The 59,897-nt window shown below is 42.5% G+C and overlaps 2 protein-coding genes across 11 annotated transcripts; both read left to right on the plus strand.

The window, feature by feature from the left end:
• The first annotated feature begins 8,615 nt into the window (after positions 1 to 8,615).
• On the plus strand, positions 8,616 to 41,233 carry dtna (dystrobrevin, alpha). Of its 8 annotated transcripts, none has more exons than XM_086129064.1 (21): positions 8,616 to 8,827; positions 16,109 to 16,176; positions 19,000 to 19,080; positions 19,155 to 19,368; positions 20,082 to 20,167; positions 20,828 to 20,982; positions 21,253 to 21,358; positions 23,387 to 23,631; positions 23,723 to 23,847; positions 26,118 to 26,201; positions 26,316 to 26,369; positions 28,247 to 28,342; positions 30,161 to 30,242; positions 31,229 to 31,329; positions 32,881 to 32,994; positions 33,763 to 33,859; positions 35,326 to 35,485; positions 35,571 to 35,660; positions 36,502 to 36,728; positions 36,957 to 36,995; positions 39,106 to 41,233. In XM_086129064.1, exons 2-20 carry the CDS (start codon positions 16,110 to 16,112, stop codon positions 36,972 to 36,974), a joined length of 2,202 nt encoding a protein of 733 aa, XP_085985190.1. In that variant the 5' UTR covers positions 8,616 to 8,827; position 16,109; the 3' UTR covers positions 36,975 to 36,995; positions 39,106 to 41,233. The 8 variants fall into 8 exon arrangements, with proteins under 8 accessions (XP_085985190.1, XP_085985188.1, XP_085985189.1 ...); XM_086129062.1 differs by lacking the exon at positions 8,616 to 8,827 and adding an exon at positions 12,273 to 12,527; XM_086129063.1 differs by lacking the exon at positions 8,616 to 8,827 and adding an exon at positions 12,274 to 12,527 and having other exon boundaries at positions 26,328 to 26,369.
• A 2,919-nt stretch (positions 41,234 to 44,152) lies between these two features.
• Positions 44,153 to 59,545, plus strand: mapre2 (microtubule-associated protein, RP/EB family, member 2). 3 transcript variants are annotated; one of them, XM_086129096.1, is made up of 9 exons: positions 44,168 to 44,242; positions 48,393 to 48,610; positions 52,943 to 53,070; positions 55,431 to 55,576; positions 55,655 to 55,871; positions 56,315 to 56,436; positions 56,517 to 56,615; positions 57,655 to 57,813; positions 58,341 to 59,545. In XM_086129096.1, exons 2-9 carry the CDS (start codon positions 48,492 to 48,494, stop codon positions 58,443 to 58,445), a joined length of 1,095 nt encoding a protein of 364 aa, XP_085985222.1. In that variant the 5' UTR covers positions 44,168 to 44,242; positions 48,393 to 48,491; the 3' UTR covers positions 58,446 to 59,545. The 3 variants fall into 3 exon arrangements, with proteins under 3 accessions (XP_085985224.1, XP_085985222.1, XP_085985223.1); XM_086129098.1 differs by lacking the exon at positions 48,393 to 48,610 and having other exon boundaries at positions 44,153 to 44,242; XM_086129097.1 differs by lacking the exons at positions 44,168 to 44,242; positions 56,517 to 56,615 and having other exon boundaries at positions 46,506 to 48,610; positions 56,315 to 56,457.
• The last annotated feature ends 352 nt before the right edge of the window (positions 59,546 to 59,897 follow it).

Raw genomic sequence — 59,897 nt, forward strand, 5'->3', positions numbered from 1 at the left:
TATCTGAACGCAAGGCGCTCCATATGACAGCAGCCGAGTCCTTTTTGAACTCCTCCACATGGAAAGAAGCCCTGAATGGGGGCCGGGGGGAAATATAGCATGAAAAGTAAAATGGGTTCTGGAATCAAAGCCAGTGTAGCAGTTTTGGTTTGGTCTCGAACGAGAATGTTGACAGACAAATGATGTGCCGGGTATAAAAAATAAAAAAATCTGAACGGTTCTTTTAAAACTCATTCACTCCCAAAGACGTTTTTAAACGTCTTTTCAGACTTGGTCCAGAATTGGCTGGTACTGAACGAGTTCAGGACATTGGACATTGACATTTCGGTGAGAGACTTAAATTCCAAATGTTTGAAAGTTTGCCGACAGACAGTTCAGACTTGTGTCTGGTGGGGCGATTATTTGAGGTCTCACTGGTATAATTGAGAGGATAATCGATTCTAAAAAGATTCGTTTGTGACAGCCCTATTTATTCTTCATTTGTGCTGATTTGATTAATTATTCCAAATTAGCCAGGGTTGTTAACAAGACTCCTTTTTGTGGCGTGTCACATTATTTTCACTTCACTTCAGTGAAAGCAGACAGCTTGTCTAACTTATGTCAGTTTCTGCTTTGGGATAGCCCTTAAAATTTGGAAGGCTGCCGCAACATGTTATTAGTTTCCATCTCCTTACTGGAGTTTTGCCGTGGCTTCAGACACGCGTCCAACATTATTCTTCCATTGTATTCAAAGCGTCTTTGTATTGCTCCCACTTTTTTTGTAAGGTCACCAATCCTGCCAATTATATTGTCAGATTGCAATGTCGTCACAGGCCGGAGCTCCTGTGCACCAAGAATGTACATAAGAATAGCTGTCACTCACTTTATCATCAACAAAAGGCCACTAAGGCAAGGGTGAGACGTATCTTTCTTTACCTCGGCAGCTGTCGGCCGGTCACGTTTCAGTACTTTTGTCTCTTCCCGGTCCGGCGAGATTGTCCATGTGCTCCCGCTGCATCTGTTCTACTTCTCGTGTCAACTTCTTGACATTCTGATAATCACAAGAACACTCTGGGTCAACTAATATCGTTTTAATGAAAGCTTGTTGTCGGTGTAGGTGGTGCGGCACTTTTGTTGTTGTGGATGCTTCTTCAAATTCAGCCTGAGGTTTGGTGTTGCTGCAGCTCATCATAGATATTTACACGCTGATGGAATCAATGATGAAAGTCCTCCGGAATTCCGGATTTTCACATTTTCATTTCAAATGAATCCGGATATTAGTTGACAGCATCGAACGAACACGCGTTTCAGTTCGTGGCTTTGCTTTCACGAGCGTAGCCATGTTGAAGCACGAACACTAGCAACAGTAAGACCCCTCCCCTCGCATTCTCATGGCCTCGCCATACCTCGAAGATGATGAAATTTCGGTGAGAACGGAAGCCACAAAGGGTGCACGTGTGCACGCAAAAGGCAGATTAATCATTGAATGTTGAGTATTTGAATAGCGTTTTGTATAAACTAATTCATTCCGAATGAATATTTAAAATAAGATGAGAAAACCTTTTTTTGTCACACAATGGAGAAATTCCCAATTTACAGCAGCAAAAGGGAGAAAGTAGAAGACAAAAAGTATATACCGGTAAATAAATATAAAATATCAAATATATTTACAAGCATATTAAAAATGGGTGAGTGGGCGTGAGTCCAGGTTTTCAGGACCGTCTATTCAATAGCCTGACAGCAGTCGGCAGGAACGTGAAGGTGTGAAGGTGTCGACGTGGTGGCGGGGTATGTATGATTTTTGCCACGAAAACACAGTTTAGTGTATGAAGCGCTGCAGACATAAGTGAAAATGTGCTCTCTTGCTTGAATGACATCGATCCTTGCCATTGACCGTCCAGACGTTCGCGTGTACCAGACAAGACCGCTCCATCTCAAACACCAAAAGAAATGCGCTGCTTAAAGTGTGCTATAATTCTTCATAACCGATCAGATGTTTTGTTTTTTTACCTTGGTGACACTTGACTCTCACGGTCCCGGTGTGTTCTCCTACACTGACCTTTCTGAACAACACAACAGCGCTCGGGTTGTCCCCACTGTGAATCATTTCCAATTTTGTTTCTCCAGGCGTCTTTTTCTTCTTTTCTCTTTGACGAAGGCGTCATCCGCACGCTGACGATCGGCCTCCAGAAGCCCAATAAGGTATGTTGTTTCTCCAAGGACACCGTGTAGTTTCTTCAACAGCGGTGGTACTTGATGGCTTGTTGCAGGGATGACAACATTCATGTTGTATTGTATGTCTGCAGAATATGAACATTGAATCTGGACTGATAATGCAGTCGTTTCTCATTGAATAATGTATGAGTCATAATGGAAGTCAGACATGTGCAGGAAGTGTCTTTAGAAAGTGTTTGTGTGTGTGTGTGTGCGTGTGTGTGTGTGTGTGTGTGTGTGTGTGTGTGTTACAACCAAAGAACAGAAAATGACACTTATTCATTCAACATAATCTATGAAAGAATCAGGCGCTTATTCATTCCATTCATGCAAAAGACACTTTTTTGATTCTTCACCGTGAAGTGTGTGTCAGACATTTTTATAGGCTGAGTCCTTTTATTATATTTTGGTTTTATGATATCCATCCATCCATCCATTTTCTGATCCGCTTCATCCTCACAAGGGTCGTGGGGGGTGCTGGAGCCTATCCCAGCTGTCTTCGGGCAGTAGGCGCGGGACACCCTGAACCGGTTGCCAGCATCGAACGTAGAGATGAACAACCATCCGCGGTCACACTCACACCGAGGGACAATTTAGATTGTTCGATCAGCCTGCCATGCATGTTTTTGGAATGTGGGAGGAAACCGGAGTACCCGCAGAAAACCCACGCAGGCCCGGGGAGAACACGAAAACTCCACACAGGGAGGCCGGAGCTGGAATTGAACCCGGTACCTCTGCACCTTGAGGTCGATGCGCGAATCACTGGATCACCGGGCTAAGGTTAAATTATATTCAAACTTGTGTAAAAGGAGTATTTTGCACACTTTTTTATGCAGTGACAGTTTCTTTGACATTTGGTCGTTAAAGGTAAAGGTGAGGTGAAGTCTATTCAAGCTAACTTTGGGCCACAAGTGGAGTAGACCCGGAATAGCCATTTACACTCACACTCACACTTGGTGTATGAGTGTGAGTGTAAATCTCAATTGAATGTTTTTAGAATCAGTTATTCTATCAATTCTGTCTGCTGGTCAGGCAGCATCTCGGCCCGGGATAGAAAGAGGCTGGAGCGACTGGTCAGGAAGGCAGAGTCCCTTCCTGGGCTGCTCCGTGGACACTCTGGAGGAGGTGGGCAACAGGAGGATGCTAACTAAGCTAAAAGCTATGATGGGCAGTCCCTCCCACCCCCTCCAGCCGCCCTGACAGCACTCGGTAGCTCCTTCAGCCAGAGACTGTTACACCCGCGCTGCAAGAAGGAGAGATACCGACGCTCGTTCCTACCGACTGCTGTCAGGCTGCTGAATAAAAAACATTTTAAAAATAAATGATGTGAAAAACAATTGCAAATAGCACTGCGACCTTATATTTAGATTGAACTTACCGGTAATTTGTTTGTTTTTTCTTCTTTCTTCTTTCTACCCACAATCTTGCTGCTGTAGACTGTAAATTTCCCCAGTGTGGGACAAATAAAGGATATCTTACAAATTGCCCAAAATATCAATCAATCAAATGCAATTTTATTTTGCATTAAAGTGTGTTAAAACATATTTCCTGATTACTGCTTATCAAGCAAATATTGTTGGGGGTTTTTTTTTGTATCGCACATATAGTTGTCAATGAATTTGATCATCAATGAGCTGTCGATTAATCGACTCATTTTGACACCTCTCCATCGAAGGCCAAGCTTACACAGAGATGTTTTCGTGACGCGGGTGGACGTCGGAGTACCCAAAATTCACCTCTGAAGGGAATTGCAAAGCCTTCCACAATCAACTCGGCATCTCTGGCGCAACATCCGTGGAGGAAAAGGAAATATTTTACGACATAAAAAAAATGTATGTTGCAATAATCACAGCAAGTTGTCGCCGTGTTGCTGCATGGCCTGGTGAGTACATGCGTGATCATTTTCCTGCCGGTAGGAAATAAAAGTATGCTCTTTTTTTTTTCCAGGGGAGCCTGCTTCTTGAGAGTATTGAGCGCTGTCATCCCAGCTTTCAACGTTTGTGTATCACAAACAAACACTTGTCACCATTTAATGAAACAAAGCCCCTTGAAATATACGTGGAGGTAGAACCGTCGTGGCATGAACATCAGGAAGCAGCAGATGCACTTGGAACAAACACTTGCTCTATTTGATTAATTTGAATCGGCGAAGTAATTACAAAAAAATTATTTGGCCGTGAAACGTCTTCTGCGACTCCGTACTCTCGCTTGGGAGTGTGGTCGTATAGACTGACATGTTTTGTTTTTGAAAGTGTCTGGGAGAGAGAAGCAAACTCCCGGCAGAGCCAAGATGGGGAAAGTGCGCCATCTGGAGGTAAACATGACGAACAAGTAACGAATGGCAAACATGTTGAGCAGTCGATATAAGAAATACGGGATGTAGGTAGGAGGCAAATAATAAATGGCTGATATGAATACGGTGAATGTGTCAGCAATATAGAAAATGGATGGATGGTTGAATGTAAATTAAATACAACTGTAGAGAGAGAACGGAGGCTCGAGCTACCACACAATATTAATATTCTACTTTAAAAATGACACAGGAGGTAATTGCTATGCATCACAGTATCTAGAAATGAACTGAAAAGTGTGTGTGTGTGTGTGTGTGTGTGTGTGCGTGCGTATGTATATCTCCATCCATTTTCCGATCCACTTTGACCTCACAAGGGTCACGGGGGCGTGTGCTGGAACCTATCCCAGCCGTCTTCGGGCAGTAGGTGGTTGACACCCTGAACCGGTTGCCAGCCAATTGCAGGACACACAGAGACGAACAAACATTCACACTCACACTTTTGAGTGTTCCATCAGGCTGCCATGTATGTTTTTGGAATGTGGGAGAAACCGGAGTACCCGGAGAAAACCTATGGCCAAACATGCAAACTCCACACGGGGAGGCCCGAGCTCGAATTGAACCTCTGCACTGTGAGGTTGGCACGCTAACCACTGGGCCGCCCTATAAGTGTGTGTGTGTGTGTGTGTGTGTATATATATATATATATATATATATATATATATATATATATATTAGAGAGAGAGAGAGAGAGAGACTGGTTAGCACAATTATATTCTATTGTAATGTTGATAAATAATATTTTGATTTCCATAATTGTCAATGCATAACGTGAGCGCTTTGCAAAATTCAAATGAGCTCGATCCATTTTAAACCTGTAATCTTCATGGAGTGCACTATCACTTTTAGCATACCCCAAAAGATGAAGTCAAGGGGAGAAAGGTTTCCTAAGGGGACCACAATCTCCATTAGGCCCAGATTTTGTGGACACCCTGTTGAGATGTTGACTGAGTACTCATTTATTCGTACTCAAGTATTTATTTCGTGGATGACATTGTACTTTAATTTGAGTACCATAGCTCTAAATTAACAATACTTTTACATGAGTGCACTGTTTATTTTTTTTACTGGTGGTAATGGGATTCGTACAGTCCAGTTTAAATCTGACCTTGTTGAAAAGCATCATGTGGACCTCTTGGAAGGGACGTGAGGGTCTCGACAACGTCAGGCGATCGCCAATATCCATGATAAAAGTCGCCTCCAGTGAAGGATCCCTTTAATGGGTACAACATAAAACAATTGCTTACCAGAAGGGGGAAAAAATCGAACTTTAACTGAGCGCTCAGAAAATTTTGTGTTTTGAGTCAACCTACGTGAGCTAACGCTAGCATAAATCGATACCTTCACCCGTCTTCGGATATTGCCATGTGATTTATCGATCTCGCTCATTTCTGAATTAACGGAACGAATAAATTAATGAGATCAACCGGGATCATTGTCATGGCGGGAAGTGAAAGGGATTATCGACTTGTAAATGAACTGTTGACCTAAGCGAAGTGGACCTTTGGGTGACACGGTTTTGGCTCACACCGCACCGGTTTAGCATCATGCAGTGGTTCTTAACCTGGGTTCGATCGAACCCTAGCGGTTCGGCGAATCGGTCTCAGGGGTTCGACGGAGATTCTCCCATGGAGGGTAAAACACACCCGAGTCAACATGTCAGTTAATTATGACACGCCCGCTCGGCCATCACTGGCTGCAGATGATCACATTACTGTACGTTGTTTGTCCAATCAGTGCTGCGGGAAATTTAGTTTGCTCAGTCGTCAGCATGTGACTGTCGTGATAGTACGTCGCACAATTTTTTTTAAAAAAGCATACTTATCTCTTGAAATGTTATTCACTTTTTTTCCGTTTTTAATAAATGTGTTTTGTTTTATATCTTGAATTTGTAAAAAATAGGTATGTTATTTTTGAATATTTATTTTTCACTCATGAAGGGTTCGGTGAATGTGCATATGAACTGGTTGGGTTCGGTACCTCTAACAAGTTTAAGAACCACTGACATGTTGCCAACATGTCTTTTCCAAAGTTTCACGTGAAACAACTAAAGCGCCGTCAATCTTGCGGCTGCGGTTGCTATGCAACAAGGACCTGCGCACCGGGGCCCTGATGCGTTCACGAACATTGCCGACTGTCGGAAACACTCCCTTCATCCACCCATCCATTTTCTAATGGTCTTCATCCTCACGAGAGTCGTGGGCGTGCTGGAGCCTTTCCCAGCCGTCTTCGGGCAGTCGGCGGGGAACGCCCTGAACCAGTTGGCCGGCCAATCGCAGGGGACGCTAGACAAACAACCATTCGCGCTCACAATCGCGGCTGGGTCAATTGGGAGTGTTCCATTAACCTGCAGCACATGTTTTTGGGATGTGAGAGGAAACGGGAGTACCCGAAGAAAACCCACGCAGGCACGGGGAGAACATGCAAACTCCACAAAGGAATGCTGGAGTCAGGAACCAACCCTACATCTCTGTACTGTGATGCGGACGAGGCAACCAGTTTACCACCGTGCTACCCAACAACTCCATAATTACCTGAATTCATACATTTCGCTTGTATGCATGCATGTATGTAATGAGATATTTAAAGGAATAAAAACTGAAATTGAGTGTCACACCTAAACCCAAGGACTTATGCACACATTTCAACATGCATTTTGTTCAAGTTGACATCCTGCAGCCTAAATGAACATTAATTTGATCATACAACTCATTCCTATGAAGAAGCATTCAAACTCAGAAAACGTGCTCAGCTTGGCCTGAAAATGCATTTAAAGATGAATTAATCGTCCTGTATTATTAACCGGTATGATTCTGAAATGGCTAAGCCACACTGGCACATTAGTTAATATTTTGTATCCAGAATTTTATAAAGAATCGAGAATCAAGTTACTCGGTGTCCCACTTTTTGTGTGTGGTAATTCTATGACTCTGTGGTGGCTACAGCCATCCATTATGGCATCGGTGTCAAAGTCAGGTCCTGGAGGGCCGCTGCCCAGCATGTTTTCCAAGTCTCCCTGTTGCAACCCACCTGGTTCAAATGAACAGGTGCAATGGCAGGCTTGCGCAGAGCTTGCTGATGAACTGTTCATTTGAATCAGGTGTGTTGCAACAGGGAGACTTGGAAAACATGCAGGGCAGCGGCCCCTCCAGGACCTGACTTTGACACCTATGCATTATGGCATAGTCTGTTGGTCAGGCAGCATCTCAGCCCGGGACAGAGAGAGACCGGACCGACTGGTCAGGAGGGTCAGTTCTGTCCTGGGCTGCCACACTGGAGGATGCAAGCTAAGCTAACAGCTATGATGGACAGACCCTCCCACCCCCTCCAGGCCACGCTGACACCACTGGGCAGCTCCTTCAGGCAGAGGGAGAGGTACCGCCGCGCGTTCCTGCCGACTGTTGTCAGGCTGCTGAATAAATGCACGCGAAAACCTGGACTCACCCCACATTCACCCATTGTAAATTGTACGGCCACCTTATGCGGCATATATACAGTTGCATATATGCATATATTTTATATTTCATATTGCATTCATTACATTTTTTAAACCATTTATTTTGTGATTGCAAATACTTTTTCTTTTTCTACTTTCTTCCCTCCAATTTTGCTGCCGTAGATTGCGAATTTTTCCATTGCGAGATAAATAAACGTTTCTTATTCTTATTTATTAATTATTTGCCGTTGCGGTAATTTTACTTAAAATAATGCATGACATGTGTAAAAAATGACAGTAATTTTATGACCAATTCAGAATGAGATCATTTCTGCGGGTTTTAAAAAATATATATTTATCTAATCAACCGATGCCACCCACGGGGGGGAAAAAAACTCTCCTGGCTTGGCGCGTTAATGTCCATTACGTCATTGTCCAAAAGGTCTTGAAACGTGGAAACTTTGCATAGTCATCTTTTATTTAAAAGGAGAACAAGACGAAGACCTTGAGCAAAAGGGGTCGGTATATTCTCTATTTTTTTTTTACCCCAAACTTCAAACATCCTGCAGCCTAAAAAGAGAGGCACACTAGCGCAAGTGACGAGAGTCCGCATTACGTCATCTCGCAAAGGCCACCCGCGTGCGGGTGCGCGCTTTGCGAAGCGCGAACATTCCCGACAACACGAGCGAGTACGACGAGAGGTGGACGGCCGCTCGCAGCGATGCGTCGCCCGGTCACGAAGGAAGCCTGATAGCGGGCTGCAGGACACGGCGGGCTGTGTTGGTCGTCGTGGGATTCCCGGGTGGAGGGGGGACGATGTGGCGTGACGTGCCTCGGAATACACTGTGGTAAGTGGCCGTGCGGCCGGAGTCAAATCGCCACCTTAGCCCGGGACCGTTCCGAGTGTAGTCGGACACTACGCGGTGTTAAATGACACTTTTACACCGCTATTAACGTTGGAATGGCGCGTTTAGTGTTGCACACGGGTGTCTCCTGCAGGATGCGTGCTGAGCGTACGAGTAGGCGCCTGTTGCCTTTCTCGCTGCGTGCCCTTTTACCTTTTGACCACAATGGCTGCTGTGGATTTTTTTTTTCACGTGTTTCGCCCACCGGCCCGTTGTTGTTGCTTTTATTTTAAAATCTCAAGCGCGCATTAACAGAGTGGGTTCAGTTTTGTCCCGTCGTTGTCTTAAGTGAAATGACCTTTGAAGGGGGCTTTCTCAAACTTTTAGGCTTGAATTAGAAATAAATGTACTGGGCAGCATAGTAGAGTAGGTAGTGGATATTAATTCTGCAGTTCTCGGGTCCTGGGTTTGAATCCCAGCTCAGGAAATTCTGAGTGGAGTTTGACATTTCCCTTCACCTTTAAGTGATTTCACAAGCATTACTTTGATCAAATAGTTGCATACTTTAATGTGGTTGGCACAATTTTTACATGTGAAAATTTTCAAAAAATAAAAATGTGTGTGTATATATATGCGGACCGGCGGGCCAGTGGTTAGCGCTTCGGCCTCCCTGTGTGGATTTTGCACGTTCTCCCCGAGCCTGCGTGGGTTTTCTGCGGGTACTCCCACTTCCTCCCACATTCCAAGAACATGCATCTCAGGTTAATGGAACACTCTAAATAGTCCCGAGGTGCGAGTGTGGGCACGGATGGTTGTTCGTCTATATGTGCACTGCTATTGCTTGGCAACCAGTTCAGGGTGTGCCCCGCCTACTGCCCGAAGCCGGCTGGGAGAGGCTCCAGCACGCACCTTGTGAGGATAAGCGGGTTGGAAAATGGATGGATCTAGCTAGCTAGCTATCCTTCTTTATAAAACCAAAATGATTATGATTTTTTTTTCAAAATATGAGCAGATATTTACTTCTTGTTTTGCTTTGACGTATGAGCAACCACAAAGCTTTGCCTGAGGAAAGACTGCTTGGCTTCATGCAAAACAATGCAACAGAAGAAATAATAATGCTAAGAAATAGCATTTCTATCATTGGTGGCGTTTTTTTTTCCTTATAAACACTTCAGAAAAGTGAGCCATAATCGCTGATGCACTTTTCCGCCATTTATCGGACACCGAGACAACGGCGACACATAAACCCAAAGAGCGCACTTTGACGGGAGCTGCTCGCCGTCAGCCACAGCATATGCCCGGACACTCGCTCACAGTCTCACTGACGTCACACACCATCCCAAAGGCACCCGCACACGACGATACGTATTTTATTTGCTACACATTTTATGCATGCATTTGTTTTTGTATGTGCAAAAACAATAATACGGTTGCTAATGAAAAATTTAACCGATGCTTACTCTTGGCTTCTCTTAAGGCAAAACTAAAAGTGATCAGGACGGTGCCGTGCGGCAATTCAGGCAAAGTTTTTCTTTCTCTGGCTCAGGGGATGGGAAGCCAGTGTAGTTTATAGGAACATGATGCGAAATGTAACTCCCGGCCAATCGGTGTTAACAGCCGCGATGTTCCGCAATCACGCAGCGGACCGAAACTCGAGGAAATGTGTTTGTGTACAGAAATGTCACACCATGATGTGTTCCTTTTCACCAGAAAGGATAGAAATGAACTTTCGTACGAAAATAGGCTTGTTGTATAGCTAGTATATATATTGTACAATATCTGAGTAATTCCAGAATTTTGAGGACAGTTTAGACGCCAACATTTTTCTGTCTGTTCAAGAAGAAACATAGTGATATTATAATGAATTAAAAACGTCGCTGTTAATGCCTTTTTCTGACCGTATGAGTAACGGGGTTGTGTTGGTTTGAGTCGCACACTCCATTACAGCTGAAAAGATGGGAAAAAAAAGTAAAAGATGAGTTTGATGTCACTACTGCCGAGTCACTCATTTTTTTTAGGTTCCTTTTTATGTTGCGGGACATAAATTCAGAGCATAATTATTCCACTTTGAATTTTTTTTAACAATTACAAGCGGTAGACTTTACACGGGTCCGATTGGCTGGATCAGATTGGCAGATATTTTGCAGTTTGTGCAAAATCAGGGATCGATTTTAATGTTATAATTTGTAGATCGATCAACGGGGCAGCACGGCGGTCGACTGGTTAGCACGCCCCGCGGCCCTTGTGAGGATAAGCGGATCAGAAAATGGATGCTTGAGTTTCAAGCTCCGTCAATTGTATGCGCATTTTTGCAATCCTCACATAGTTTCAATAGACGAGATTATTCTGGCATATGATTGGATCGGTGATCGGTTATTGTTTTTTTTTCTTTTAATAATCATAATAATATAATCATAATCAATCAATCCAATAATATGCGAATGTATGATTACTAAAAAGAATCAATCCATCAATTTGTGTGATTGGTAATCAGCTCCAAAATCCTGATTGTCTAAAGCCCAGCAAGCGGGACATTTCAACTAAATCCCCCCCCCCCCCCCCCCCACCCCGCTAAAAAAACTCCCCAATAACAATAATTTCAAACTAAATTTATTATATTTGACGTGCAAGGTCATCAACGGGGAAGCACATCAGAAAACAAACATTTCAGGGCTTCAAGATTTATTTAGCATTTTCAGTGATATTTAAGTACGACTTGTGCATGAATTTTATGCATGGATTCTTTGAAATGTCATCAGGTGGACACAAGCGGTTCTCCAATTCTGTAATGACCCACAAAAAAAATTCTTCTGAACTGTTGTCAGATAGGCGGCCCGGTAGTCCAGTGGTTAGCACGTCGGCTTCACAGTGCAGAGGTACCGGGTTCGATTCCAGCTCCGGCCTCCCTGTGTGGAGTTTGCATGTTCTCCCCGGGCCTGCGTGGGTTTTCTCCGGGTGCTCCGGTTTCCTCCAACATTCCAAAAACATGCATAGCAGGTTGATTGGACGCTCTAAATTGTCCCTAGGTGTGAGTGTGGGCTTGGATGGTTGTTCGTCTCTGTGTGCCCTGCGATTGGCTGGCAACCGATTCAGGGTGTCCCCCGCCTACTGCCCGAAGACGGCTGGGATAGGCTCCGGCACCCTAGTGAGGATCAAGCGGTTCGGATAATGGATGGATGGATGTTGTCAGATATTTGCCAACGTTAAAAAAAACTAAAGAAATTCTGTCTCTGCCTTCCTTGCCATGTCTTTGGGCAGGTTTTGGCCCACGAGGCTGTCGATGGATAATGGTATGTATGCGACGGTTTTCTCCTTTAAGGGCATTTCTTTTCCAATGCTGCCAGTGTGACAGTAGTAGAGAGAGAGCTGGGTTGGGGTTGGCGTTGGCAGGGTGGGAGAGACTCATGTGTGTTGGGCACTTGCCAGGAACGAGGCTTAGGGTTTCGCAACTGGAGCCCCAGTAAAGCTGCACAAGAATGTGGAGCCTTCTCATTTGATAGTTAAAGATAGATGCAGCAAGGACCGTGTCCTCGACACGTTCTAATTTCAGACACGTCTTCAGTGCAACGGCCCGGCTCTTTTGTCGTAATGTTTCCTCCTTAAAATGGGGATTTGGCCTCGCGCGCACTTCTCTCCGTCAAGAGTTTGTAATAAGTCCCGACGAGGCGAGCGGAAGGAGGCGCAGCATGGCGTTTTATGAGAGGTACGGTACGCTGTGATGTGTTTTGGCGGCTTTAATATCGACTCTACGCGCTAGATTGTATCAATCTCTGTTATTTGCCAGAATGATAACAGTTTGACCAAGGTCACGCGGCCGGGATGTGAGGTGGGAGCGCTGCTATCATTGTTAATCTTTGAAAAGCGCATCTGTGTTTATATCCGCTCACAGGAGAAATGACGAATGGGGCGGGCTGGGAGGGTGACATTGGACTAGCGGCTGCTGGCGGCGGCCTGACGTGTCCGCATCTCAACGCGCATTGGCCAATGGCCTCACAATGAATCAAGCGCGACTCCACGGCCGCATCTTGTCCTAAAATGACGCTCGTGATCATCGAAACAGATTCTCCGCTGTATTTAGCCTTGCGGCCGCTCGCCGTTAATGTTTCCGCCTCATAGTACAGACGTCACGGGTTTGAATCTCAGCCCCCGGGGCCTTGCCGTGTGGCATTTGAGCGGTGTCCTACATTCATACAGGTATTTTGGTCGACTGACGACTCGAAATTTCTCGTAGGTGTGAATGTTTATTTGCGATTGGCTGTCCACATAGTGTCCCGCGCCTTTCACCCAAAGTCCTTCATGAGGATAAGCGCAAGAAGAAATGGATGCGCGGAGAGCAAACGGATACAGGATGTGTCCATTGTTACCAATTAGTATGATAGTTTCTCCAGTTTTTATTCTGGTAGCTAATTCAAAAAAAAAAAGGGACAAGGTCATACACGGTCTGTTCCGGGACAATGGAGCGGCCCTGTAAAATCCTCTTTCTTAAACTGTAACCGTAATCAAAACGCCGTCACTGTAAAAGCAACATTTGAACAACCTTTAAATACACTATGCAAAGGTTGAAAGAAAGAAATTGTTGTATATTGATGACCTAATATAAAGAAAACTGCTGTTTTTTTAACATGTGATGTCGCTCCGCATGAAGCCAAAACATTTGACTTTTTATCCTTTCTGATGTTGAGATATTGTTCAGGAGTTCGGCGAATCGGTCTCAGGGGTTCGACGGAGCCTCTGCCGTGGAGATTAAGACACACCCGACTCAACGTGTCCATTAGTTATGACGCGCCCGCTTTGCCATCACTGGCTGGTTCATTTTGTGCACAATTAAAAAATGTATACGTCATACGTATACTAATTGTGTTTCCTTTTTTCTTTTTTTAATGAATGCATTTTTTTAATGTCCTGAATTTGTACAAATAAATAAATAAATCATATTTTGATTTTTCGCTAATGATGGGTTCGCTGAATGTGCATGGTTGGGTTCCGTACCTCGAACAAGGTTAAGAACCACCGCTCTCAAGCCTCCGTAAACTCTGCAAATCCATCTTAACCATATTAGCGCATTCTTTTTCCTCGCCAATTGTGGTTCAAAGAGCCACAAGTGACTGTTCGCATTGATTGGGATCAGAAAAGCAAACCTGCTGATTTTAAATCCTGGTATTTTATTTTATTTTTAATTGCGCCACGTGTGTCTGCAGAATATGGCTAATTACTGTCAAAATAATATAAAATAGCACGCCTGAAGGATTAGCTCAAGGCTATCGTCCGAAGAAAATGACGTCCCCACTAGCTACATCTCATAAATGATATTTGCGATTAAAAAGAAGAAAAAAAAAACTTTCCTCCAGAAACTTTGCCTGTCTGCAGTGGGGAGGGGCTGTTGATTCAGGCGTGTAGGGAGGGGTAAGTGTGTGTGTGTGTGTGTGTGTGTGGAGACTTGCTGCCATGGCAACAATGCACATGACAAGGTGCATTAGATTGCCTCGGACAGTGTGTGGCGAGGCGTGTGAGTCTTCTCTCGGCTGCTCTCGCTGCCCCGCTTCCTTGAAAGTCTTCTCCTTGTCTTACTTATGTTCGCTCACCTCCCCTCGGATATGTGTGTGTGTGTGTGTGTGTGTGTGTGGTACATTCAAAAGGTTGCGAAACAAGATCAAGTGAAGAAGGGCGGGAACAAATACTCGGAGGCAAAAAGACAGCCCTTGAGTTCTTCTAATCGGTGGACTTTCTGTCTGCTGATTGCTTACGATTGTGTCAAATTAATCGATCAATCAACAACTGATCAATTATTAAATTAATCGTTGCATATTTTAATAAACGAGTTGGCGTTTAGAGCCATTGTTTCACTTCAAATTGTCCAAATCCTCTGATTTCAGCTTCCAAGTAGTTATTATCAATTTGATTTGATTTCTGTAGTTCATCATAAAAGCAGATCGTTGATCTTTTGTGTGTAATCAAAATAAGACATGCGCCAAAATCCGATTTACTTTTGGACTAGTTTCAAAAAGGTCGGCGAGTACAACATCAGTCCATCTTACGTGGCTTGAAAGTGGCTGTGAATCTTTGCCTATCTTAGCTGTCAAGTCATGCTTGAAGCAACTTAGTGTGGTGGAAGTTTTTACCGTATGGCAAAAGAACAACTCACTCACCATACACACACACACACACACACACACACATTCTCAGAAAGCCAGATAAAAGATTTTCTTGATTGTTTAATTTCACACAAAAAAACATCCACACATCCACCTGCGACTCAGAATTCTGTTCAGGACAACACATTTTTCTTGCTTTGACCTGAACGCAAAACCTGCAAATTGGTGAGCTGTTGGGCAAATAATGGAGGCTGCATTACTCTCCAAAATCCACAAATCAGTGTTGCTTAATTGCAAATATGCAAGGTTTCACCATATTTCTGTTTGTAAAATCACATGTTTTGTACTGCTGCTCTTGTATTGCATCTCATTAGATTGTGCAAATATATATATGCACAATCAAATCAAAACAATATATATTTACACACACATATATAAATATGTGTGTGTGTGTGTGTGTGTATACACAGTACTGTATGTGTGTGTGTGTATATATGTATGTATATATACTGTATATGTATATATATATTTATGTATATATATGTATGTCCATTCATCCATCCATTTTCTGATCCACTTATCCTCACAATGGTCGCGGGGGGTGCTGGAGCCTATCCCAGCTGTCTTCGGGCAGTGGGCGGGGGACACCCTGAGCCGGTTGCCAGCCAATCGCAGGGCACACAGACACGAACAACCATCCACGCCCACACTCACACCGAGGGACAATTTAGAGTGTTCAATCCGCCTGCCGTGCATGTTTTTGGAATGTGGGAGGAAACCGGAGTACCCGGAGAAAACCCACGCAGGCCCGGGGAGAACATGCAAACTCCACACAGGGAGGCCGGAACTGGAATTGAACTGCACTGTGAGGTCGACACACTAGCCACTGGACCACTGGGCTGCCCTATATAGATATATATATATATATATGTGTGGGTGTACAAAAACACAGATGAAAGTATGTGAATTGGAATTGTGGTCACGCTGAATGGTTGTCGTCTCATTATGTCCGCTCATCTTAATGAAGTGGTTAGAGTCTCGGCATGCACAATGGTTTTATCAGTTGCCTTCTGACGCTTCAGGGAATTAAGTCAAAAACATTTCGTGTTCAGTCATCAAACCGTGATTTTTATGAGGACGTCGCTAAAAATCAGGGGCGCGTGGATTGACTTTTACTCTCTCTCTTGATCAGAATGATTGAAGACTGCGGGTGGAGTGGCGACAACATGGCAGACAGGAGGCAACTGCTCGTCGAGATGAGTAAGTACGAAGGCGCACGTGACCGTGTCCTAATCTACGCTGGCCTCCCTTCACCCGCCGGCCATTAAAGTGCTCGCTTCTTCCAAGTTTGCATGTAAGATGCATATGATGGAGATGAAATGGTCCCACTCGCATCACATCCAGATTGATGATAAACTGAAGGAGGATGGCATCGCACCCTTTCCCAAACACCGCATCATATTTGCCCCGCTCTTGTAGGTAATAAGGTAACAGAATTATTTGAAGAGATGACGCACGGTCTATGCATTCAGTTTTCTTTGATCACAGGGCATCTACAGTCAAACAAGCATTTCCACTATATGGACAATTTATCCATTCAGCCATTCATTTTCCCATCCACTTCTCCTCACACGGGTCGGGGGGGTGCTGGAGCCTGTCCCGGCTATCTTCGGGCAGTCGGCGGGGCGCACCCTGAACTGGTTGACAGCCAATCGCAGGGCACTCATAGACAAACGGCTATTCGCGCTCACGATCACTACCTAAATGCATTCCGGTTATCGTTAGCATTTGTAATTGAATCATTATTTACAGAAAATGCCGATTTTGTATTTTCTGATGTCTAATTGCAGTCTCTGACGCTCAAACCGTGCAGGATTTTACAGTGGCCTACAATAACCCTTAAACATACTATTTAGGAATCAAACCGGCTCGTTTTTGATCAACACGGCTGTGCGACTGTGTTTTAATGGTGGTGGTACTTGGAGAGCTAAGTAGATTTTTAGGCGGCGCCTCATGTAAAATGTTTGCAACCCACTGATTTTGAGTCTTCACCAATCCAGACATCGGAATGTGGGAGGAAGGAAAACTATCTGGAGAAAACCCACACCAACACAGTGAGAACATGCAAACTCATCCTGGGAAGACTTGAACTGAGATCCAAACCCTCAACCTCAGAGCATCAATCTGCCCCCGATTCAAACAATTACAATATACAACAGAGCATTTTGTTCCAAAATCGAATAACCTGCCGGTGATGCAGCTTTCACTAGACTAAACACTTGGACTTAATCAAGTCTCCAGTGATCATGCTGAAAGTATCCACTTGAAAAAAAAATGTGCAGAAAATATATTGCTGTGAAATTGTGAACTCATCCGATGCGTTTTTAAGACCTTTCACAATAAGGGTTGAAAAGCTCGAGTGAACTTCAGTTTACTGCTGCGGCTCTTGTCGTCGGCCCATTAAAAAGTAACTTCACACCAGACTGAGAGGCGGCGCTTCACTTGTATCGCTTTGGACGGCGCCCAAGGTCCTCAATGGCTTTTGTACCAAGTGTTCTGAAAGCATTAAAATCGAAAAAAATAAATAAATCACTCAACGCATACGGATTTTTAACATCCCAAGATGTGAGAGACACATGACGGGGAGAACGGTATCCCCTCCCGCAAACCAAATGCACGAGACCTGACCTGTGAGAGCAGACAGAAGACACAAAAGAGAAGAAACGGTAAAAGTACACAAAGATTTACAAGTAGCAAGGCGAACTGTTGACTCGTCTGGTAATTACCTAGTTGGGGCCAGCACTTCTCCTCCTCATTTTTATCGGAGCGAAAGACTTGCAACACATCAATCTCTCTCCGCTTTCTGCTCAAATTACTCCGCAGGTTTCAGGCGGTTCTTCTGTTTTATGTCACAATCCCGGAGATCGTGCATCCACCGAATGTGGCAGTTGAAGAGGTTTAGCAGTTACGATCGACATCTTCTGAGCAGATCTGGGATGTTTTGTTTTTTTAGAACCTACACCGACGGATAATCTTTTAAGGATATTGTTTTACCGATGAATGTTGCCGACCTTAAGAGAGTGGGAATCGAGCTCAAATTAGGCTCAGTTGTCAGTGTGTGTACATTAATCCCTTGTTTATCGCGGTTAATGGGGACCAAAACCGCCCGCGATAAACGAAAATCCACGAAGTAGCGACCAATAAACATATATATATATCTTTTTTAAAAATCCGCAAAAAGTTCGCAAACGGGCCGCGAGAAGCTGCAAAACAACAGCGAGTCACATAGAGCAACATATACAGTACTGTACTCCATGCATATGATTTTAAAAAAAAATTATGAATATGTTTGAAAAAATGCGCGATGCACTGAAGCCGCGATAAACAAACCGCGAAATAGCGAGGGATCACTGTACCATCCTTAACAATTTGCTATGGTAAAGATGGAACAGGTTTAACATTTACAATCGTTGACCATTTTCCCAAGCAGACGAAGAGAGAACACCACAGGATAATCGCTTAGGCTATTTTAGAGACGACCAGTCACCGAGAAACTCTGCTAACTTTGATCGTAAGGGCTAAATTTAGACACAATTTTGGATGTGTGTGTACCCTGCTTAAAGATTGTTCTTGTAAATTTTGAACAAGTTTACCATTTGCGATTGTCGAGCCTGATGGTTATCCCAAGCAGATCAAAGAGGAAAAACCTTTTGGAAGACAACGCATACACCACAGGATAGTCACTCAGACTCATCTTCCATAGATATCCGACATGGGATTTTGTTGGTAAGCGCTTTAGGATTTGGGATTGTCAATATTGGTTTCACAGGTTTAACATTTACAATAGCCCCGATTGTTTTCCGAGCCGATCGGGGAGGAAAAATCGGGCTGAAATTTGGGCCCATTATCGGTATTTGTGTACCACATTTTACCCTGATGCTTCGTGGTGAAAAGTGGTTCCCATACAGTCCCACGTCAATGGCAGTGAAATAACAATCCAAATTGTATACCCTGTGACTCTTTTGCTGGGTCTTTATTTGTTTATTTGATCCTGAGGTAATTTACTCGGAAAATCTTCCCCAGGGGCTCGGGATTTGGACTCCATTCGACTGTCGACGTACAGGACAGCCTGCAAACTGAGATTTGTGCAGAAGAAATGCAACTGTGAGTACGGCATGCGCTCTCCCGCTTCCGCCGCCGCTACGCGCCGCGTACAATTTTCCCCGCTTGCCTCCCAGTGCATTTGATCGACATCTGGAACGTCATCGAGGCCTTCCGTGAAAACGGCCTCAACACCGAGGGGCTCGAGGGCGAGCTTCCCGTGGCCCGCCTGGAAGTGGTGCTGTCCACCATACTGTACCAGCTGAACAAGCGCATGCCCACCACGCACCAGATCAACGTGGAGCACTCCATCGGCCTGCTGCTCAACTTCCTGCTGGCAGCTTATGACCCGTGAGTCATGTGTGTGGTTGGTTCTTTGTGGCCTAAGTTGGGAAGACTGCTGACTATTGACCGCAACAAGGCGCCAATAATGTGTCTTTTTTTTTTTTTTTTGCACATCGAACACGGTGGACACTGTGAATCCAGTATTTACCTTTCATGCTTGTTCTCATTGGGCACACCAGTAAATTGGTGCCCAACACGGCTGATTTTGGTCAGGACTGGATAAATTGCCAGCCAATCACAGGGCACGTATTGACAAACAAGCATTTCACACTCGCATTGAAACCTATGAACAAATGAAAGTTTTCAATTCAACATGCATGCCCGCGTGATACACGGGAACCACATGCAAATTCCACACAAACGAGGGTTTGAGCGGACTGCCAGGCAACCGTGCTAAGCACTAACTCACAGAGCTGTCGAAAGGTTTTTTGTATTACACAATTTGAAATTGGAGAGAAAAAAAATGAGTGAGCCTTGAGCCAAAAGGAATGGTGAATGTGAAAAGTTGAAATTGATCAACTGAACAATTTACTGTCATTCTAAACATATTGAAATAAAATTTGTTGTCTTTTATGTTTTCATTTGATCATTTTGGTTGCCATTTTTGTGTGTGTGTGTGTGTGTGTGTGTGTGTGTGTGTGTGTGTGTGTGTGTGTGTGTGTGTGTGTGTGTGTGTGTGTTTCTGTGTGAATAACCATAATAAAATCTTTGTTTTCTAGAGATGGTCACGGCAAAATATCTGTCTTTGTTGTGAAGATGGTCCTTGCAACCTTCTGTGGAGGGAAAATTCTGGATAAATTAAGATGTAAGCAGCATTTGTTGTTTCACTTGGAATAGTCCAAAATGATACATTTCGCCACGATAATACATGTGGATTCAAGATCACGCACTCAGTGTGAGTAGTTACTCGATTATAATCTCAGAATGAATAAAGTGAGCAAGTTTGCAGTTTACTAGAGGAAGTCTCCGAATCCATCATATACTGCTCATTTCATTAGCATCCTCGTACCTCGCAAATCATCGCCTTTAAAGAGACCTCCAAAACGGCATATTTGTTCAACCGTTAGCATTGCACCATCAAAGGGAGAAACCATTTTCCACACTTTAGATTGCTCATAAATTTGGAAAAACACTTCACACACAGGTCAATAATATAGATTTGTGAAAAAATATGACATTTGCCAAATCGTGACGGGAGAGGTTTCGCTGGTTCATTCAACTCTTTCATTTACTTTTATTTTGAAAGGTGCCAACATCATCTCCTGGCTGGTAAACGGTCAAAGCGTGGGATGAATTCCTTGCCGTTTGTGTTTTTTAAACAAAACGATTTGAACAGCTGCTTGTCTTCTTCAATTTGTTTCCCTCAATAAGTGGGCTAATTGCACTGTGCGTGATGCTGTAATTAGCTGACTGCGTTGGAAGCTGACAATTTATTATGATTGGTTTGTTTGATGTCGCTCCACAGATATTTTTTCATTAATATCCGATCCGGCGGGAATCATGCTGTATACGCAGTTTGACCAATTCCTGAGGGAGATTCTCAAGCTGCCCATGGCTGTCTTTGAAGGGCCGTCGTTTGGCTACACGGAGCAAGCGGCCAAGAGCTGCTTCATGCATCAGGTCGGCATTCAATAATTCAACCCCAATATTGTCCAGCTCTGTATTTTTACATATGTGATGGGGTGGGGTCACGCATCGCCTCAAGTCCGATTGTGAGGCAAAATGCAATGATGGCCAGTTCGGAAGCGATATCAAGTCACAACAAAGAAATAAGTGTTGACGGAACTGTTGTCCCTTATATTGCCCCCCGGCCCCTTCCTCCCCCAACTTAAAGATAGATTTAAAAACAACTCCCCACCTTCACTAACACTTGGTTTGCATTGTGAGCAGAAAAAGGTCTCCCTCAACATTTTCCTGGACTCGTTGATGTCAGACCCGGCTCCTCAGTGTCTGGTGTGGTTACCTCTCATGCACCGGCTTGCCAATGTGGAGAACGGTAGGTGGCACAACAAAGAGAGCGGAAAAAACCTCAATCCATTTTTAGACACTGGTCCACCTTCCATTTGTTCAGATTGTGAAAGTATATCGCCCAAAGAAATAATGTCCCTGTGTGCGCATGGTGGTGCATGGTTCACACGCCTGCCTCTCAGGTTTGATTTATGGCTACCACGAGGCCATTAAGATGTCAAATGTAGTGTACGAGAGAAATGTTCAATTTTAGGGACAGATTTACCCCAAACGTGCTTGAATTCAGAGTCCTGCGATCCTTTTCTTACTGTATTCATAACTGGTTAGCTTTCCGTGTGGAAGTTGTTCTTTACACCATAACCCCAAGTCATAACCCGGTCACCGCATGAGCAAATGCATACGCCTGAACACAATGACCTATGAGGACCTCACGTGCTTTGTCTCAGTCCTCTGAGGGTCATACTCTAGTCTTGATAAAATGTGAGGTGACAGTGTTTATTGTTATTCCTTGTGAGCATTTGTGAGTCCAGTGTTTTTGGATGTTTTTCCTAGCAAGTCTTCGGAGGTTTTGTTGTTATTCCCCTCAGGATCGCTGCTTTTATGAATGAATCGCAATTTGTGGCACATGGCTAAAAATGCACAGTTCTTGCAAGCCCATGAATACCGGTGGAAATACACTGGTGCCCCTACTTTACGAAATTAATTGGCTCTGGAAGAAATCTCTCAAGTAGAACATTTTGTAAGTAGAGACGCGTTTTCCATATAAATGCCCTAATCCGTTCCAAGCACCTCCAAAATTCAGACATAAATGTTTTCTAAAGCATCAAAATATGTAACAAATACGTGTTACAATTATTGCACAATAAATGAGAGTTGTGCATAATGTAAAAAAAACAAAGAAGAGAGTAAAGAATAAAAATGATGGTCATTTAACTTTGAACTGCGTCCTCATCGTTTTTCGCCCTCTTTAGTGCATGTTCTCTCTCAGAAGTGGTTTTTGCCTGGCGTTTTGCAAAGAACTGATCCAAGGGCGTTTGCTTTTGTCGGCTTTTAACAATCCTTCGAAAATGTCCAAGGCAAACAACAGCATAGTGAGCGATCGCCGGACTGGTGAACACTTTTTCTGGGTGATTCCCATTTACGTAAAACTATCGGAACGCCTCATGGCCCGAGGGTCAAAAGACGAGGACGCTGCGTAGACGCATATCTACCTATCAACGTGCATTGACACATACGGTAGAGGTCCCTCTTAGCCAATGGGATGCCAGTATGATGCTCGGTAATAGCCAGTGGCAGAGCAGCTATAAGTATGTTGCGTTCAGAAAACTTGGAGCTTTTTGTATCTTTAAATTTCTTTTGTAACAAGAGGCAATATTTTCCTGTTGAGGCGTTTCGTAACTTGAAAATTTTGTATGAAGAGACGTTCGTCAGTAGAGGTACCACTGTAGATGGATTTTAGGGGCCTTATACGACCCCCCCCCCCCCACCTCCGCATTTAAATTCACTCTCGATGGCCCCCTGGAAAGCTTGAAAAAAATTTGCCCAGTCACCAATATCACTGAACAATACAGAATTGAGTAGACTCTGATATCCTAACGGGACCCACAAAAAAAGTCTCAAGGACCTAATACCTGAAATCGAACGTCAATTTGAAGCAGCCATTTTGTGCTTGTGCACAAGGGAATGAATTCTCCTAAAGGAGCCCTGAAGCAGGTGGCCTAGACAAATGATCGACGCTAAATTGTGATCATTTTCAAATATGCATGGAGCACAGCGTAAAATGTTGGTGATCATTTTGTGGATTTTCAATGAAAAATGGAGCGTGAGTGCCCCCTGACCTTTGCTCAGTTCTTTCATTTGGTTTTGAACTTGCATGGTGCGCCCGATCAAATACTCTCTCGGCTTGAAGTCCCGAAGCCTGAGCAAGATCTTATCTCACCTGGTGTATCCTTACTTTACCATAAACAAGTCTTCTATTCAACGTACAATGCACGAATATCTGCGTTTTATACCGCATCTATTTCTGCATGTGTGTTCTTCCCCCCGCCCCCCGCAGTCTTTCACCCGGTCGAGTGCTCCTACTGCCACACTGAGAGTATGATGGGCTTCCGCTACCGCTGCCAGCAATGTCATAATTACCAGCTCTGCCAGGACTGCTTCTGGAGGGGGCATGCCAGCGGTCCCCATAGCAACCAGCATCAAATGAAGGAGTATACATCATGGGTAAGGAGTTGGGAGGGGGAGAAGGAGGAGGCGCGTCTGCGGCCGGACCAGTCGATGCGGCTATTCGTGCACCATGACGTAAGGGTTGCACTCGGCCCCTATTTGTAAGCAACATCTCTAGTGGGCTTTTAAAGCGCTTTAGTGTACTCCCGGTGTCCTCTGCTCATAGAAATCCCCGGCCAAGAAGCTGTCTCATGCCCTCGGCAAGTCCCTGAGCTGCGCATCCAGCAGAGAGCCTCTTCATCCCATGTTCCCCGACGTGCCGGAGAAACCTCTCAACCTCGCCCATATCGTGTATGTTCTTCTTCATCTGCTTCCGAGTTATTTCCTACACTTTGCCCACCCGGTAGGATCCGCTCACTGCCTCCTCTAAGTCTGATTCCAGTCAATCCCGTGGGTCGGCGAATCAATGAGGCTTAATTGCAGCCCAGGGAGTGATTGCAATCTCCAACAACGTCGCTACTGTTGCCTTCACTTCAGCCTTTGTGTTTTCGTATGAGAGTTTCTCTGGTACTTTCTGTTAAATCAGGTAGCTGCCCCAACAGAAATAGTCTCAGGGAGCCAAAATGCTCCCATGAGAATTAAGTAGGAAATCCCACTCGACTACATACTTTTTTTTTTCAGGTAGGACACAGAATTTGACTTGGTTGTTAGAAAAATGTATAACTTGAATCAGATGGAATTTTAGCATGCCACCCTCCCCTAGCCTGATCAAAGTCGGCAAAGATGCGATTATCCTTTGGTGCGCTGTGTGTGAAGAGTAATTTTTCCTCCTCGAATCGCTCGCAAAACGGTCGAGCGCTCTGATCGTGACATAGAACAAAACGATTGCCATTAAGGAAGTGACCTGAAGTTTGCAATACTGCACTCCTGGAAGACAAAAACCAAAAGGTGAACTCAAAATTTCAAATATTTACAAAACTGTTGTCCCTTGTACTGGCCACCTCACCCCAACTTAAAGGTGTAAGTAAAAACAAATCAGCAAATTGTTATTGGAGCAAACGCTTTGCTTTGGTGCACTTGCTACTACTGTGGCTATATATGTCAATGAATTCTTCCATCTTAAATGACTTCACCCCCCCCCTCAAAAAAATACAAGTTGCGTTTGTTACAGCGTACCGTGCAGTAATCGAGGAGCAACTGGTTTTGTTGAGTGTTTGTCGGGAGTGTCTCTGCTGGGGGATATCAAACGGTCCTGCTGCCGCAGGTTGCGCTTATTTACACTAGAGCGGTTTAAACTGATTGGCCGTTCATTTTTACCGTGTCGTCTGTCAGAGTTCTTGTCGCCATCTAAACTCTGAAAACTGTTGTCTGTGAAACTGGTTGACAAAATGTCAGCTAATCTCATGAGACCAAACCTATAAGATATGGTTTTTGTCTGTGTTTTTCTACGATGTCCTCGCATAAGGATACAAAGAAGGAAAATGTGCCGATAGCTGCCATTTTGTGAGTTATGCCTGGGAATGTTCTCATTTACCCTCAGGGCATTCAATCAGTGGCAACTCTTTTGATTGTTTTGAATTTTGTGAGTCGATCATGAGCCAAATGCGGCAGCCAGTCACACCTTCCCAAAATAAATGTGCCCGCTGTATTTCAGAAACGGTGTTTCCCTTGGATCATTTTTGTGCCAAATACGTCTTATGGACAAGTACTACATTGGCACCATCTTGTGGCATTTTGGTACCAAGCAACTACATTGAAGTGAGGGGAGGTGTTTCATTTTGTCAGCCGATAGCCAGGTTAAATGTAAAAGTAGTGCTTTGCAGCCATTCTTTAGCATCCGCTGGCAAGCATAAACCTTTTAATTTGGGATTTCGGCTAATTGCGGCAGGCCTTTGTCCCATATCCCTCATGAATAGTGGGGGAACACGATCATTGCTAAATCTCGCCTTGGTCGTCTTGACGTGGTTGAGTGAGGAAAAAGGAAAAAAAAAAAAGTATGGAGTTCCAACACCATACCGGGCTATTCTGGTTTCATTTTTTTTGATTTAGCTGGTCATTGCCTCATTTGAATCCACTGCAAGTGAACTGTAATGTCCAACCAGTGAGAATAAGTAATGGCATCAGCACCTTTATTTGAATTCAGGCCATATTTTAATGGGTCATTGTTCGACACGCACACCACCACTCCGCAAAGTTTCATGGCAAAGATTTTCACCATGAGCTGGCCTTTACTCTTTTATCCAGAAAAAAAAAAATATATATATATACCAGTATGTTAAAGGTTATCTCTGTGCTGCTGGTGACTTTTCTCTTTGTTCTCTACTTTGCTCTCTCTAGAGACACATGGTGAGTGTTCTTTGATTCTTTCACACCTCCCAAAACGTGTCTCTTTGAATCACGGTGTACTTTTTGTTCTTCTAATCCTTTGTGATCACCCGCCACTCACTCACCCACTCACACTTGAGCAGCAGCTAACTTCTTTTGCTCGTCTGTTCACTTCACTGCATGTCATTGTTCTTGGTGATTTCTTCATTAGAATATTTCACATCACATTCACAGTCTAAAATGTAATATTACCTTTGGCCGCGTTTGGGGGTTGAAACCAATCCTTGTCTCCCTAGGCCGCCCAGACCAATGAACGTCCCCAGTGAATATTCGTTTTCCAATTCAATGCCAACATCAGGGAACCCGTACTCCACCAAAAAGTGAGTACAACAATGGATGTCTTGGATTTTTCCTTTACAGCTTGGAGTGCTGCCAGCGGACTGCAAACAATTGTTGGCGTCCTTATGTTGCCTCCTCTTGCTGAACGTTCCTAGTTTGCCTTACAGCAGGAGTCATGATATCGCTCAACATCTGTTGAGAGCCAGAGGGTAAGTGACACACTGTGTGAGAGTGCTCTCATGCATGTGCGTGTGCACTAATAAGGGTAATGATTTTTTTTTTTAAGTGAAAATACTGGCACTTTAATACCTGACACATACCAGTCATGGTTGAGACCGTGCGCCGCACGCTTTTTTCCTCTGTTAACGTTCAGCCTTGGTTTCACCACACTGTAACATATTTTCCCACATATGCTCAGGAGATTGTACATGAGGGGGTGCACACTTTTGCAACCACGTGCCATTTGTTTTTTTAACTTCTCTTTTTTTTTTCAATTGAGTTGTACGGGCTATAGGTCACATTAATGGTGGAAAAAAATTATTGGTCTAATGTTTTCTATATCCCCCCCCCAAAAAACATTTGCTTTCAAAAATTACATTTGATGGGTTTGGTGTGCAAGTAGAAATACTGCATAGTACTGGCTCATCCAAAAAGTGGTTAGGTTTTTTGTTTCTTTTCTGAATGCGGAGTATGTAACAAGCAAGTGTTTGAGTTCACTCACATCTGCATTCAATATAAATGGAACACTTCTCCCTTTCACAAATAGAAAAAAAAAGATGAAGAGACGAGTGAGTGGTATTCTCTACTTTATTGAGCATGTCAGAGCATCTGGACACCGTGTTCACACAGGCTGCCAAGCAATTCATAATACGTCAAAACGTACACAACCAAGACTGACAGTGCCAGGTTCTGGTCCCAAACATCAGACTGGAATTCCAAGGTAAAGCAGGATCAGTCATAGTTAATGCAGTGTACTGAAAGATTGCTCACAGTTGTATGTAGTGAACCACACCGTTGGACCAGAATGTTCCCACAATAAACATTCTACTTGCAGCTCATTGTTTTGGTTTAACACTTGGACACTTACATTTCGGTCATCATAGGATTCAGCCGGAAAAATCAACAAAGCTGGGCAACTAGAATGGCCGTCATACCTCCACCTAGGCCCAATAAGCCTACACCTCAATTTTCTTGTTGAGGATCATTATATATGTATGTATGTATTTATTTATTCATTTAAACCTTCATTTATTTAGAGCAGTTGAGAACAGATTCTCATTGGCAATTCAAGAAAACGCACTTTTGGAGGAATTGCGAGCAAAAGTGGAATGCCCTGAATTGAGACATATTTTAAATATTCCCATCAAACATGAGCTAAACATTATCACAGCAAAAATAGTTTTTCGCTGATTGCCATTTTTGGATTTGTGTAATTTGGCCCACGTTCTACATCGACCAACATGTCCACAGTGGGGAAAAGGAGCTCATTTGGGAGTTTAACAGCATGTCACAACTGCGGTTGCTAGCTTGCGTGCGCGCTAGCACGAACCTGAAACTGACGTGACTATGCACGCCAGCCAATGTTCCCTTCATTATGTGCGCCACCTGTGCTTTCTTTACCTTTACAAGAGGGAGCCCATTGTTTGGTAGTTGAATGCTCAACGTATCGAATGAAACCACATGCTTGTTTAGCTTAGTTAGCTCTCTGGTGGAAACTGACCTCGGATAATGACACACTTCTCAAGTTTTTTTTTCTTCTCATCAACTGTTTTAGTGGCCTTAGGAGTTTCATAAAATGGGATTAGGTAGTTTTGGAGCACTACATAGATACGTGTAGTGTTTAAACTGTGCATGCGACGTGTAGTGTGTCTGCAGGGCATGTCCTTAATCACGCCGTAGGCTTTCATCGGCACACATAATGTGGCCTTGTTCCTCTTCAGTCACCCGTGAATGGCTGCTTTTCAGGCGTCTCCTCAAATCTCTTGTTTTGTGCCGGCCCTCCTTTTGTCACCCGTGGTATGTCATGTTTTTGTTTTTTTGGGTTGTCTGTTATTTACTTTGTTTATGAACTCCTGCGCGCGTCCAGGTTACACTGCAACCTGGATGCAGTTGACAGACTCGCGGACGAGCACATTCTCATTGGCCTCTATGTGAAACTGCTTCAAAACAACCCCAAAGCATGGTTAGTGGGTGTGCTCCTGTGTGCCCTTCTCTGATTAACCTGACTGTCTGAAAACCATGAATGAGTACGACAAGGATTTTGTTTTTTTTTCTTACGACCACCAAAATAACATACGTTTGAAAGTAGCCAAAAATATTTGGGAAATGACAGAGTTTTTATTTATTTTTCACCACTACAATGGATTTGAAATGAAAGGTATCAACTTTAAATTCTAGGCTTTCAATAGATGGCATTCACCCTCCAGAAAATATGGCGATTCATGTGGAAAATGGGTGGGGAAAATTAAGTAAAATTATTATTATTGGTTTTTTTTTTTGCAATGCTGTAAGATTCATTTTACAATATTATAAAAATGTGTGCTAGTATGGAAAAAATGATAGTCATACACAAATAAAGTTGTAATTCTATCAAGTTACCTTTTTTTCCCCAGTGTAACAAGATCTTCAACAGTTCTCATGCTAACACAGCAATATATGGTGGCCTTCACAAATATATGATTTTACTCTTATAAGATGACAACTTTTTTTAAATTACACCTTTGGTGTAGATTTCTGACTTCATTCTCTTGATGTTTATTTTTCTTTTTTTCTTCTTTCAAAAAAATCTGCCTTTATCTCCTAAGATCCTTCTTTTTTTCTCAAAAAATATGACTTTAATAGTTTTAGTAAGCTGCTTGTTTTTTACTGTGCTTTTAAATGTTGTATTTTTTTAATTATGCCAAGCACATTGAGTTACCTTGTGTATGAAATGCTTCATATAAACAATTTGCCCTAAAAGAACAGCTCTATTTGCCTGAGATTTAAATTTGTCATGAAAGAGTTAGACTTTTGTTCTCCCAAAACAGCAATTTGTTATAACACATTTATTTTAGTATTTTATAAAAAGAAAGAAAAACTGATTTTATCTTTGTAAGATTTTGACTGTATTCCAAAAAAATATGACTCTATTTTTGTAAACATTTACTGTATATATTTTTTCTCAAAAAGCAATCCTCCTGATTTTACAAATTTCTAGTTGGAAAATTAGGACTTTGTTTTCTTGCCAATCCAATGATTTATTTATTTTTATTAAAAAATCAGATTTGATCCTTATTGACTTTTGTTCCTCAACAGATACGATTTAAGATGATCAAGACTTTTGTTTCAAAGAATATTGCGGCAACTTTTTTCTCTCGGTGTATTTATGTGTGTGTGTGTGTGTGTGCGCGCGCGCGCGCGTTCTAGGGCAGATTAAATCATGTTAGAGCGCAGTTCTCCATCTAGTGGGAAATTAGGTAAAATCAGTTTCAAATTGAAGGCGACAGCATTTTTGGCCCATGTTGCGTTTTCAGAAAACTCACGATTGCATAACCGCAAATACTTGTGACAGATTATCTTCTGTTGCGAGCTGATTAATGCTCAGATTTCTGAATGATTTGTGCCCATATAAAGTAACATTCAAAAGCGGTTTGCTGCATTTTGCACTGACTGAAATGTTTTTATTGTCAGACAGGTTATGTAATCTTTCTTTTTCTCTCTCTCTCTCTCTCTCTCTGTTTATTTCCGCACTCACCAACAACATAAAAATAGAGATGCCTGCGCGTGCACTAATATGTCTGCCCGCTTCTTAATGGAAGTGGTCTACACTCTTATGTCTGCAGGAAAATTAAATTAGTAACTCAGGGTAAAAATCTGTCTGCATGTGGTCGTGTGAGTGTTTTCTTGTCTTATTCAGTTCTTCCATATGTTGTTGTTGTTGTTGTTGTTTTTTAAATCTGTACATCTTTGTGTATTCTCAGTGTTACATTGTGACTGCCATCTCTATTTTCCTCACCATCAGCTTACTGGAGAGCAGCAACCATCAAGACGAGGAGCACAGCCTCATTGCCCGCTACGCTGCTCGCCTGGCTGCAGATGCTGCGGTGAGAAACATGAACATACACTGGGGAAAGTCATTCTTTCATCCCTGGCAAACGTATACATTTGCTCACTTACCAAGACAGAAACAGACTCCAATTTGATGGTTGTTCTTCGATTGTATCACAGACACAATATCTGTCGAGACAACACGCATCGTAAGTGAAGTATTTGATCCCCGAAAATTTGGGTCCAGAGACCGCATCCAGGGGAGACATTTTTCAAAGAACACCTCATAATCCTGATAACAATTAAACATAACTATGATGCCATTCACGATGGAATTAATCGATTCTCAAATAAAAGTTGTCATGTTACGGGAACGAATCGTACTTAATAGTGAAAAAAAATTGTGTAGTGTTATGACAACAGTTGAAGAAAAAGTAATGTTTTGGCAGGATAAAAAAAAAGTCCTCTTTTCCCAAGATAAAGTCACAAGAAGAAGAAAGTGATGTTTCTAAAAATGGATTCTCGTAATGTTCTGCTTTTTACTCTGGAAAAGGCATCTTTATTCTCTAAAAATTAGGACTCTATTCTTAAAAACTCTGCCTTTGCTCTCAAAACAACTTTCCCCTAGAATTACATAGCCTTTCGATCGAACAAATGAATAGATAAATAAATGAACGGCTTTATTCTTCAAATCCCCGCAAACCTGTCGACCACCGGCAAGAAAACTTGCCCGCTGTTCATATTGACACGAGTTTCCCCACCAAATCAAGATTTGGGTTTTAATTGGTGAACAAATACTTATTTCGCTCAATTAAAATGTTTCATATAGCGTGGGGTTTTTCTTTCCACATTGATGTTGTCTATTACCATAAACAACCGTAAAAAGCGGATTTCTTTGAAAGTGAGCAACAAAACTCAACTGGGGATCCAATCGTTCTTTCCCACAATGTACTTGAAGTGACTTGGCGCACTTGATGTTCTTTTTGTCTCTTATCGTCGATGTGAACCAAACGGAGGCGTTGACACAGTGCCTCTGCTTCAGGCTCAACAGCAGCAGCACAGAGTCCCCGCAGACATGCCGTCTTCTCTCGATGCCAACAAACAGCAGAGGCAGCTCATCGCCGAGCTGGAGAGTAAAAACAAGTGAGGCACTGAACGCCCCCAGCTGGCCTTGTTGATTTTCTTTGGCGTCACGGCACCTGAACATAGTTGAGGCTTGGCCGTGCAGACTCTCAAGCTATTTCTTTGGAACCTAAAATGTGATAATCATGGTCAAAGCTGCTATGTTTTCTGTCCTGTAATGTATTTGCACTAATGGATTCTCCCAAATTTTTCCGGCAACCCCAAAAACGGCATGGTTGTTGAGCTACGAACATCGCGAGAAAGTACAAGCCATTTTCAGCACTTTGGATTGGTCAGTAGTTTGTAAAAACAACCACGTGGTGATTGACCAAAATGATCGATATTTGAAAAATATGAAGCTGGCCGTTTTTGGACATAGGGTTTTTTTTCGACCAGATGCCAGCGAGACTTTCGCAGCTTAATCTTTCAGATGCTTAACTTTCACCTTCGTTTATTCATAGAACACTTTAGAAAACAACATGTATCATATCTTATGACTGATTATAATCACAAGTTTTCATTTTCAATACAGAACTTATCATGGGAACGTAACACAAAACTGAATACAATTGGTAATATCACCTGAGAAAAGTACGATAAATTTAGATTATTTTATGATATTATAACGCAGTGGTTCTCAACCTGGGTTCGATCGAACCCCCCAGGGGTTCAGTGAATCTGTCTCGGGGGTTCGACGGAGCCTCCGTCATTGAGGTTAAGACACACCCGACTCAACATGTCGATTAGTTGCGACACGCCCGCTGCACATGATCACATTACGCGGCTTGTCCAACCGGTGCTGCGGGAAATTTAGTTCGCTCAGTCGTCAATGTGTAACTGTCGTGATAGTATGTCGTGTAATTTTTGGGGGGGAATATTTTCAATACATGCTAACTATGTCGAGCAAAAAAAAAAAAGAAAGTGGTCGGACGAACAAATACAACATAGATTCACATGCGTCGCGATAAGTGATGGGACTCGGCGTCCTATCTGCATGATTTGTTATGCCAAGTTGAGCAACTCAAAACTGAAGGAACACTTCTTGAATTATATTTTTATTTTTCTCCAATGAAGGGTTCGGTGAATGTGCCTATTAACTGGTCGGGTTCGATACTCCAACAAGGTTAAGAACCACTGCTATAATGCTTTTTAATTTTTATTTATTTTTTAACTTCTGAACATAGTGTAGACTTAAAGCACATGGAAATTCCACATTTAAAGCCCTGTGCAATCATTAGAGTGCTGTACATGAATATTTGATTGTTCAGCCAGGAAACGGATGGATGGATAGATGTTCAATGAAATCTTCCCCCACCCCCCTCACATGTATGATAATATGTTTATTTGAAGTGTTCACAGTGCATAAGCCTCCAGGCAATGTTATCGCCGCCACCCAGCCAGGTCTATAAAATTGCACATTCCTCCATCAGTCATGCCGGCGGGAGCTCCCCTTGACCCTCGTAACAGTCATTAGCTCTAAATCTCACTAGTAATAAGGGGACTCTAAGGGATGCAGTGTGCGATGAATTGAAGACTTTTTCTGAAGTCTCTTTGTGCGTGTCACACACACAGAGAAATCTTGCAGGAAATTCAACGACTGCGCCTCCAGCATGAAGAGGCCTCGCAGCCGCCGCCTGACAGGGGTCAGCAGAACCCAACGCTGCTGGCTGAGTTACGACTTCTCAGGTAAGCTGGACACTCCATCCACCACAATGCTTTAAAGGGGACAGAGCACATACATTATTTTGAAAGCTGAGTTGTTTTGAAGTGCTTGTTTGGTCTCTGGAGTGCCTACTCGCCTATCAAGTGTAAAATGAATTACCAAAACAAACAAACAAAAAAAAATGACCTAAACCAGAGGTGGGCAAACTACGGCCCGCGGGCCGAATCCGGCCCGCCGAAGGTTGGTCCACAATTAAGGTTCGATGTTACAATTAAGGTTACTCGCTGACTTGCCAGTAAAGTGCTGCATCCGCCGGTGAAAATACAATCTATGCTTTTGCTGTGTTTATGGATGTTATGGACTTGGGTGCACTTTGACACCTTGGCCCTCAGAGTAAAGAATGCTGTACTGTACTTGCATTGGCACCCCCTCGCAAGGCAGGGCTAGTGTGAGCGGTGGTTCATTTGCATGTCACAGGATTGCCTCCTTGCTCCGTGGAGCATGTGCCAGACATTTTTGCAAGACAGGGAAAACAAGCAACAACGACAAAAAAAAAAAGTGCTCCTTCATTGATCCTTTACTGACTCCTTTGCATGAGTGGAACACACCCCAAAACATTTAAATAATACGCTGTGCACCATATGCGGTAATTCTGTGCCCTGATTTAAAAAATTGAGGGGGGGGGGGGGAGTAAAGAAAGAGTTAAGTGCAGATTGGAACTGCTTGACTTAGTCTGTGTGGATGTGACCTTATAGTGTCATCAATCTGTACCTTTTTTTTCCCCTTGTCAGGCAACGCAAAGATGAGCTTGAGCAGAGAATGTCGAGTCTGCAGGAGAGTCGCAGGGAGCTCATGGTGCAGCTGGAGCAGCTAATGATGCTTCTCAAGGTAGCGCAGACAAGAGCCCTCCATCTTTTTTCATGGCTTCTTCCAGTCACTGCGCTGCTGTGAACTCGAGGCGAACGTTTTTATACATTGTGTTCCATGTTGAAAAGCTATGCTTGAACTAGCATTCAAATTGGGCCATTTTGTGTTTGGTATTTTTAGATAGTGTCACATAAGAGATTACTCTGGCACTATTTCAAAAGATCTGCTCCATAGTCAGATTTATAATCATAAATATGGATGCAACTGTACAGGCAACATGTAAGTAAAACCTCAATCTGTAAGGATAACCATGCACCCATTTTCTTCTGTACGTACGCTCAATAGGGCCATGGGGGAGCTGGTGTCCATCCCTGCTGATTTTGGAAGGGGTTGATGAGCTGAAGATTGTTTTTGACAATTCTTTTTTACCCCGGTTTCCTCCAATATTGATGGCAGGTTAATGGAACATTCAAAATTGTCCCTATGTGTGCGTGTGAGCGCGGATGGTTGTTTGTCCCCATGTCCCCTGCGATTGGCTGGCAGCCGGTTCAGGGTGTCCCTCGCCTACTGCTCGAAGACAGCTGGGATACGCTCCAGCACGCCCCGCGATCCTTGTGAGGAAAGAGCGCATCAGAGAATCGACAGATGGAATTTGCAGTTAAATCTACAAAATTGAAGCAAAAAAAAACCAAAAACATACTACTTGTAGATGTTTTTCCACAATGACAAAATGATATGTTTTTAATTTAAAAAATGAAGGAGTCTTTTGATTTAATTTGCAAAAGCATGTGGGTAGCCCAACAACCTGCAGACGGTGTTGTGCGCACACAAACCTCTTTCGTGTTGCCTGTCAGTTGTAATTTCTGTCTTTTTAGCCTAGCATAATTTAGAGCCATATTAGAGGCGGAACCGTGTCCTGAGTGTGAAGGTATTCTGCAAAAGAAACTGTTACCGTCCAACAAATAGTTGTAGACACACCAGACTCTACATTATCTTTGTTCATATGCGATTGCCATGTCACAGTTGTGATCCAACTTTGCTGATGCTGCAATTTTGTGGTTCCCTCACAAGTACCCGAACCCTTGAGATAAGACTGGTGTCAGTCTGATACCGATACCTAGTATCGGTACTCGCCCATCCGTAGTTTCCAGTGACTATGCTTAACTGGTGGAGATGCTGTGCTAATGCTGCGTTATCATTTGTAGAGTGGATGTGATTGTTTCATATTATCAGCACAGATCAAGAATATTGATAATTGGCTGATTGTCCACATGCCCTCCACATAAGCAAAATTCGAGCAGAATTGTATGGATCAATTCCTGTATTTATTTAACACAATAACATGCACAATTCCAATCAACCAGGCGCACGTAAGAAACTGTTACTTTCTCTAAAAGTGAGGAAACAACATGAAATAATCATTTCATCTTGTCCCAACTTTCATTTAGTTCGAGAAAGATGTACTTACGTGTTGTTGCGAATTGCAGACTCAGGGTCCCGGCTCTCCACGCTCGTCCCCCAGTCACACCGTCAGCAGGCCCGTTCCCGTGCCCATCCACTCTGACTCAGTCGGCACCACCCCGACTCACGCACCTCAGGACTCTCTCATGGGTGTGGGAGGCGATGTTCAGGAGGCCTTTGCTCAGGGTAACGCAGCTCGGTTGCATTCCAAAAACACGACAAAGTGGTAAGATGTTGTGATGGCAATATTTTCTTCACTTCTCCTTCCAAGGTCCCAGGAGAAATTTGAGAAACGACCTCCTCATCGCTGCTGACTCCATCACCAACACAATGTCATCGCTGGTCAAAGAGTTGAATTCAGGTACAACTATGGTTGGAACAGATTTAGTCAACAAAAAACATCAAAAATGTTTTAGCCACATGTACATATTACTTTATGAATACTGCTATTATAATTCATATTTATTTAGTCATTCTTAATAATATATTTCAGAATTTGGGAAAAAAACAGTACCACATTAAGAAATTACAGTTGCCTTAAATATCAAACAAGCAAAACAAATGATGTGACACCTTATGAATCATGTGACGAGCACTCACCTTTTCCTGGAGCTTTTTGATCTTTAAAAATGTGAAGTCGATACTTCAGCGTGTTATATTTTCCTGTTTTTATTTTGTTTAATACGGAGAGAGCAGCAGTTCTACAATTTGAAATTCCATTCAAGTTCACCACATAACAGTAGCTAACACACAAAAGCTCTTCAATTGATGCTAGCACCACTAACTTTAGCCTCGAGCTAGGCGGCAGCCCATTTGCACCAAGTGTGATGTAGACAACTTTCAGCTATGAAATTTATCACAAGCAAGTTACATGTTCAGCGCAAGATATTGCGACAAACTGTGTGTGTTATTGTTGTGTGCTGCCGTTTAGGGGTTGTGGCAAAAACGTCAAAGTCGCTTCTGTTATTTAACAGATTCCTAATTTGTTTGTGCAAATGTGTTTGTCAATTCGCAGTAATGTCCTGTTTTTGAATCAAGGGATGAAAATTGAAAAATACTTTTTTTTTTAACCCGGTTCATCGGTTCACCCACAAACATTAATCGATTAGTAAAATAATCGTTAGTTGCATCCCTGCTATACTTGATGTTCTTTGTTCACTCACAATGCAAAGATTTCTGTCAAGTGCCCTGTTCTCTCTTAGAGGGCGGCAGCGAGACTGAGAGCACTGTGGATTCCGACCTCGGCCGCGGCGACACGTTTGCAGCAACAGCAACAACCTCAGATCCCTTCCTCAGTTTCAAGCCCAGGATCGCCTCTGCAGAACATGAAGACTTACATTACAGGAATGACCTGGAGCGCCAGCTGGAGGACGAGCTCAAGTTCGAGGAGCTCATGAAGCACAGGCAGCAACCGGACAAAGCCTGCATGGTGAGATCTCCTTTTCCAAACGGCAAGTGTGGCCAGAAAATGGCAACCCGAAGAATGCATTTCTTAATTTGGTGGCCAGGGCTGTTATTTACTCAACTGTTGAACCAGAAGTATGCTCGGGATAGTTTTATGATGTTTGCACTTACTTACTCAAGGTGATTATACAAAAGAAAATAGGGTTCTAATCTGCCGTGTGTGGTATTGATTGCTGTTCACTTTGTGCTACAGATGACACTGCAGCAGTGATGGCGTGGATCCTGGACACTGGTGAATACGCACACCACAAATACTACCCCCACCCCCCCAAAAAAAAAAACACTTCAATAATTCTAATGTATGCGTTTCAAAATCTTACCTCACCAATTTTTTTTTAGCTTTAAAATATAAGGCTCTAAAATTCTTAAAGTATCAAAGATTGCTTTTTATGATTGACATTGAGAAATTAGAGACTTTTTAAATAAAACAAAACTGTTCTTTGTCATGTTGTGTGAAGGCAGTGGACCCAAAAAAAGCAGAGAGGCAGAAGAACCAGGGAGTACTAACGTGTGCGTGTGTGTATGTGTGTGTGTGTATATATACAGTATATATATATATATATATATATATATATATTAGAGCTGTCAGTTTACTGCATTTTTATCTGCATTAATTTAAATGAATTTTAACGTGATTAAATTTTTTCTCACAAGATCAACACAGCATACGCCACAGCGGATTTTACGTTGCTCTATAAATAAACAGGAAAGAAAAAACAACAAGCGCGCTGCAGAAGTCCACGCCCATGTCTGTTTTGCCAGCCACGGCAGCGCGAGACACCAAAAACGGATACTTAAAGAGTTTATGAATGGAAAGTTTACTTTTAAAAAGTTGCCAGATTGTTCCACTGACAAGACCAAAGTTACCTGTATGTTTTGCAGTCCTAAACTGAGCTATCATCATAGCACGTCGAGTCTGAAATACCACTTAATGGCCAAGCACACAGCTGATGTGAGTACTCCGCCCCCTCGTCTAAGACAGACAGCTATGGATCATTTCAAAGCAAAGAAAATGGATTACACGACGAAGAACAAATTTGCTGAAGCCATAGCTAAATGTATGGCTACTGCATGCAAGCCTGTCAACATTGTCCACAGCTCGACTCAAGCTGAAATCCTTCGCATTGCATCTAACGACTCCACTACGGATTGCCAGCGAGAGCCTCCATTACAAGCTGTGTACAGAGATTGTACGTAGCGGAGAAGGCTAAGGTACACCAAGCGGGAGAAGATACTGTTTAGGGAGAGAAATGAGAGACGAGGTTGATGAGCCTCTGGTGAATAAAGAGCAGGTAGCCTGTTGAGTATGATGTATGCCACTGACGCGATTGTTACTTGTTTGGAACTATTTTGTGTGGAAGGTTACCGTGTTCCGTGTCCATATAAATAAAGGGGGCGGAGCTTCTCTGTGTTCATCTGACAGTGACTGTGCGCTGAGGCACGTCGAGAGTTCAGCGGGCCAGTCGTAGCGAACACACTGAAAATAAAACGTCTCCAGTGTTGTGTTGTGCCTCGAAACAAGTGTAGTCATCCGAAATGATGTCTACACAAAACCATAGAGAGACTTCCGCGCAAGAAGGACCAACAGAATCAACATAGCCTGACTGCTGTGTTCAAAGCAAACTTGAGAAAAACGAAATATGCAACCATGGCTTAAATCCACTATAGGCTGAGTAATAGTTTACCTTAGATGTGCACTTTATCATTTTATATTGCTCTGTTTTGATTCCCTAAAAAGGAGCTGTTGTGTGGCAAAATATTTTTTTCACTGTTGTTGATAGACAGTAATATTGTGTGAGAGATTATGTGTGAATAACTGTTCCAAGTGAAAAATGTTCATGTAAAATTGAAAATCATTGTTTCAGTAAATATTTGCATTTTGCACATAGAAAACTGATCCATGATTCCATGTTGATGAGAGCATTAAAACGGGAAAAAATAGGCCCAAAAAAATTTAAAAGGAAATTCAGAAACGATAAAAAATGTGTGAGTAATCACGATTAATTTTGAGTTAATTAGAGTTAATTATGGCATTTGTGTTTTTAATCCGATTAAATAATTTGATCGTTTGACAGCTCTAATATATATATGTGTATATATACACACACACACACACATTTATGTCCAGCAATTGGCTGGCAACCAGTTCAGGGTGTCCCCCGCCTACTGCCTGAAGACAGCTGGGATAGGCTCCAGCACAACCTTATGAGAATAAGCGGATCAGAAAATGGATGAAGATATATATCATGGCTAAAAAATTTATGGTATGCTTGACATGGAAATGTTGAATATTATTACACCCGGTGATCCCATTAATGACAAAATTGTGTTCTTGTTGGCAGGGCAAGCAATATCAAAAGCAACAATAAGTGACAACACTGGACGCAACGACACTGGCCTGGATTCTATAGCATAGAATATACATTTGTGTAAAGAATCTATATATTTTTAACCAACCTCATGGTTAAGGTGAAACTGTGAGCCAATGAATAAATCAAGAGATTAATAATCACCGCACGCTCTACTATTATTATACCACAGGTGCCACATCAACCATGTGCTTAGTTTTTTGTTGTTGTTTGTTTTCATTTGTCTTGTTTCGCCAATGTAGAAATGTACTGTTTTGTGTCTGTGTCTCATATGATTTTTGATCCAATACAATTACATTTGAGTTGTATTTTCTTAAATGCACAGTGCCAAACTGGTCAGACTTTACCACTACATTGGAACCTCGGTTTTTGTGAGTAATCCGTTCCAAGTAGTCCGACTAAAACTGAATCGTCGGAAACCTGAAGCAATATTTTCTTTAGGAAATTAATCTGTTCTTGCCATTCCAAAATTTTATAGATAGATAGAGCTAGCAATCTGAAATACAAAACAATGGTGAAATGAATATGTGAATATTAAACTTCACTTGTAGCTCTATTGAAGACCTTCATACCTTGGGCATACAAAGAACTGAGGTTCCACTGTACTGTCTTTCAATTCATTTTTACACTTATTGTCATGTTGTTTTTGAAACCTTTATTCGATGCGTTAGTGATGATAATAATAATACACACTGCCTTAGCTTCTTGGATGACATTTCAGTGGACTTCAGTCAAGCCATCCATCAAAGGAGCATGTAGCGAACTTTCAAAAGCAATGTGAGTCCTTTTCACTGGAAAAAAAAAATCATAGTAAAATCTAAGATGTAGTTAAACAATGTAATTACTGTCATGTGATAATTACAATTATTTCCGCTCATAGTGACTACTACTTAACTACAGATGGGGAAGCATTCGATTGCAATTTGTCATGTCAAACTGGAGTTAAAACCAAAGCAAAATATTGTTGACAATACTTTGAATGCTTATCATCTAAACACAGTCCAAGATCATTTTGAATACTGTGTGTGTGGTAGGACACTGCGCTTGTTTGTTTTGTGGCTGCTCTTTTGGTTAGCATCAGACTTCAAATCGGCCCAGCAGTTTACTCCTAAAATGTTTATGTCTGAATATTGATCTGAGATAAGTAAACAGTTACTACTGTTGTTTGTTTGTTTTTGGTTATCTGAGGGGGCACTTATTTGTCCTGATCAGACCCGTGACTAATTTAGGCACATCATTTATGGAAGGCACAGCCAGTATTTAAGTAAATAACATGATCAAAAAGGAAAAGTACGGTAAGTGATTTGAATTCATTGGAAAAGACAGTTGATGTCACTATGTGGGTGCTGCTCTTTTGGTCAGCAACAGAGTTTAAATGGGCTCAGCAACAATTGTGCCCATGAACTGAATTGATGACACTCATTACCTGTTAGTTATTATTTTTATTTTATTTTATTTTATTTTTTTACCCAATTGGGGAAACCGTCTTTATTTAAGGGAGATGTTTATTTTTTTCCAAGTTGACCTCGTGACTCATTTGAGCATGGCATCTATTGGGAGCACGGACACGATATGTGGGAATCATGTCAATTATAGAATATTCGAACAAAATTTGGCGAAAAGACTTGAATTCATCCAAAGGACTCTTGATGTGTTTCGATAAGTGCTGCAGAGTTCCAATGGCATCAGCATTAAACTGAAACAGTAGTGTCCATCCATATGAAGTGAGATAATTCCAGCTACTGTCCTGCATTTTCTGTTGGATGGTATATTTGGCTCAAGATGGGCAGTGTCTAATTGTGGTGGCCACTATTTGAGGAATTACTGTAAATTATGTAAATTAGTCATTTTAAAAAGAGTAACCAAATTCATGTTCAGCACTACACAGTTTATAATCAGATTTCTAATTTAATGCTGCCCTATCTTTTGTAATTGTTTCATGTGCTCCACTCGCATTTAAGTCAGTGTAAACTGTTCGATTTGCCTGCTGTCTATACAAGTGTGAACGTAAGCCGGATGTCGTGAGCGGATCGAGGGAGCTGAATTGTATTTTGGTTACTGCAGTGGAAAGAGGTCAATAAAAAGAGTGTTGCAAAACGCTGCTCAGCCTTTCCTTTTCATGACATAAAATAATGAAACGCGGTGTACTGTCTATACTAGTTTGGCCTTACCACAATGTTCTTGCTGTTTTTTTTTATTTTTTGCATAACAGCGATGCATAATAAAGTGTTGACATCAAACTATAACTCTTACCCGGGAACTCCTTTTTATTTCATTTCAAGCACGACACACTTGAGCTCCTCTGCCCCAGCAGTGCGCATTTATTAACTGTCGTAAACGCACTGCAAGCTGTCTGTATATTACACACTACTGCTCCCTGGTGTTCAATTTGAGTCCCCCATCCCATGTTTTCAAACTTAATATAAAAAAACATATGTAGTGCAACATATTTTTGGTACTAAACTATCAAGGACAGCGACCCGGTGGTCCAGTGGTTAGCGCGTCGACCTCACAGTGCAGAGGTACCGGGTTAAATTCCAGTTCCGGCCTCCCTGTGTGGAGTTTTTGTGTTCTCTCCAGACCTGCGTGGGTTTTCTGCGGGTACTCCGGTTTCCTCCCACATTCCAAAAACATGCGTGGCAGGCAGATTGAACACTCAATTGAACACAATTGTCCCTAGGTGTGAGTGTGAGCGCGGATGGTTGTTCATCTCTGTGTTCGTCGCAACCGGTTCAGGGTGTCCCCCGCCTACTGCCTGAAGACAGCTGGGATAGGCTCCAGCACCCCCCACGACCCTTTCACGCACATATGCAACCTGTCATTCAAAGCTGGTATCTTTCCATCAAAAATGAAAATTGCTAAAGTTATTCCAATCTATAAACGTGGAGAAAGACATCGGTTTACAAATTATAGACCAATATCACGACTACCACAGTTTTCAAAAATATTAGAAAAACTATTTTCTCGCAGACTTGATAGCTTTATACAAAAGCATGCGCTGTTAAGTGAGAATCAATATGGCTTCAGGGAAAAACGGACCACCTCAATGGCAGTTATGGAGTTTGTGGAAGCAACAGCCACTAATATAGACAACAAAGAATTTACTGTTGGGGTTTTCCTAGATCTAAAAAAAGCTTTTGACACAATAGATCACAGTATATTATTGAAAAAACTAGAAAGATATGGCATTAGAGGTGTAGCTTATAAATGGATAAAAAGTTATTTAGAAAACAGATATCAGTACGTGCAACTCAACAATAAAAAAACGAATCAACTGAAAATCACTCACGGAGTTCCTCAGGGGTCAGTGCTTGGTCCAAAACTATTCATCTTATATATAAATGATATCTGCAAGGTCTCAAAACAATTTAAATGTGTCCTATTTGCTGATGATACAACTTTCTACTGTTCTGGAATAAATCTGAAACAGCTCCTGACAACCGTAGAAAACGAATTAAACAAATTAAAAAACTGGTTCGACAGAAATAAATTGTCACTTAACCTGAAAAAATCGAAGTTAATTGTTTTTGGCACAAGACCAATCAAACACCAAGCTAAAATTATGGTAAACTCAATTGAGATAGAAAGAGCGTATGAAACCAAGTTTCTCGGATTAGTAATAGACTCAAAACTATGTTGGAAGCCACGTATCGATAACGTAAAAAGAAAAATAGCCAAAACCGTAGGGATCCTCTACAAAACCAAGGAAGTGCTGAATAAGAGATCTTTGTACACATTATACACTTCATTATTATTACCATATATGACCTACTGTGTGGAAATATGGGGAAATGCCTGCAAAACAAACACACTCCCTATTCTCAACCTACAAAAAAAAGCAATTCGAATTATTAATAGATCAAAATATACGGAACCCACAAATCCACTATTTATCAAATTAAATACGATGAAATTTTATGACCTGGTTGACTTTAAAACCGCCCAATTAATGTACAAAGCACACAATAACCTGCTCTGCCAAAACATTCAGAGGTTTTTCGAAATTCGAGAAAGCAGCTATGATTTAAGAGGTACCAACTTATTCAAAAAACTCAAAACAAGAACAAACATCAAGCAAAGAAGTGTATCTATCAATGGTGTTAATCTGTGGAATAATCTCGAAACGGACCTGAAAATGAGTAAATCGCTTGCTGAGTTCAAAAACAAATTCAAAAAAATAGTACAAACAACCTACATCAATCAGAGTTAAAATGATAAATTCAAAACATTAAATATAATGATAAATCAGAACTAAGTTGATAAATAGAGAAAGGTATATAAATATCCATTATGAATACAAGAGAAAATTGACACAAGAGTGTCAGGGTGTGGAAGTATATAATCCCGAGACAAACCAAAAGTTGTAAAAATATCACGGTTAAGGGTAAAGTATGAGCCTTAATGGAGACTTCTTTCTTCTTACTTTTTTCTTTTCTGATTGATATAAAAATGATTTATTAGATATAATCACATAACGGGGTAGGACTAGATAAGTTTTTTACTTCTTCCTACTCCCTTGAACATAATAACTGTGTTGAATGAAGATTGATTTCTTTCTTTTTACTTTTTTTTATCTACCTTATTTTCTGTCAAATTATTACTGTATATATGTTTTATGTTCAATAAACAAACAAACAAACAAACAAACAAACAAACAAACCCTTGATGGATAAAGCGGATCGGAAAATGAATGAATGAATGAACTATCGAGGACATATTCAAAAGTCATATATTCAGCATATTCAAAAGTCAGTTGTCACTTAATTACATGTAAAAAGAAAAAAAATCAAATCATATATTTGTAATAAAAAAACATGATTTTCAAAAAGGATGAAAGCAAAAATTGTCTTCATTAAATATTTATCGTTTTGAAGAGAGAAAGCAAGCCGTTGTTACAAACCATCGACGCACACATACGCGATTGGTCAATCTAATGACAGATGTTTTACAACCGGCCAATTGAGAGCAACCTCGGTGACATACTATCCAGTCAGGTGCCGTTACTGCACTCAGCGATGGCCGTGAATGGGCGTTACAGGGGTGGGGTGACTCAGCCGGAAAAGACCTTTTTTTTCTACACTTAGTAAACCTGCGACTCGTGAGTTAACGGGTGAGTCAAATCTATGTGCTTTTGTTTCGTTAACTTGCTTGGAATTCGAGCAACATTGTGTGAAAATCCAAATGCTGGAGCGTTTTCCGTGTGCGTAGCAGCTGCAGCGATGGTAGCGGCGTTGTGGGCCGACCTATGTGGGCTGTCACAGTCTGTCAAAAGTGTTAAAAGGAGCAGAACAGAAATATGTAATCGCCATTATCTTAGCTGCTTGTTAGCTAATTAGTCCACAGGGTTATGTGTGTGGTGTGGCTCGAAGAACCGTTCTTTATCGCTTTGATTGGTAGTAGTAAGTTGCTTTGACGTGAATTTGGCTAGCTTCCTCGCCACGGCTACATCTGCTTTCAAAACTACAGGAACTCCACTATCACGTTTCCCTCCAGTGGGAAAAGGGCCAGTCTATTTGTGAGCAGTGAAGGGAGTGCAAGTGACTGATAAGACGGGTGTCCATTTACGCTTGTCAAGTATCCGGTTCTATTTTTGGGTTGAAGTTTAACTCTTATCATGGTGAAACGTTGTTTACTCCACTGAATGGTAAAATCGTAACGAACAGATTAACTAGCCCATAATATTATCGGTACTACCCCCTGTGGTTTTTCTTGGTTTGGTTATGTCTGAAATGAGCTTCCCTTGTGCACTACACTCAGTGTCAAGTCAAGTCAAGTCAACTTTATTCTCAAATGTGATCTATGTGCAACAAACAGCACAGATGAAATTTCTTTCCTCTCAACCACAGGAGAGAGGGGAGCCGCTGCGGGTACCCGCACCACCATCAACAGAACAGTTAACATAAAATGACAAAATAATACAACACAACACATAAGACACAGGCAGTCACCCAATCATAACCAAATTTTCTGCATACACTTTGTTGTTTGAAGCAGTTATTTATGAGAGAATCAAAGTGTCCTTTCACCAGTGGATCAAAGACGTCATGCTGAAAATGTGCACACGTCTGATACAAGCTAAGTTTGAAAGCAACCAAAAAGCTGTAGCGTCCATGGACGAAAAAAGAGCTTGGCTCACATCTCCAGTCCCATATAAATCTGCGTCAATTCCAAGCGGTGACTCCCAGTTCTACATACACATCTGCGCTCTGCGCTGACGCTCCTCTCTTCTCATCGTCGGCTCCACAAGCCACCCATCCATCCATCCATCCAGCCACAGACTGTCCAACAGCACCGACATTTCCGCTGAACAAAACGGGGCTGTGAAAAATGCAGCCCATTGCAGGTTCAAAAAACACAAGCGCCCCGAGACTGTCCAGCACCGGCAGTCAAATGGCGCTGACATTCCCCCTAATCAAAATCAGTGCTGGTATAAGCTGTCATTTAACGATTTAAGTTTACTGGGCCATAAACATGCTTTTCAAACTAAGGCCCTGTACATTTCATGTACAATCGGTGGCGGTATGCAGCAATAGATGAAGAACATAAACTAGATTATTAGTATTATTTAGTTTTTATTTAACCAGTACTTCTCCAGATAAGGCAATTAATTGAGAACAGTTTCACATTTGCAAAGCCAACCTGGCTACAGACAGCATAACAAATGTGCTTTAAATGAATTGTCAGATTAATGCTGTTAATTTAAGTGTGATACTCTCCACAGCAAGCACAGAAATCCAAACAAAGCGTAATTGTACTGGCAAATTCGTGGCCTTCCTGTGTGGAATTTGCATGTTCTCCTCGTGCCTGCGGGGGTTTTCTCCGGGTACTCTGGTTTCTTCCCATATACCAAAAACATTCATCATCGGTTAATTCAATGCTCTATATTGTCCCTAAGTGTGACTGTGAGTCACCTGATTAGCATATACATATAGAGTCTGTATTTCCTCCGCAAACTGAGCAAGAACCCCCCCATGATGCAGACGTTCTATAGAGGCAGAGAGTCGATTGAGGCACCATTGAGAGCATCTTGACCAGCTGCATCACCGTGTGGTACGGCGCTTGCACCGTGTCCTGCCGCAAGAGTCTGCAGCTCATTGTTAGAGCAGCTGAGAAGATCATTGGTGTCTCTCTTCCCCCACTCGTGGACAATTACAATTCTCATCTGACCCGCAAAGCCATCCAGGTCGCAGGTGACCACCCACCCACCTCACAGCCTCTTCGACTTGCTGCCATCGGAAGAGGAGACTGTGATGTCTCTGTGCTAAAACCAGCAGGCTCAAGAACAGTTTATTCCACCAGGCGGTTAGGAGACTCAACTCCCTCTATGTTTTGCCCCCCCCCCCCCTCCCCCTACCCCTGCCTCCCTCAGCATCTGACATCCAATTATTGCACAATTCACTACCTAAGCTTTAACCCGCAATGATCACAAGTGCACTTGGTTGTCTGTTGTTGCTATTTAATGTTTATTTTTTCATATTTATGTATTTATCAAGTCAAGTACAACTTTATTGTCAAATGTGCTGTATGTGCAGCACAGATGAAATTTCTTCCCTCTCACAACATACAACAAGAGGAGCCGCTGCGGGTGCCCGCGTTGCCATCAAAAGAAAAGTTAACATAAAATGACAAAATAACACAAGACCACACATGAGACACAGACAATCGTGCAATCTTAACCACTTTCCTGCATACACGTTGTTGTCTGAAGCTGTTATAGATGAAAGAGGAGCGAATCAAAGTGTCCTTTTCACCAGTGGATCAAATACGTCATGCTGCAATGTGCACATGTCTGCTACAAGCTAAGCTTGTATGTATTTTATGTCTTTATGTATTTTATGCAGTTCAGGTTGCTGCCATTATTTTTAGCTGTGTGTGTTTCAATACACTACATGTTTGCACTGTGGTTGAGAGAGGAAAGTAATTTCATCTGTGCTGTATGTTTGCACTTGACTTGATATCCGCCTCACAGTGCAGAGGTGCTGGGTTTGATTACGGCTCTGGCCTACCTGTGTGGAGTTTGCATGTTAACCCTGTGCCTGCGTGGATTTTCCCTGGGTACTTTGGTTTCCTCCCACATTCCAAAAACAGGCATGGCAGGTGAATGGAACACTCTGAAATGTCCCTAGGTGTGATTGTGAGCGCGGATGGTTGTTCGTCTATGTGTGCCCTGTGATTGGCTGGCAAGTGGCAACCATTTCAGGGTGTCCCCCGCCTACTGCCTGAAGACAGCTGGGATAGGCTCCAGCACGCCTGTGATCCTTGTGAGGATGAAGAGGTTCGGATAATGATAATAATAATAATAGATTTTATTTATAAGCGCCTTTCAAGACACCCAAGGACACTTTACAATAACAAAAAACACAAAACAATACGGGTTGAGCAGCGGCAGCCAAAACGCGCCAGCGTTCACTCAACCCGAAAGTCAGAAAGAAACAAGGGAGGGAGAGAAAAAAAACCCACGCTCGAACTACCCTCATTTGATAGATGGATCATTAAATTGTTAGCAACAAAAATAAAACTGAATGTATCAGTTAGCTAACAAAAAATCAAAGATATTTAGTTTAGTTCGTTTTTTGACAGTTCCACTTTTCTGTACATTGTGGCATTTTGAGGTGTTCTTAGCATTTACCCTATTGCTTGACCAGTACGTTCAAATGACTGTCAGTACGTTTGAACGAATTTGCAGTACGTTTGAATGACATAGCCCAGTAAAACAAACCAAAAAAAAATGTTAATTTGACATTGGCAGTTCCACGCTTCCGCAACTGAACGACTGATAGTTTCCCCCTCCAAATTGCGGCCTTTGTGATTTGAACATTGCATTCTTCTACATTGTGATATAAATTTGAATTTGATGAATTGTTCAGCCCTTGTTACCATGCTTTTTTTTTTAAACACAAGTATCTGTTCTACTTAATTACAGAATGTTGACTAAGATGTGATACAACTACTTATGTCATTTTTGTTGTCTCTAACCAATATTGTTTTTTCTGGGCGTTGCAAAGTCAGTTTCTGTTCAATCACCACTGAATGATTGGCCATTGTTGCTGCTGTTAAAAGCGTACGGTCGTGCAAATTGGTGCTTTTGATGCACTCAGCAGACCCTCGATGCTTTTTGGGTGGGAGTGACGCAGGCTGCCCACTAAGCGGCGCCGACGTCACATGACGAGCGTGCCAGCTACGTCACCTTGGCAAAAGAATAAACCGAGCGGAGACAAAACGAGAAGGATCTTTGCACCGGTTCTCGCTCTCCTCCACAGCTTCTCCTTGTCGGCCAACCCCTGGTGTTCGCGGGTCTTTTTTTTTTCCCGGCCGAGAGAGTGCGAACAGGGCGTCTGTTCAACGCTTCCGAGACGCAAATGCCCGGTCCCACCCAAGCCCTTTCCCCGAATGGAGAGAATAACAACGACATCGGCCCGGACGGCACCAACATTATTCCCTACAGGAAGAATACAGTACGAGGGGAGCGTGCCTACAGGTACAACTCGGTTCATTATGGGTTGAAAATTTACGCTTTATGGGAGAAACCCGGGTTGTTGTGGCCTAGCTGGTCCCCCTCCTCAGCCTCGCCTCTGCGACTGTCATTTTGGCCCTGTTGGCAATAGCAACCGCGATTATTCTGCTACCGTAATCCATGTAAAACTGCTTTTTCGTCGCGCATCATCGTCATGAGTGACGTTTAGCTTCAAATGGCCCGAAGGCAATCACACAGTATTAAAAAAAAACCAAAACAATCAAACAAAAAGAACGGTTTGTGCTCTCGTCTGAACGTTTGACGTTTCCCTCGCCTCCAACGGGCAGACGTCAGGCCGAGACGCTTTGCGCTCAGTCGGCTAAGAAAGCATGCTAACACCGCTCGCTACTATCCGCTTCGTTGGCAGGCGAAACCTGTGTGTAAACCTGGGGTAGGGAACTCTGGTACCTCGAGAGCCATATCCTGCCTGTTTTAGATCCCTCCTTACAAAACGATCAGATCATCGGCAAACTGTAGGAGCCTGAAACGACCATGATCACTTGAATCAAGTGTGTAGGATTAGGGAGAGCTCTAAAACAGGCAGGATATGGCTCTTGAGGAACCCTCTCCACTTGTGTAAACGGACATATGATCGTTAGCATAATAAGCCGTGATTTAATTCTCTGTTATGGATCCGTTCGTGCTGGGCCATTAAGGCCAAAAAAGCGAGACCAGGAATATATTTTCACTTCAATCTTGATTATTTTAACAGTTTTTTGTATTGTTTTAAAACGGTCACTTTTACAGCGTCGATATGGACGACTAAATAAACTAGAGAGCAGTGGTTCTTAACCTTGTTAGAGGTACCGAACCCAACCAGTTCATATGCCCATTCACCGAACCCTTCATTAGTGAAAAATAAAAATGATTTTTTTCCCTACAAATTCAAGACATAAAAACACATTTGTTAAAAACAGAAAAAAAAACTTAGATAAAATTTCAAGACATAAGTATATGGGGTTTTTTTAAAACGCACAAAATGAACCAGCCACTGATGGCCAAGCGGGCATGTCATAACTAATTGACACATTGAGTCGGGTGTATCTTAACCTCCATGGCAGAGGCTCTGTCGAACCCCTGAGACTGATATACCGAACCCACATTAAGAACCACTGAACTAGAGCGTAGTTCATCATTCTATTAATATATGTAATACATTTTTACACAAATTCGATCAGAGGTATTTTACAAACGTTGGGCATAGCCAATCCAACAATTTAGACAGACATCGAAAGGGTTGACCCAGGGCATCATCAGCAGTTGATGACAGAAACATTGTGCAAGGTGTAAGAAACAAATGAAAGAAAAATTAGGAACATCACTGCCAAAAAAGACTTGGAGAGAAGAAATAGACAGGCCATTACCCTGCCATGCTAAATGCCAGGATCGGCATCAGCTTCAAAAAGTCTGGAGTGGCTGAGCCCTGGTAATAACAAATGCCATTCATCCATCTTCCAATCTTCTCCTTACACTGGTCGCGGACGTGCTGGAGCCTATCCCAGCTGTCTTCAGGCAGTAGGTGGGGTACATCCTGAACTGGTTGCCAGTCAATCGCAGGGCACACATAGACAAACAACCATTCGCGCCCACAATTTAGACAATTTAGAGTTTTCCATTTACCTGCCATGCATGTTTTTGGAATGTGGGAGGAAACCAGAGTACCTGGAGAAAACAACACACCGGCACGGGCATAGCATGCAGACTCCACACAGGGATGCCAGAGCTAGAATCGAACCCGGCGTTTTATCGCATCTTGATCCTTCAATTTCTTTATTTTTACAAGGGGACAAAGTATATTAATCCACATTTTTAAAAAATGAAAATACCACTAAATTAGCTCAACTAATTCACACTTTTTAAAGTTTTACTGTTGCACAAGTATGCTTTTTTCATTTTCTTAAAAAAAAGGGCAAATCGATATTTGCACTCTCCTAAAAAGGCAATATTCATACTTGGTTTCTTAATGTGCTTTGAATTCCCTTTAACCTCAAATGCCATATTTGCGGACTGTCGTTCACTGACGATACCATTACGTAGTCCTGCTGCAAGCCATTTCACATGGAGTCTAGGTATATCTCCCCGTCAAACTGATCCTGATGGTTTGCCGCCAAAGTTAACAGAATGGGTGAGCTGTAAGCCTAACTCAGCAGCAGCATCACACTAAGGTGATCATGTGACATGAGTGGACTTCTTTACACCTCAGCCTTTGTCTTTGCTTTGTTGGATTAGCCATACTTCCATTTTCTATTGTCCTTGATTAGCCATACTTCCATTTTCTATAGTTCTCATCATCCCAGCTGACCCTGGGCAAGACGAGAGGTACACAGTGCACTGATCACCAGTCAATCACATGGCACATGTTACACGAGGGGTGTTCACACGGCACACATTTGCTCCGGTGCTGCACCGATGTATTTTGTTGCGATATATTTTACACCGGAGCAAATTTTGTGGAGCGGTCACACGTACAAAGCCGCTGAACGTGTTAACTCCGGCGTAGCACCGGTGCAGCCCCACTTGCAGTCACGCGGCAGTTTCTGCAGCGCAGCAAAACGATAGAAAACAAAGAGCTGTCGTGTTGGTTCTTTTTAAAACATACACAACTCAAGTAACTACTGTACAGGCACGTCCTTCTCCTTCTCGGTCTCCGTGCCTTCTGCTCGAGAGGCGTTCAATGACCGCCCCCGAAAACGTAAATCAACGATGACTTCACTGACACTCAGAAAAGCAAACATATAATGCGCCAAACAGAAAATCAAGAGAGGAAATCACAAAATAAATTCTATGGGGGGCGGGGGGGGGGGGGGGGGGGGGTGGGGGTCTGAACACACAAAAAAGGAACAAACTACACAAACAACTCAGAGACAGTCCAGTCTCCTACAAAAGGAAAGATGATGTTTGGGGACTACCCCCCCCCCCCCCCCCCCGTTCTAATTGAGATGGTATAACCCAAGAGGTGCCGCTTACTGTTACCAGCCATGTCTTGTGTCATTATTAAACACACACATGACGGAAGTACAACAGAGCACGAAAGCAACGCATTCTCGCCGTATGTAATCAACTCTTCTCATGCGTATAGCAAGGCTCCTCCCCCAAGACCCCCCCCCCCCCCCCCTTCCCACCCACAAACGAGCATTTGCCCCGGAGCAAATTATAGCGTTCATACGTACCATTTTACATCGGTGCTGCCCCGCAAACGAGCATCTGCTCCGGAGCAAATTTAACCCACCTCAAGGAGGTGGGTTAAAAATTTGCTCCGGAGTAAGCTGTTTTCAGGGGCTACACCGGTGTAACTTTGCACGTGTGACCGCTCTACTGGGGCAGTTTAACCCTTTAATGCACCAATAATGGTAACCTATAACATGATAAAATGTCCACTGTAGTAACTGCTGTCCCTGAAAGGGTTAAAATCTTCAATGAAGCTAACCTGCGGGTTTTGGGAACGTGAGGAGGAAGTTGGAGTACCTGCAGAAAACCCATACAAGCATGGGGAGAACATGCAAACTCTCCACAGGAAGGCCTGAGCTGAGTTTCAAACTCTGAACCTCACAACTATGAGGAAGTCGTACTAACCAGTCGACCACCCATACATTTATTTAATTTAGTAAATCCAATGGAGAGTCGTTGTTGTTTGACTTCCAGAGGTAAAAGGACATTTAGCACTGTTTTGTAAACGTAGGCAGCCTGATGTGTTTGGCTTTCAGTGTTGATTAATCGTTACATAAAATGGTGTGAACTTTAAAGTTCAGTACAAGGGGAGCTATTTTGAATTAATTGCTTTGCTACAGATAATTTCTTGATCTTCCACGTAGAAGATTGAAGACAAACTCGTTTTCATGAATTGGGCATAGGCAGGTGTCTAGAGAGCAGGACTGCTTTGCGATGGGTGAATGGAGGAAAAGCAGCACTTTGAGGGCGTTTGTGGTGCGGAATTTGCATTTTAACATGGCGATAAGATCCAAAAAGATGATTCGCGTGATACAGGCCCTTTAATAATCAACTATACCAGCAAATTGAGGGTCCATCTTTAACACGAGTACAGAAAAAGAAAAATACCGATTTAGGATGATTTTTTTGGGGGGGGGAGGGGGTAAAATACATGAGTGAGTTTTATTCACGGGATTTTACAGATTGTACTGAGCATTCGGAAGCTTTCTTACATTGTGTTAATTTGCTATTCTATTGTTTTCCACACATTTTGGCACAAGCAAGTGCTGTTTTCCCTCACAGATAATAATACGAAAACATTTGCTTTTCCACACTGGTTTTCACTTATTGTTGTTGTGTGCTTCACAGCTGGGGCATGGCGGTCAACGTGTATTCTACCTCAATAACCCAGGAGACGATGAGCAGGCATGACATCACGGCCTGGGTTAACGACATCCTCTGCCTGAATTACACCAAAGTGGAGCAGCTCTCCTCAGGTGAGGAGCTTTTGCTTTCTGCGTCCATCACGCGAGGGGCTCCCAAACAGTTCAAAGGCACCTGTGGAAACATGCTCACCTCTCCCCTGCTACTTTTTAAATAGACCGTATCTCTGGATCGAGATTTGCATGCCTGCCTGTGTGTGATCTGGTTCTATGTGTGGCATCGTAAAGTGAGTTCAATTGCCCCTTATGGCAATGTTTTTCAAAATCGAATGGGGGGCCTCCTCCAGCTAATTTTGCGCCGTCCCCAGCCAGACCAATTGATCTCGCTCAACACAGCGTAGAGCTCCAACTGTACAACTGTACTACCAACAGCAGTACACAGGAAAGACCTGAAGCAACGGCTCATGTCCTCTTTTACCGAGCTCCGGTACGCCTCCAGGTCAGTCGCATACGCACATCAGGTGCCGCCCCAAAACACACCGGAATGCACGATATCATGATGACGATGTCTTGTCGTTATGAAAGCCAACGAAGACTGCTGTCAAGAAAGAAAAGGTGCAAGCCATTTGGCAGAGAGGAGCCGAGGGCTCAAACGATAGGATCTGATTTCACCATTGATGTTGTGGGTGCTTAGCAACCAACCTTTTAGCATCATTGACTTTTATGGGCTACTCAACCACTCGCCGCATACTGTTTAGTCTTCCGAGCCGCCACTATCTTCAAAGAACAGGAGGTGTCATGCTTCTGTATACACCGACAAACAAAATAAGGACACAAGCCTCACTTCTGATTTACGGTCGGGTGACGTTAGCCCTATTAGTTGCTCGCCCATTTCAAGTCATACGCTGCAGTGCTCACTTGTCGTTTACTCGATTTTTTTTTTTTAAATGCTGCACTTTTTCAAGCCTTGCAGTATTTGTGAGTGCACTTTATGAATCCTTACCCAAGAGTTTGTGGACTCTGAGGAGGACGACGTTATTATGCAAATTGTAATAAACAAATTTTAACATGAAACTAGTCATATTCTTAACTTAGTCTGTGAGTCCATTGAATTTACAGAATACATGCACATAATGGTGCATGGTCAGGATGGTACCACCTCCGTCTCTCAGTTTAAACCAGGAAAAACCCTACCTAGAGGGATTATAACAAGTAAATAAAAACAGGTGGCTGGCTTTCATCCCCCACTGTGACTAAGTAGTAATCCAATTTCAAGCCACTCTGTCGACACACACTAAAATGTCAGCTAATGCCTTCATCTTGATGACTTTGTTTGTGTTCTCTACTAGTTGCTTGTTTGTGGGCTTTGTCTGTCTGTGTGGCAGTGTTCCAGTTTCTCTCACTCATTGCGAGTTGCTCTTTTCTGGTGACTTGCTGCTAATACATTTTGAAGGAAACAAGTGCCTTCATGGCATTCTGAGCCACTCGGCTGGAGGCTGCTGCAGTGATTCCCTTAAAGCAGATCACATTTTTTTCATCATTTGAACAGTTATTAGTGTTGCAACTACAGTGTCCTCTTCTTGCAGGACTAGAGCCCAAGGTGTAGGGGGGCAAAATCGAAATGTCCCTAAAGACAGTCAAAGCACTGTCACTCAGAAAAAAATCTTCACTTGATTGCTGTTGTTATTCTTGGTGAGCAGCAAAAATGTTTTTGGCGTCCCAAAGAAAGGGAGTTGTTGGAGGTGTATCAAAGGATACTTTTCTGCACAGGAGTAGGTCACCTGGAAATCCATCAATGTGGTTTTTAGGTACTATAATGTTGGTACCTTGTGACCCCAAAAAAAAAAAAATTGGTGCACTTGTGGCTAGTTTCCGCGAAATATTTGGATTTGTTGAGGGGGAAAAAAATTCTGATTACGGTTAATAAATTAAATGCAGAAATAGTCAGATCACAGAAGATTTACTGGGTTGTTCTAATTTTACACCCGATTGGTGGTAGACACTCCGGAGGCCCAACTATTTGTATACAAGGCATTAAAAAGTTGAGCTGAACGATTAATTGAAATCAAACAGACATTGCCATCTAGTAGAATACAATTTTCTAATCGCAAAGGACATCAAAAGAAAATACTCGTGGGTAAAGTTCTGTCATTAAAAAAAAAATTAAATAATAAAAAAAACCAAATAATTAAAACACAATCACTACAGTGACAATATGCAATACTCGCTGTTGCACAGAAAAAAAAAACTGTTCCGGCATAAAAAAAGGATATTAAACCTCAGTTCTATATTATCAAGTCAACAGGGAAGGTTAAAAAGGAAGACAAAAAATTATACATTAAATTGCAATCATAATGTTGAGTGAGAAAATTGCAATTGCATTATTTTACCAAATCGTTCAGCCCCATTAAAAAGTACATTTTCCATTTAAGACTGGGTCATCAATTCTTTTTATTCTTCTCTGGTGTGTTCAGGAGCAGCCTACTGCCAGTTCATGGATCTTCTCTTTCCGGGCTGCATCAGTCTTAAAAAGGTCAAGTTTCAAGCCAAACTGGAACATGAGTACATTCATAACTTCAAGCTGCTGCAAGCGTCTTTCAAAAGAATGAAAGTGGACAAGGTGAGTTTGGATCGTTCGTGCGGCAGTAGTGTTGTTGCACCCTTGCTTGGCAACCTCTCCTTACCATTCTCAATTCAGATTATCCCAGTGGAGAAACTGGTCAAAGGCAGATTCCAGGACAATCTTGACTTCATCCAGTGGTTCAAGAAATTCTTTGATGCCAACTACGATGGCAAAGAGTACGACCCGCTGGATGCCAGACAGGGTCAGGACGCCATCCCCCCACCAGACCCCGGCGAGCAGATCTTCAACCTGCCTAAAAAGTCCCATCACGCCGCCAGCTCCCCAACTGCAGGTGATTTGTTTTGGGGTTTGAATCTTGGCTCCAACTGTCCTGTCCGGTTCACGTGTTCTTTCCATGCTTACATGGGTTTGCTCCTTCCGCTCTCCAAAAACATGAATGATGGGTTTCTTGGGTACTTAAACACGAGTGTGAATGCTTGTTTGTCTATTGGCTGGCAACAAGTCCACAGTGTGTCCCTCCTTTTGCCCCAAACCTGTAATTATCCGCAGAAGATGGATGGATGGATAAAAGAACTGTGAGCTTGATGTAGTTGGTGGAACCGCACAACTATGTGATGTTGGCTAGCCAGAGGCTGAGCTTCACTGTGTTTGTTCGCACACACTAGGTGTGGGGCTAGTTTGTAAGCCACTACCATTTCCAAAACCAAATGCTGCATACCAAAATATATGAAAGCATTTTCCCATTATATCACAAATTTTGAACACTGCTTACAGGAGCATCAAGGTCAAGCGCCACAACCCCAAAGTCAGCGACACCAACATCCAGACCCTCCTCAGCCAAAAAACTCCCCACGGCATCAACTCCCGCCAAAGGAGAGAAGGAACTGGAGGCGCAGGTCACACAACTTACTGACCAGGTAAGCCTGACATAAAAGGTAACGCCCTGTGTGTCTTGTTTGTGTAACACTCCTTGTAGAGGCTGCTCGTACTTTGGAACGTGTGTCGCAGAAAAAAAACAAAATGCAGGAGGATATCCATTGATGCTCGTTGGTCTTCCAAGATATGCAGACACTTGGTAAAATTAAAGTTTTGTGCAACTTCATGGTTTTCACAAAAAATTGGGTTGACTTCGGCAAGTTCCACTGTACTAATATAAAAATAATGCAGCTCAAGACACAGATGTCATGTATCATCTTCCCGAAATTGTCAGAGGGTACCGCCAATCCGTCCGTCTTGCTGTCCGATTCCGTTATCTCCTTAAAAAGGATGAACCTTAAAATATTGTCTGCGACTGGGTGATGTTCTTAAACAGGTGTTAAATAATCAGTAGAGGACATTAAATAGGCTAATGATTGCGTCTCGATCCAGGCTAATCGATAAACCATTTAGCCTTTGAGCACAGCTCCTTACCTGTTAAAACGTGCTGTTAAATCATGTGTAAGGATATATGCTACTGCGGCTGAGCTGTCGCAGCATGCTAATCTGACCCATTTCACTGCTGGAATAAAAACAGCATGGTCTCTGCAGCGGCTGCCTGCCTATCAAGTGTGAAGTTGCACAACCACTTGGTTGCCATGATGCCCTGGGGTGGCACCAGAGCCTAGAATGTGCAGCAAGTAAGAAGCAAATACTTAGCAAGACAATGAAAGCATTTTCCCTTCCGGAGGCAGCACTTCATCCACTGTGTCTATTTGGCGCATGGACACATATCAGAATACAATCACCTACTGCTTGCGACGATTCATCGTAGCGCCACTTAATTTTTGATTTTGACCAATTACGGCAGGGGACTACGACCCTGTTCCTCGAGGGCCGGTTTCCTGACCGTTATCCATCTCTCCCTGCTGCAACACGCCTGGTTGGAACAATCCAGATTGTTATCTAGCTTCCGTTCACCTTGCTGATTATCTGATAATTTGAATCGGGTGTGTTACAGCGGGGAGTGATGGGAAACGGAACAGGATTAAAGTCCCCTGAACAACAGCGAAACCCGGACTGAGCCTTATGACAAACAGCAAAAATATATATATATATAGAAATTAATGTATAATGAATATGTTCATCGTGGTAACCTTGTCTCACATTACTCATGATTTGTTTGTGCATGTTGGTAGGTGAACACATTAAAGGTGGCGCTTGAAGGTGTGGAGAAGGAACGGGACTACTACTTCAGCAAACTGCGAGAGGTGGAGCTCCTGTGTCAAGAACAGGGTGAAAACGATGCTCCCTTCGTAGCGCGGCTAATGGAAGTCCTCTACGCTATGGACGATCAGGTCAGTGAAACAAATACAGCAAACAGATAGATACAGTGATTTCCAAAAGTATTGGAATGACAAGTTCAATCACTTTGTTTTTGTTGCCTACTTAAGACATTTGTAGATGCATTTTTCTGGAAATTGCCTGACAAAATGGTTTTGTTGATTACAGAATTCATTCTGCTGCTACCATCTTGAGTTAATTTGTCAATAAATAGTTCCAAAAGCAGGCACGCACACCCGAGCCGTGACATTACCCCCACCGTGCTTCAAAGATGAGCGTGTGTATTTTAGATCAATACTTTATCATCTTGTGACGGTCAGAGTGGGGAAAAAAAACGGTGAGGAGAAAGTAGTGCACCTTTTCTATTTGACAAGGCTTGGCGCCATCTTGTGGCATGAATATCGTTTCAGAGAATGTAAAATAAAAGTTGAATGGTAGTTTTTCAGCAAATCACAGGAGAGTTTCAACATGTGTATTGGTGAATAGTTAGGGGAACACTGTTCAAACGAAGCCTTCTTAACCTTTAGCACTTCTCTTTTAGGAGCGAGCCGAGGAGTTGGCTGAGGGAGACGGGCCTGATGTGGATCAGGAAGGTCATGAGGAGGCGCTGGATGATCCGCAGGAGGAGGAACAGGACGAATACTGACAAACACACTTTCTTATATTTAATATGAGAACTCTTTCTCCCCTGTTTTTTTGTTCTCTCAAAGACCGAGCAAATTGAAGCCGCCTCCTGAATAGAAGCACCGTCACCATTTTTTTCCCCCCCTCTGCTCGCTGTTCAGTGTTTTTGTGACTTTTTGCTGTGGTCACAAGCGCACAAGAGCTCAGACCATCGTCAGGACTGTCAAATGTATCACTCGATCAAATGCTGAAGTTGTTGTCTTAGCTTTCCAAATTTTTGGGGGTCATTTTGATATCCACAATATTAACCACAAGATTGCAATAAGCAAGAAGCCCAAAAAGGGCTCACAGTAGCTCTTATTTAGCCTTCCGCCCAGCATGTGTTGTTGCACTGACATTTTGAGTGTATTGGATAATGTGTCCAGAGACCCTCGCTGTATTTATTCTCATTGTCGAGCCTTAGACATAGCACATTTCTATTTTCTGGGTCCATGTGAAGATGGACACTACAGACAACATGAATGGTGCATACAACACCATTGTATGACAAAACTAGTACGTCTTTGAAGCAACTTCACAACACGCCACAAACGGTCTTCTTAATAATATGCCATCACCGTCAGGAAGGAAGAGGCTTTCTTTTTTGGCATAGATTTACCATGCAACATTTTACGTTTGCAAAACTCGGCTTGTGATGATTCTTAGCGGTTAGTTTCTGGTGTTAATGGTCAGTCCATTGAGTGTTTTGTTACCACGCTAGATATTCCAGTAAGTATACCCTATGTTAATATTACATTCTTACTTATAGACAGCTGGGCAGTGCACCATAACGCTTTAGTCATATATTATTGTGTATATGAAAAGGAATGTAAAACATGTTTTCTGTCAATAATTAATGAATGGTAAATGTACATTTTTCCCTCCATGTCCCACTCATGATGCATTCCCTGGAGAATTTTTTTTTTTTTGCATGTTTGTATTTTATTTGTGAATAACTTGACCTTTTTACATATTTAATAAGAAAAGCAAGTATGTTAAGTGAGCTTCTTTTGTATGTTTAACCTGCTATTTGAAAGTTGTTGAGATTCGGATGGATTTGCTGTAATAAAATGTTGGAGGCCACATTGTCATGCTGCACATATGCATAACAAATAATCTTCACAGTATGAGAAATAACTTAATAGACCTTTTACAGGATGTCACTGGACCAAACTGGGAAACAGCTTAGCAAACTTTCTTTGTGCCCAGCAATCTACATCACAGGCTGATGACATATCTTGAACCCGGTCTTGCAAAAATGTTTTCTATGTTGCTTGGGACAAAAGTTAAATGTGCGCATATATATATATATATATATATATGTCTGATAGGATATTGTGATTTCCCAGAAGCGTGGAGAAGTGATTTCTACCTGATAGAAATCATTTACATCAGTCTTTACATTGATGAATATCATAAATTCTTACGAAATCAT

This window comes from Hippocampus guttulatus, chromosome 14 (genome assembly GCF_054856545.1).
Source record: "Hippocampus guttulatus isolate MCC_2025c chromosome 14, RoL_Hgut_1.0, whole genome shotgun sequence".
NCBI lineage: Eukaryota > Metazoa > Chordata > Actinopteri > Syngnathiformes > Syngnathidae > Hippocampus > Hippocampus guttulatus.

Coding starts and splice junctions, on each gene's coding strand:
- dtna (XM_086129062.1), top strand. Junction 23,848..26,117: donor CTCAACCTCGCCCATATCGT/GTATGTTCTTCT, acceptor TTGTCTCCCTAG/GCCGCCCAGACCAATGAACG. Junction 35,486..35,570: donor TCAGGAGGCCTTTGCTCAGG/GTAACGCAGCTC, acceptor TCTCCTTCCAAG/GTCCCAGGAGAAATTTGAGA.
- mapre2 (XM_086129096.1), top strand. CDS start 48,492: ATGCCCGGTCCCACCCAAGCCCTTTCCCCGAATGGAGAGAATAACAAC. Junction 55,577..55,654: donor AAAGAATGAAAGTGGACAAG/GTGAGTTTGGAT, acceptor TTCTCAATTCAG/ATTATCCCAGTGGAGAAACT. Junction 57,814..58,340: donor TCTACGCTATGGACGATCAG/GTCAGTGAAACA, acceptor CTTCTCTTTTAG/GAGCGAGCCGAGGAGTTGGC.